Source organism: Phodopus roborovskii, unplaced genomic scaffold, assembly GCF_943737965.1.
Source record: "Phodopus roborovskii unplaced genomic scaffold, PHOROB, whole genome shotgun sequence".
Classification (NCBI taxonomy): Eukaryota; Metazoa; Chordata; class Mammalia; order Rodentia; family Cricetidae; genus Phodopus; species Phodopus roborovskii.
The window spans coordinates 33374699-33446787 of record NW_026125281.1 but is presented as its reverse complement, the minus strand read 5'-3'; the positions used below and the strand labels follow the sequence as shown (position 1 = coordinate 33446787).

At 37.0% G+C, this 72089-nt stretch overlaps 3 protein-coding genes across 3 annotated transcripts in view; 2 read left to right on the top strand and 1 right to left on the bottom strand.

The window, feature by feature from the left end:
• Chordc1 (cysteine and histidine rich domain containing 1) overlaps window positions 1–4467 on the top strand; it is an 18359-nt gene extending 13892 nt beyond the window's left edge. Inside the window, exons 7-11 of the mRNA XM_051198707.1 lie at window positions 1–4; window positions 961–1066; window positions 3129–3248; window positions 3712–3774; window positions 4000–4467. The exon at window positions 1–4 is cut by the window's left edge and continues 67 nt beyond it. Coding sequence (XP_051054664.1) covers window positions 1–4; window positions 961–1066; window positions 3129–3248; window positions 3712–3774; window positions 4000–4146 — 440 coding nt within the window. The 3' untranslated portion in view covers window positions 4147–4467. The remainder of the gene's footprint in view (window positions 5–960; window positions 1067–3128; window positions 3249–3711; window positions 3775–3999) is intronic.
• An 11289-nt stretch (window positions 4468–15756) lies between these two features.
• Naalad2 (N-acetylated alpha-linked acidic dipeptidase 2) lies at window positions 15757–58786 on the bottom strand. The gene is made up of 21 exons (XM_051198691.1): window positions 58742–58786; window positions 58093–58213; window positions 56738–56868; window positions 55847–55958; window positions 52718–52904; window positions 51082–51183; window positions 49743–49868; window positions 47862–48048; window positions 45330–45423; window positions 44385–44483; window positions 37754–37839; window positions 37380–37499; window positions 37199–37281; window positions 34825–34888; window positions 33816–33883; window positions 28075–28166; window positions 26200–26290; window positions 22771–23035; window positions 19665–19746; window positions 18455–18547; window positions 15757–16024 (listed from the first exon to the last, which is right to left on the bottom strand). Exons 2-21 carry the CDS (start codon window positions 58155–58157, stop codon window positions 15835–15837), a joined length of 2337 nt encoding a protein of 778 aa, XP_051054648.1. The 5' UTR covers window positions 58158–58213; window positions 58742–58786; the 3' UTR covers window positions 15757–15834.
• Window positions 58787–64027: 5241 nt separating this feature from the next.
• Ubtfl1 (upstream binding transcription factor like 1) lies at window positions 64028–65149 on the top strand. Its single transcript, XM_051199519.1, has one exon. The coding sequence runs from the start codon at window positions 64028–64030 to the stop codon at window positions 65147–65149; it is 1122 nt and encodes a 373-aa protein (XP_051055476.1).
• Window positions 65150–72089: the final 6940 nt, after the last annotated feature.

Below are 72089 nucleotides of genomic sequence, written 5' to 3'. Positions count from 1 at the left end.
AGGGGTAACTTACACATTCCTAATTAAAATATTTATAGTAGAGATTTAAAATATTAAACCTTTATGCCTTTAAACATTGCCATGCAGTTTTTGAGAAAGTTACCTACATTATCATTTAATCCTTATAATAATCTAAGAAAAGGACAAGGACAGTTGCCTTCATTAAACACAGGAGAAAAATACAGTTTTTAAATTATCGTTGTGATTCTTCAGTGGGCTCTTATTTGGAAATTTTAATTTAATCTGCAGCAAGGTCTTACTGGATGGATATGTGGACTGCCTCTGTCTCAGGGTACTCAGGCCTTAGCCTCCTGTAGAACACTTATAGGCATGTCCTTCCATGTGTCCTGAATTATTTTTCTTAAAGGACTCTGATTCATTTTTAGGATATTAGAATTTTTGGTCATAGGACACTAAAACACCATTACCCAAGAAAGCCCTTGCTTTTCCATAACTCTAATTTTTGAGTTTGTCTCTATATAGTGATACAATTAATATGTAGTGTTCAGCTATTTCCACATGCTCCAGATGCCTGGAGGTCTGTAATTTTTAGTTAGCTGTGCAGGGAATTTCTCCACTTAGTAGTAGCAGTTTTCCCTTCTGTGAGATTGGCTGCCATATGGAAACACTAGTTTCTACTTTGTTTCATAGTCTTTAACGGGTTGTTGAAGTGTTAATATTTGAGTATTTGGTCATGCCACTTTTTGCTAGCTTCATGGAGAATTAGGGTTTACATTATCAGTGAAAAACTGGACTTGGAATTTGTGATTGTTTTATATAATTACTCAAAAGCTAAGTTAATGCAATAAATGCTTTTTAAATTACTAGTTTCCCTAGTATGTATCCATTTTAACTGTTCACTAGCAAATACTTGTAAAATATTTAAAGTTGGAGTTTTTATTTCTTAACTGTATTTGTTACAATAATAATACTGATTTTAATTCATTGGTTAATTTAAAGGATGAAATATTGGAGCTGTTGTAGAAGAAAAACCTCAGATTTTAATACATTCTTAGCCCAAGAGGGCTGTACAAAGGGGAAACATGTGTGGACTAAAAAAGATGCAGTAAGTAACCTTACAAAATCACTTGCTGACCTGCTGCATTCTTCTAAGTCATTTCTAAAAGATCTGAGATTAGAATGTGTTTATGTTACAAAAAATAGCTTTTTTATACGGTACCTGAAGCATTGGCGTATGTACAAAGTAGTTACTCTGATTCTCCCAAGGTTGCCTATGGACAAAATAACCCTTGTGTGTACTGATGTATGTATGTATGTATGTATATGTTTTCAGAAATACTTTAAACCTGCGAATATTGAAAGATCTTTGTCTTAATTAAAATCAGTTTCACAGAGCTGGAGATTTGGCTCCACAGGGAAGAGCACTTGTTCTTGCAAAACACCAAGATTTGATCCCATCACTCACAAGAGTCACCATTTCCTTAGGCACAATACATGCATGTGGTGTGCAGACATACAGAAAAGTAGAAAATATATTTTTAAAATGGAGTTCCACAGCCTTTTCCTAATTTTAAAATTATTTCATAAAATGCACTTCCTGTTAATTTAATGTTACTAAACCAATATGTTGGCCCCAGTTCTGTTTGGCCACAGAGTCAGTGAGCCATGCATATAGTCCCTAGTCCCTCCTCCATCCAGTGTCCAGAGTGTTGACTCTAAAGTGCAATTACTTAAAAAAGAATTGCAGAACATAAGTTCTGATTTCCTGGGTTTATTTCCAAAACATCTTAGGGCTATGAACATAATTCCCTTAAGCTCTTTAAGGTAAAAAGAAGAAAACCAGTTAGTTGCTTCGTAAGGGTTTGAATGCTAGGTCTTATTATTTTAATAGCATAATCTTTTATGCTATGGTGACATGATAACCTTTTAGGAACCATTCTGGTTCATAGAAAACTTCGACCTTTTAACTTACAACTGAGCTTTTCGGGCTAGAGGCGTGTTCACTCTTTGGTGTCTCACTCAGTGTTGTTGGCTTCGGGTCGTAGATTTCTGACCATAAAACTTGCAGAAATGTTTGATAGCAGAAAGTGAAATATCCTGTGCATTTTCTGATATCAAAACCTTAAATAGTTTTAAAAAATAAATTATGCTTTACTTTTTGTTTCAAAGTTTTAAGAGTGTATTCCTGATGAAGTGTAACTATTTTCTTTTTTTTTTTTAAATACAAATGTTTAGTTTCGTGAACTTTCTGACTAAATTATTCTTTTTAGAAAACTCACAATCTGTTCATTTATTTTGGAAAATTGGCTGAAACCGTAGTGTAGCACTAGAAAATAATGGTCATTTCCATAATAGCAATCAAAAGATGGTTTCTGTCAGTTGTGACATTTTCTGTGTGCTAATACGAAAGGACAAAATAATTTAATATAATCATGGGAATAGTTATTGATTGACAGTGTGTGTGCATGGGTGTGATGGTTCCATGTTTGGTGTCTTCCTCTATTAATACCTTTATGAAATATGGGTTCTTTCTGAGCCTAGAGCTGTGGGATCTTGTGTTCATCCTTCTAGCACTAGTATTACAGAATCATGCTACCAGATATGAACTTTTTCTATGTGGATGCTGATGTTCCAAACTCAGTCCCTCATTTTTTGGAAAGCATTCTTAGTACCAGCTGAGCTATGTCCCCAGCCCTATCACCACCCGAAACTCTTAATTTATACAAATAAACTCAAGGTTCTCATGCTTTCAAGTACTTGTGTTGTCTTATTTATCTTACCAACCAAATTTCTTTCTTATTTCTGTCTTCAAAGAATGATCTATGACAGTACTTAGTGGACTATAGGCTATGAGTGGAATAAAGTTTAGAATGGCTTGTGAAATTATCTCCAAAGTAGACAGTAACAGTTTAGCACTAAAGGAGAAAAACCAAATTGGAAAAATGAGGGTGTTTTCACACCATAAACTGTTAATATATTTTGTATCACAGTTTTTTGTTTAAACCTCTTGGTGTTGGTGCAATCTGTAGACATTGTTGCCCTGAGGCATCAAGTACTTAGTTGTGCATTGGTAAAATTTTCTTTATTAGCCATATGAGTTCTTTTGAGAAAGTTGGTGATGAAGATGTGGTGATTTTTAAGATTACAAAGAGTTTGTTATATTATAGGGGAAAAAAGTTGTTCCATGTAGACATGACTGGCATCAGACTGGGGGTGAAGTTACCATCTCAGTGTATGCTAAAAATTCACTGCCGGAGCTCAGCCAAGTAGAAGCAAATAGTACACTGGTGAGTATATTAATGGACTGATGAAAATTATCTTACATGCATTATTTGTTAATACTTTCTTAAGGTTCTTCAACCTGAGCAGAAAGTTACTCACTTTCACAGAAATAGTATTTTAAGTGAAAATCACAGTGTAGTAGAGTTTGTTCTGGAGTTTTCTAAAAAATACAATACCTTAGAAGAATCATAAAATATATGTGTGTATTCCAGTTAATTTTCTATTCTCTTAATGATTTTCTTAAAGGAAGCTGAGGGGATGTCTCTTTTGACATTCTGTCATGGCTTAAGTAATGACAGTCTTGTCTTTATAATTTGTACTTGGTTTCACAAACCTTGAGTATGAATTTGATCAGTTATCACTCTTGACTGAATGTGGTTCAGTGTTTTACTCACTGCATGCTTAGTGTATATTAAGGCCTTGTTTTCAATATCTAACACCAAAATAATAGCAATTTATGTATTTCAGTTAAATGTTCACATTGTATTTGAAGGAGAGAAAGAATTTCATCAAAATGTGAAACTATGGGGTGTAAGTATTACAAATTCACCTAATATTTTTCCTGATGATTGAAAACATTTTAAAAATGAATACTTGTGGAAGTTCATGAATATAACCCTAACATGTTTATCTATCAAGATACTTATCTGGCATAAAAATGGCCTCAGATTTGATTTTAACATTAGAATAAGCAAAATGTGTTTTTCTGTGACCAATAAAAGCACCAGCTTAACTCTTACTCTTGATGTGTTGTAGGTGATTGATGTTAAACGGAGTTATGTAACCATGACTGCAACAAAGATTGAGATCACAATGAGAAAGGCGGAACCCATGCAGTGGGCAAGTCTTGAACTGCCCACAGCCAAAAAGCAGGAGAAAGAAAAAGAAGATATTGCAGATTGATTAGAAGAGAAGCAGAAAGCTCTTGTTTGTTTTAGAATTCTTAATATGTGTGGTGAAGTAGTAGCTTGCTGCTGTAATCTTTTTGTTGTTTTCAATCTTCCACTTTAGGGTTATCATGAGGTTCAAAGCCAAAGTCTGTTTTTTTTTTTTTTTTTTTTTTTTTTTGTGCCTCTATCTTCCTTTTGACTTCTATAATATGATTATTCAAGTGTCCTCACTAGTAGAAACATAGTTGTTACCCCACGTATGGAGGGAGGAAAAGAACTCATGAGCGTATTTGTAGTATTTGTTAGTATAAATTATTGTAAGCAGAGATATAAAAGTGGTTTTTTTTTTTTTTTTTTTTTTTTTTTTTTTGTCTTGATATCACTATTACCCTTAAATGGGAAAGCAGGGTGTAACATAAACAATTTAATTGGCCTTTCCATGAACTTCTGTTACTGTAATTCTTGAAAATCTTTAAGGAAAAAATTTCCCTTTGTTTCCCCTATGAGGTAGTTACTTCTTATAGTAGTAACCCTGAAGCACTGTAGTCACCGTCTGTGTGTACTGCTAACATGATTCATTTGCAATTAATTTCAGAAAGTTACATCAATACCTGTAGTATTTGTAACCAGTATAATTTAAAACTATAGGAAATATATCTAAGAAGTATCGATTTGGTTAAAAGAGTAAGCAATAATGTTTTTTAAAAAGTCTCATTTTTTTTTTTAACTATTTAAAGGGTTTTTTTGTGGTGTTTTGACTAAATTTTATCTGATTTATAGTATAAACCCTCTTAGGGATTATAACTATATCCTAGGTGGAAACTGTCTATAAATTGTGACTGTGTAGCTTTGTTGAAATCTATTAAGATATGTATGGGGCTTGAATGTGGAATGCCGTGGAGGTTTGTTTTGAGCTTTTGTGGCTCTGTTTTGAAAGCAGTGGAACCTTTAGGATATTGGGCCTGCTTGAGCATTAAGGATTCTACACCCCTGCTGGCTGGCCTCCAGTCAGGGCATGTGAACCACCTCTGTCCCAGCTCTCAGTGCTGCCTCTGCAGCCATTGTAAACTGTGAGCCAAAATAAACCTTTCCTCCCTTGAGTTGTTTCTGTCATGTGCTTTGGTCACGGCGACGACAAAGTATACACTGCAGAAAAAGTAGGACAGCTGTGTGTTACATGTTAATGTAGTTGCTTAATTCTTTGGACTTATTTTAAGGGTTTCATGAAGAGATTGACAAGTTTACTAATATGACATTGGTTATATATTATATTTAATTTGCATTAATTGTATATGACATAGAACTTCTTGTTATACCAATTACAGACATTATGCATAGGTTACTTTTTGAGGCACAGCTCAAAGGGAAACTAGTTATATATGAAGGTTAGAACTCTAGCAGGACTTAGTAAATTGGTGCCTTAAACTTGTATAGGTCAAAATGGAAGTTAAAGGTATTTAAAACTCTTTAGTAGTAATGGAATTCTTACAAAGAAAGTTTGAGTATAGTAAAAATATTATTTTAGCTGGAGAGACGGTTCCCTTAAGAGCGCGGCTGTTGGGTTTGATTCTATGCACCCACATGACAACTTATATTAAAGGAACTCCATTTTACTTATAGGTCCCTCTTCTGGGCACCAGGCAAGTATGCAGTGCCGTTAGATACAGCAGGCAACCTTGTATGTGTCAATGGTATTAGCAGATAACTATTAAAGATACTGTCTGACCCAAATCTAGCCTTCAAGCTTTAATGAGGCAAGAACTTTAAACCTTTGGAAATTAATTTTTTAAAAAACTTGGGATCCAAATAGTCTCTCTAAATTTCTAGTTAAACACAAGTTCATTTAGAAAAGAGATCTTGTTTTCTGCCTGAGGAAAGAGGTTGATACAGTTTGGTTCAAAATAATTATAACTGTATAACTTCTTTATTGAGGCTGTTTTCTTTTCCCTTGAATAGTAGTTTTATCTGTTGGAACAGTACTATTGAAGCAAGTGAAGTTTTCTAACCTTGGTTGCACAGCACTATTTTTATTTTTTCATACTGTTGTGCAGTGGTTACATTTGTGATCATTTAATTGCTATTTTCTTTCAGAACCTCTGTATGTCACTCAGATAAAAGTTAAGTGAAATTTACCTTAAACTCTTTGTAAAGCAAAAGAGTTTTCTTAAGGAAGAATGCTTTACTCTGTTAATTTATTAAGAAAAGCTAATGAAATGCTTGTTAGCTCTAAGAAGTTATTTCTGTTAGATAAATGCCTTTCTTTTATTATGGCATCAAAGCAGCCAAACCTAGATATCATTTTATACATGTAATTCACTTTAGCATGGGAAACTTAAGTGCTATTTTTCATGCCTAGCTTTTGCTTGCACAAAGGAGCTAATATCCTAAGTTGGCCTGTCTTTTCTAACCTCTTATTTTGAAATAACTTTAGGTTGGCAGAATTACACAACTAGTACAGCAGAAATCTTTATAGTAGTATATCATCTCCCCATTTTAAAATTTTACATGATAGACAGTTTACAAAACTAAGACATTAACCTTGGTATAATTTAAAATAGGATGTTTTAATTTTAACCTTTTTAGTGGAAACTTTAAAGGGCAGTTCTTGAAACCTGTCATATAACTTAAGCTATTAGTGTAAACAATTAAAACATGAATTGAAATCAGATGTTTATAGGTTGACTGTGTATATTTAGAAGACTGTATAGCCAGTGCATTGATGGAGCTTTGTCATTTGCTTGTGATGCTAGGGATCTTTGCCTTTACTATACATAGAACTTGTTTGATTCTCACCTTATCAGTTCATCAGAATGAAGAGAGCATTAAAACATTCTTGCAGATATTGTGAGTCTGTGAATTACTGCTTCTACCCCTCTTGTTAAAATGATTACTCTGGGGGCTGGAGAAATAATGATGCTACTCCTCTGGGGGGGCTTAGTTCACTCACCCACTTTGGGCAGCTAACAACTTCCTGTAACGTCACCTCCAGAGGATCTAATACCCTCTTGTGATGTCTGTGGTTAGTATCCACAAACACAATGAATGAATGAAAGAATGAATGAATGAAAAAAAGGAAGGAAGGAAGAGATACTACTCTGGAAGTGGGTGTTGCATACATCTGCAGTAAACTTTAAAAACTCGTTAAGGGACCTCCTGTCTACTTAGACACTTGAGTATGTATTTTTTAACCTCGTTTTTTAGCAACTCTACTTTTTCAGTTTAAAAAGTATTGTTTGTTTTATGCTGTTGCTTTGTTGCAGTTGATCGTATTTGCCTTTAACTTATAGAAATATATCCAGTATTGCTGCATGACCTTACTCTGAAGTATGAGCTATTGTGTCAAACTTGATTTCTTTGTTTGTTTGTTTGTTTTTTAATAGAAAACATTTTTATGTTAGGAAAGAAACACTTCATAGTGTCACAGTACTACATGCAGTTACTTACACACTAAAAGTTTTCACTAACTCATGTTTAGGTTATTTAGATTTGAACATAAGTGACTGGCTCTGTGAATGGCAACCTCATACTCTCAGCATGTCTTAACGATTATCAAGCTCATTATTTTTATTTTTTCAAACTTTATTTCTTAAAGGTTTTATTGGGATGTCTGATTGATTTCTTCTGTCTTATCATAAAGGGTAATGTTTTTTCCTGATTGCTTGTCTCCTGTTCTTACTGCAATTTATCTCACTCGTATGGGCCTTTTAATTATAAATGTCTGTGCCCCTGGGCATGTGCATTATCCCTAAAATACCTAACTTACCAGGTTTCTCCATATATAGTTAGTGCTTTATTTTTGTGTTTTCACGGAGTTTTTAGATATAAGGAATTTCTTTAAAAATAGTTATCCAAAGACTTCATTGTCATTAATGATCTTTAGACATTTTTATGTTGTTTAAAGATTTTGAATCAAAATAGCTTGATTTGGTACTCCTTTTCCACTTAGTAGATAGATATGCTATTCAAATGATTAAATTATATAATTATCTTTTATTTAAAGATTTTCCTAATTATAGCCTAATGATTAAAATTTATAAAGGAAAACTTCTCAAAGCTTGAAATACTTCATTTACAACAAATACATTGGATAAGTCTGTTTCTGTTGTATGTGTATTTTTTGTTAGTCTCTTTGCTATTTACATGTTACTTTGGCTGTTTCTGTTTTGATCAACTCATGGAAGCCTATTTTCTACTGTGCTATTTGGCATATTGGAGTAGGTGTTAAGACAAGCATACACCAGTAATGGTCTAGCATTGTTTTAAGAACATCAATGCGTGTGAACTTAACTGCTCATTACTACTCTGTGAGATGTGTTGTTTGGTACTACAGGCAAGGAAAAAGATTCATGTCACTGGTTAAACTCTTCCACAACTGAAAGCGGTAAGCTGTGGATTAAAGATGGCAGACTTAGATGTTAGGAATTAGTTCCCTGTGTCTGTGTCCAGACATTCTGTGCTGCTTACCGGTTGAATGAATAGCTTTTCTAAAATATTGGCACACTGTGAGGGATATTGGTGACTTCTGGCAAATGTTATGTTTTGCTAGAAAATAATTTCATAAAATAAGTCATTTTGCTTAGATGGTTTTGATTGGTAGCCTATTAACTCAACATTTGTGATTTGAAGTATATCGCAAAATCCTCAATGCAACAAATCATAATAATGGTTTCCATTGCCATACAGGCAGTGCTAAATGTGTCATAGATATATAAGCTAGAACCCACAGGCAAACACCAGCAAACTTGCCTTTGTTTTTCCCTGTTAATGTAAGATCTGTTAAAAAAAAAAAAAAAAAAAAAATGACAAATCTGGAGTACATAGAACATATTCCTGGTGTAAGAATAAGGGGTTAGAACCAAATAGCTGAGGATCATTAGATTTTTGTTCTCCTGTAGACCAGTGGTAGTCAGTCTACCATTTCTAGACGAGCTTGATCACTCAATGAAAATGTTTTAGAAATGCAAGTTCTTGGTCCACAACTCTCAACAATTAAGTTAGAACATTGAAATGGGACCTAAGACTGCAAAGTAATTTCCAGACATATCGATTTTTTAATTTTTTAAATTTTGTTTTTATGGTGTACATTATGATGGTTCATATGTATATAATATGTATTAATTATATCAAGGTAATAGCATTCCCATCCCTTTGGCCACTACTCAATCACCTTTATGTAGTAGGACTTTAAGTTCTGTTTCGGCCATTTTGAAGTACACTGTGTGAGATGCCTATGAGCTCTTAAGTTGATTTCCTTTTCTATCCATTTTTTTTTTTCCCACATGAACAACAGCTTACATCTTAGATCAATTTGATACAAGGCATTTGGAGATGGGAGAAAGACAGAAGGAAGGTATAAACATCAGTTAAGAGATTAAGAAACTATGATCCTGAATTAGTGATTAGAGAGTAAGTGTTTTGAATAGCTCCTAGGTTTGAGTAAAGAGGAAGAATCCAAAGAAGACATAATTAAAGTTTCAGAAGTAATTGATTCTTGAAGAAATTGCTGAGTCACAAATTTAATGGAGTTGCTAAGCTTTAAGGAGATTGAGTAAATTACACAACTTGAGGATGCCACATTGATAGTATTCTAACCAACCTTGAGGACACCTGTTTCATTCAGAGAAAAGTGATAAACACAGATGACACAGTAAATGAATCCAATAAAAGATTCTTTTACATTACCATACCAGATGTTTGTAAGGACACCAGCAAGCTGTAATGTGCCTCCCAGTGGAGGAGGAGTCTTACCAGAATAGAAATGAAGATTAAGAGAACAAATCTACACAAGCCAATGAGTTCATTTCAGGCCTTGACTCAGTCAGCAATAAACATGCAATATATCCTTAAGGTGGAGAAAAATGAAAGTTTTGTATCAAGTTCCACAGACTTAAATACTTGGTGCTTTGGACTGATCGTAGTAAGATTAGTATTATTGACAAGATATTCTTGTAAAACTTGAGATGGTTTTCTGGTCATGAAAGCCAGATTCAAATAGGTCCCAAGCTATCTGAATCCTATTAGAAGCCATATTGGCCACTTCAAATACCTTATGATTTCTTCCTGACTTCTGTCCTGTAAGAAGAGAGAATAGTGAGCAGAAGAAGTCAGATTTAAAAGGAAGAAAGGAAGTCTAAAGCAGTGAAATGAAAAATCAAGTTTGAAAGGTAGTTGGTGGGATTCAGATCTCAGTTTTTCAGGTAGATAATTAAATCACTGTAAGACTTTATTTGAGGACATTTTAGAAATGCTGATCATAAATTAGGTTTAGGAATTTTGGAATTAATATGAAACTGCACAAACTAACGGGTTTTTCAGTTAGTGTGTGTCAAACTTTGATAAGTGTTTTATGTTAACTTTTATTTTTGAGAACCTCCACATGATTAGACTATGCCGTCATACATATGTGTGGACAAAATTTGTAAATTTGCCTAAAGTCAGAGCAAATAAAGTGCAATTCAATTTTCACATGAGACCATTTGCCTCTGAAGTTCTTAAACTTAACCATCACTGCAAAGATAATATTCAAAATTGAAATTATTATGTGTTTGTTTCTGTTTTTATATCAAACAGCTGAATTACCATTAAATGTGAGCATGCTTTGAGTTGTTGCAGGAGTTGTGATGGCAGCCTTTTGTCACTTATCATGGTCTGGACTCACCTGGGAAGGACGGTCTTAATGATCGATGTCTAGATTGTGTTGAGCCGGTGAGTTGATGTTTAGGAAAAAAAAAAAATCTTGATTACATTAGTTGAGGTAGGAAGACCCTGCCTGGGATCCTAGGCTGTAGAGTGAGCTGAGTACCAGTATACATTTATTACTTGCGCTTTGTTTTTGATATAATGTGACCAGCTCTCTTGAGCCTGTCACTGTACTTCCCCATAGTGGTAGACTTGGACCTGGAACAGTGAGCCAGAATGAGCCTCTTAGATCTGAGTTGTTTTGTCAAGGTGTTCTACAGTAGTTTCAAGTGAAGACATTAAGTAGTAGTCAGTCGCTATACTTTCTCAGTGAGTGCCTTAGCGCAGTTGACAGGAATCCAGATGGATGTAAAAAGGTCCTTGTTCACTAGTTTGTCCCCAAAGTTTTGAAGTCTTTGTGTGGGAAAAAACCTTGGCCTGTGGTCATCTAGACTAGAATGTTTTTCTACATCTGTTAGGTGTGATGACTGGAAGTCTGTTTTTAGACTCACTGCAGGAGGGCAGGGCACTTAAATGGAATAGTAGTGTTATCAGGCAACATCTCTCATATTTCAGTCATGTAAAACAGGTTTTTATTTGGGCAAAGTTAGAAAAATATCCCATCACAAGGGAGTAACATTTTCTTACAGCAGGACAAAGCCTGTTCTCAGTGGTTTTATACTACTTAATACATTATCTGTCCCAACAGGTTTCCCAAGGTTTTTCCTTTTTACCTACCCAATGGGTGAGAGGCCCATTTGGATTAACTCTTAAAGGACAGTGATACATCTGTTCTTTACCAAAAAGTCAGAGCCAGAAATAAGACTCAGGTCCCTTCTTTGAGAATTCTATGCATATGTATATGTAGAATGTGTTGATCAAGGGCACACACCTGACCACTCCCACCCCCCAATCTCTACCACTATTCCCTCTAAATTACATGTTTTGGGATTGGTTTGGTTTTGTTTTCCTTTTAAACTCACTGTGTTCACTTAGTACTTACATCACTGTGTGCTGAATGTGGGGATAGAGCCTCTATCTACTGGAGCATCGGTGGCCTCTCAGTGGTTGCATTCATATATATATGTATGTGTGTATATACACACACACACACACACACACACACACACATATATATATATCTCCAAGTCTAATGAAAACAAACATTTATAGACAATATTTGGGAATTTGGGCGTTGTTCTTTCCAAACTACTTCCTGCTGGTAAGGGGCGCTGTCATGGAGGATTCAAAGAAGATTCAGAAATCCCGGCTGTAGTCTGTAAGGCTGCTTTGTCCAGCTGTTTTGAATGTAGGATCACCTGGTACTCTGTTTCAGGCGGTCTGGCTTGATCAAACCACATCAGTCTGGAAGGAATCCACAGCTTTTCATTTTCTGTGGAAACAAAAATAGAAATCCTTTTCCCCAGTAATTTGTCCTTCAACTTAAATTTTGGAGTCAAAGCATTTTTTTTATTTAATTTATTATTTTACATGTCGATCCCAATTCCCTCTCCCTCCCTCCCTTCTTCCCTCCCTCTCTCCCTTTTACCCTCTCTGCCCTCTCACATGCACTCTAACCACCCTCCCCTCCCATCCCCCCACCCCAATTCCATATGTAGGGGAATGCCATCCAGTTGGGGTCATGTAGGTCTGACAGGTTATCCCTCCATGGGGAAAGAAACCATCCTGAATGAGGTAACCCAGTCACAAAAAGAGGAACATAGTATGTACTCACTCATATATGGATTTTAGACATAGAGCAAAGGATCACCAGCCTATAATTCACACCACCAGAGGAACTAGGATACAAGGTGTATTCTAAGAGATTCATATAAAGTCCCTCACGGAACCGGGAAGAGACCCCCCCAGAGTACAGGGGAAGTGGGGGGAGCAGCGAATGGAGAGAGAAGTAGGAGAAAATGAGGGGGAGGAAAGGTAAACACATGCAACCAGGAAGATTGAGCCCGATTAGGAATAGAAGACAGGAAAAAGAGATAGAACATAAAAGAGGGAGCCAATATTGGTTTGAAGATAAAGTTGAACACAAAGAAAGGTCTAGAGAACTACAAGACTGCTGCCAACTAACAATTTGAGCTTCTGTGGAAAGGCTACTTTAAATGCCCTTCACAGAGAGTGAGATCAACAACTAACTTCTCCATGGAGCCCTCAACTAATGCCTGTTGGAAACAGGAGCAAACACCCATACATAAACACTGAGTCGAACTAGAACCCAGATGCAGATGGAGAGGACAAGACCATGCTGCAGAAACACATAGAGACAGCTGACCTGAACAAGGAGGAGCTAAAGGCCACCAGACTGATAGCTGGGAAGCCAGCATGGGACTGACTCCGGCTCCCCTGAATATGGGTCTCAGCCAGAAGGACTGAGTAGTCTAAAGGACCACAGACAGTGGAGCCAGGATGTATCCCTGGTGCACAAAAGGACCTTGCAGTGGTTGCATTCTTAAAACTGTTAACCCCCTCTTCCCTTTAGCAGTCAATTGCCAATAGCTTCTCAGCTAGGGTGGGGCTTGTGGTCAGTATTATTTGGGGGGGGAGAGGGGGGATTGTAAACATATACTAAAAACAAAGAATAAAAAACTAAATCTCTACAAGTAGCCAGTAAGTTCCAGGGGATCCAGCGCACACTTCTGACTTCAGTGGGCAGTAGGCACGTGTGTAGTACACACACCTACAAATGGGAAACACCCATACACATAAATAAAATTTAAATTTAGGAAAATAACCATGGATTCCCAGGAGCAATTATCCCAATCCTCTTAAGCTTCACAACAAACTCCTGGTGCCACTTTCCTCCTTCTCGTTCTGTATTGTAAACCTCAAGAAACCATTGTAATGCCTTTACCCATTACTGTTTCTAATTTGCCCAAAACTAATTATGATGGAGGGGTCCTGCTTGGGTTGACCTTCAAGCCAAGAGCTTAATTTAAACTAGCTTACTAACAGTTTCACATATTCTCCAGAGTCATGTGCTGATAACTGTGCATGCAACATAATCCCTTATTCTGGCTGATACAACAAAACCATAGGTTACCAGGATTTTAGAAATCACAATAGAGTTAAATATGTTCTCACTGTAAACTGGTCATGACAGTCTTGTGAGCTCCTTGGAATATTGTAGGTTTATAAGTGGGAAAGAAATCTAAACTCATTAGCTAAAATTTAAATATGACTCATTATCATTTTAACAAGCTTAATTATCTCTCTATAAAAAAAAAAAAAAACATGTAAATCTCGAGGCAGTGGTGTATGCCTTTAATCCCAGCACTTGGAAGACAGAGGCAGGCAGATCTCTGCGAGTTCTACAACAGCTAGTTCCAGTACAACCTCCAAGCCACAGAGAAATGCTGTCTTGAAAAACAAAACAAAAAAATTCATGTAGGCAAACTTCATGGCAAATTTTAACTGTTGTTGAAAATAATTCTTCAAGATGTCAACCAGACATCTCCACAAGGTTTGTGTTTTCTAACATCCCACTCATTAGACTGTCTTATTGGCCAACATGGAAGAGTAATGGGTTAATTTTTCTTTCTGATCAAACTGAGCTGTTGCTATTTTAGCTAGTGTGCTTATATAAGGTTAATATTTGAAAATATTTTATTCCTTGATAATTTCATACACATACACAAAATGTTTTGGACATATTCCCCACCAATTCCCTTATTCTCCGATTCCCTCCAGAACCCATCTTCCCAACACCTACTTTTGTGTCTTTTGTTTGTTTTCAAATACACTGAGTTTAGTTAGATTTGCTTGCATAGGAGTGGTTGTGGGTCTGTTTACTGGATCATGAACAACTTACCAGTAGCTACAGCCTGAAAAGCTGGCTTCCCCTCTCCTGGTCATTAACTGCCAATAGTTTTTCCCACAAGATGGGAACTCTTGTGCTTGATCTTGTGTAGATAACCCACAACTGTGCATTCATTTGTGCAACAGTAATGTCCAGAAGATCATTTCATAGCACTCCTTCCCATCTTGAGCCTTGTATACTCTATCCACACACTCTCCCTTGATTCTCCCTAAGGCTAAGGGAGGGAACTGTTCTAATTTTTTTATTTTCAATTATTTGGTGAAGTAGTTAAACAACTAAGCTTAGTTGGTGTGTTAATGCATGTATATATGTACATGTTCATGCATGTGTGTGTGGTACTCAGGGAAACGGTTCTTGAACAAATGAGGCAAGAGTCCTACCATACAGCCAAGTTTTCGTCCTTTTTTTATTGAAGGAAGCTGTAATACCCAGGCTCTGCCTAAAACCTTGTAATGCTGCTGAACTTTTCTTAAAGGGATTGGGGTAGAGAGTTGGGGAGACTATGTCCTCATTTGTTAGACTTACATGTTTATTCAGTAGAACTGGAGTTATTAAAGTGTCATTGGTATTTTATGTATTCCTTGATCACTTACAAGTCATGATGCACTTTGTTTCTTTACCTGACTTCTAATTTTTGTAGGATTTCCCCCTCATAATCAAATTTATTTTCAGCATAGTTTTTATCAAAATATAGACATTTAAACAACAGCTTGATGAGATTTGGTAAATGCATACAGCTTTTTTAACTAACACTTAGCTGGAGGTATGGAAAATACCATTTATCCCAGAAGACTTCCCCTTAGATTAGTTTGACTTTATGGAATCATTGATACCCAACATTTTGCTCAGCAAGATCTGCCAATAATGTTGGGTGTTTAGCAGTTCTTTTATTTTCAGCAGTATCCCACTGTATGTACCACAATGAATTCAATTATCTGTCCACGAACACTTGGGTTGCTTCCAGTTTCACTTTCACTGAATATGCATACAAGAGTTTGAAAAAAAAACTGCAGGTAAATAAGGTGGATGTGAAATTATGGTTTTAGAATATCCTGGCTTTTTGGAATCATCAGAGAAAAAGACATGTCTTCAGACTCTCAGCAGTCTGTCTTTGAGCAAGACCTCCCTCCAACAGTTTCATGCTCAAACATTCTGCAGTACTGTTAGTGATAAAATTACTTGACAGAAACTTCATAACACATCTCTCAGTGTCCCTGCTGCTGCTTGAATCATGAAAGCTGCAATAGAAATATGTTTCTTCACTTCTGCCCAGGCCAAGTGAGGGTCTGCTCTATTCTCAATATCAAACATGGCATCATAAATCCCAGGGAAAGATTCTCCAGCATATTTGTTGTGGCTACTTGGAGCAAAGATGATGTGCCTAAACAAACAAACAAAAATTGCCTATTTTTAAAACAATTGAAAAATTGCAGATGTCATTGCTACATTTATCTTAGAAGTTGTTGGGCACCTTACAAGTCTGCAATATGTCATACAGTCATTCTTCAAAATCTCTACAATAATACAGTAGCATTCTAGAACACTGCAACAGACTGAAACAGCAATATGAACTACTTTAGTGTTCGAATGTCTAAATATTAATAGGGCAAAGGCAGTTTTAAGATAGTGGGTTTGGAGGACATTCTCATCAAGTTTTGGCTCTAAATCCCAGGACCTGATTCTAGAGATATTACTATTTATAAATGTTCAAATACAACACAAGGACACTTTGTTTGGGGAGGGGGGCTCAAAACAGAGTTTCTCTGTGGCTTTAGAGCCTGTCCTGGAACTAGCTTTTGTAGACCAGTCTGGTCTCAATTCACAGAGATCCATCTGCCTCTGCCTCCCAAGTGCTGGGATTAAAGGCATTTGCCACCAGCTGGCATCACAAGGACATCTTAAGGAAGTGTGTTTCATAATTGATGAGAGAAGCTCATCTAACAAATGTCAGTAATGTCATTAAAACTATAAATGAAAGCCAAACAATGGCATACTATATAGGGAATTAAAGTGCTAAAACCTATGCTGATGTCAACAGACGGATTCTTGAAAAAAAAAAAACTTGTAAAATAAGGTATGGCTTCATTTATATAAATATAAATGTTTCTGTCTAAAGACCTATGTGTATGTATAATATATAAATGTACACATTTACATGTAAATTTATCCCCATAAATATGTGTATACAATTACATGTAAACGTGCATACAAAGTAGACATTTATATATATACACATTACATAACTGAATTTCTCTGAGATAGGCAGAACTAGAGGTGTGACTGAGGAGGGAACTGATGAAGTTGAGCTGTGTCTAGACTCATGCTTCCGAGTCTGAAAGTTTCACAAAGTACAGATGTTTGCAGTCTAAAAAGTAATTCTCAAGGATCAATGCACTAATAACTTTCGAGAAAAGACTAAAATTCTGGATATGTCTTGCTTGTTATGCACATCAAGAAAAGGCTAAAATTCTGGATATTTCTTGCTTGTTACGCACATGCGCGTGTACACACACACATTCATAACTGATATCTAAGTTATTTCTATGAATAGACAACATTTATAAATATAGCTCACATTCCAGAGTGCCTTCCTCAGTGATAAACAGCTAAAATCTCCATTTGTAGCTGAGAAAGCCAAGGTTTAGAAAAATAATTTCCCAGGGAAAGATCTGTGTTCTTAAAATTCTGTTCCTGTCACTTGAATGTTAGTCCTAACCACTAACATTTAGAAAGGTGATAGCCAGCTTTGTAACGTAGCATTTAGTATGATAATTCAGACAGGTAAATCCTACATCACAGAGCGCTGAAATGCACTCAGTCCTACATCTACATGAACACAAAGATTTTTTTCTGACTTTTAAGGACCATCTTAATTTCCATCAAGAAACCATTTAAAATAGTTTTTAGATTTATTTACATTGTTATGTGAATAAATGCTTTGCCTAGGTGTATATATGTGTGCCACGTTCATGCCTGCTGTCTACAGAGTTCAGAAGAGACCGGCATATCTGAGTTACAAATGGTTGTAAGCCACCTTGTAGGTGCTGAGAATCAACCCTGAAACCTCTTAAAAAGCAATAATTGCCCTCACTCACTAAGCCATCCACAAGGAACCCTTTTTTAAAGGACCTTGAGAAAATGGACTTTGAGAGCTAATAACTCTAAGATACTAAAAGAAAATATGACATAGATTAAAAAAAAAAAAAACAGTAACCTTGAAGCAAAGCAATAGTTCTTTTAAGGGACATGCAGCCATCTTAACAACTTATATCTTTAGATGGAATGAAACTAAATTTAAGTATAGTAAGCGAAACTTACTTTACTTGAAAAGAAAGATCAGGTCAGATGAGAATATTACAGGATAAAAGACTTGAGATCATTATGAAGGAGACTTTCTAGTAATTACACCTTTACATATAATAGAAGGGCTTCTTCATGGAGCAGTAAGCTCTCCATCACTGAGTCTGAAACAGACTGAATCCTTACCTGAGAGCATGCAGGAAGGATTCGTTAGACTTTGAGTGCATGTGCTTTAAGATCCCTTTATGTATTTGGAATATTGTGTTTCTCAGTTTGGCATACCATAAAGAACTAATTGATATGAAACGTATTCTCTGATACTACACATTACACCATTACTGGATACATAATCTTACCTATGTTACATTTAGCATTTATATTAAACTTAGTATATTTAGTATGTTGTCATCTTCCACTCCTGTGATGGCATTAGTTTAAATCATTTTTGATATTCTTCTTTGACTCCAGTGATGTGGTTGGTGCCCTCTGTGGAGCACCCATCTTGCCTTACCTGTAGAACTGCCTCCCAGGTAAACCAAGGGGATCTATGAATGCTCTTTCCAGAAGCATCAGTTGGTCGTTCATAATTCTCACTGCAATAGGACTTGGAGAATAAAAACTCATCATCAAAATCTCTACTAGAAGGCCACAATTAAACTAGTATTAAATACAGATAATGCATGGGAAGATAAATAAAATAATCAATAAACCCTTAACAGAAATAATGTTAACAGTAATATGTTACACAGCAAGCAACATATAACAGTAGGATCATCTTACTAGCATTTATAATAGACATAGGATGCTACTCAGAAATGGTTAGCTTTGTTTTTCAAGGCCACAGAGTACTCAAAAAGAAGTAAAAGATAGTGTTTACTTCTCTGTAGAATAACCAGGCCTCCCTGCAAGTTATTCCTTATGACTCACACAGCCCCACTGTGGAAGAAACAGAATAAAGATAAGCCACAACAAAGAGTAAAGTCTGAAGTCTGTGAAAAGAGCAGGGGCAACTTCACACAATAATCAGGGGAGGTTTTTTCCCTTTCACAATCCATATACTGCTTTTTATGTAGCTGAACTGCACACATCTTTGGGCTCTCCCACAGTCCAAGGGACAAGAGAACCTCCTCAAAATGACTGACACAGCCTGCTGATTAAATCTAAAAAAAAAAAAAAAGTATACTTTGGTGCAATTTACATTTATTGTATAATATTGTAATATAATTTTAAAATTATTTTCTACCTAAAAGTCACAATAACATAAAAAAATTCCAGAAAAAAAATCTATACAAAAGAAGTGGTAGATGGATAAATAGGAGTGTTGAGAAGGACTCTACAGAAATATATTCAAAAGCGCCTAAGCTTATAGAGTTATGAATTTTCAACTGTAACTCTCATCATACAAGCTATACTTTAATGTTAGTGTAAATCATCTACAGTGTCACTAGAAACAGAACTCTGAAAGACCTGGTTATTGTAGAAGAAGCCGTGAACTTGAAAATGAAGAGAAGGAAGAGGACAACAGAGGAGTTAAGGGAGTAGTTAGAAATGATGTGTTTGAGAAAAGACATCTCTAAACATGTCTTTCTGCTTTCTAAGCTGGCAATTGTTGCTGATGCTGCTGTTGTACAGACAAAGGCTTAAGAAGCAATGACTTAGCATTCTACACACGGGTGGGGGAAGACAATCTGCCCTTCTGAGAGTAGGCACCTGAAACTTACTTAGTAAGATCAACTTGTGTGAGTCTTCTATGAAAATCTGAAGCAGCCTCTGAAAAGTTTGTCACAGCAGAAAATAAGGCATCTTTTTAAAAAATAGAAAAATAAAATAATTTAGTGGTTCACATTTCAGATATTCATATTACTGTCCTCTCCCTAAAAGAATCAAACAAGTAGGGTAACCATTATTCTAAGGACCCTTCTTGTGGATACATGAAAGAGTATTGGGGGGAAAAAGATGGGAATTTGAAATGTAGTCAAATTGTGTTTTTAAGTGTCCGTGTGTGTGTCCATGTCCGTATGTGTGTCCATGTCTCGTGTGTGTGTGTGTGTGTGTGTGTGTGTGTGGTCCTGGTACCTATGGAGGTCAGAAGAGGGGGTAAGATCTCTTGGAGCTGGAATTACAGGTATTTATGATCCACAAATTACAGGGATTTATGACCCACATGACACGAGTCTTGAGATCCTAACTCCTGTCCTCATGACAGACCAGAAAGTGCTTTTAACCACTGAATCATCTCTTTATTACTCCCCTAAATTGGTTCTTAAGAGAATTATCTTTCACAAGTACAGGGAATAAATATTTCTTCAATTATGTACCCAAACCCCAGCATTCATTGAATATATTGATTGAACAATTAGGATATATTAGATTCTGGAGAATATATATGTATGATACTATTTCTGTAATTATTATAGGATTAAGACAATACTAATTTTTATTTTCAAATAATGGTATATTAACATCTTTTTCAAAGGGTGACTTGTGACAAATTAATATATCTAGACTGAGACACAGTATGAGGTTGGGTCTGGTCATACTTTTTTTTTATTTCATGTTTTTAAAAAATATAACTAAATTCTCAGCACACATTTTTTGTTACAACAACCTATTTCCCATGTTTATGTGTCCTAAGCAGGACTTGACATATATGATTGACTTACTGCTTGCATTTGGATCTGTTTTGCAGATCAAGTACTTGTAGCTCAGATCACATAACTTTACTGTATTAGCTGTCAAAGAGGTGGATCCTTCAATATAAATACATTTAGTATTTTCAAAAAAGTCCTTTTAGACCTCAACTTTTCCAAGCTTTGTTTAAAACATGTTCAAAGCAAATAATCTAATAATGGGTAAGAGTGTTTTGAAGAAGGAAGTTTAAATTTCAATATAATACAGAAATCAAGATAAAAACAACTATGTCACTAGGGTTCAGTGACACTGGTCATGATAACATCACAAAGAACCACAAAGAACATTTCTGGTCAGTAGTAGTGATCTATGAGCACAGTGAATTGTATAGTGGAAGATAAAGAGCTGGGAGTATAGATTATGTATCACTAGTAGATTGATTCATCCATTCACTCATCATGCTCACATTCTTCATTGACACATCTTCTGATTAACTATTGCTTCATGGCACATGGAATTTCAATTGTTAAATACTACTGTTAAGATGGAAGAGATATAAGAATATGCCATCTGATGGACATTCATCAATAGACACAGATATTAAGAACAGCAGAAAATGGCATTAACAGAGAAGACTGGTCCATGAACAGTAAGGAGAAATTAACTTGTCTAAAGAAGGCTCTGCTACTAAGCCTATGTAGCTTCTCTCCTGACTGGATCTCAACCCATACAAATGTAGAAGAGGCATTTCATCAAAAGGTCCTCAAGAACGCCCCACGTGCTGCATAGCTGCACACCTTCTAGCATCTGTCTTGAGAAGGGCCTTGTCTTTTTCTCCAGTTTTATTTCTTCATTCCCCTCATCAAGCAGAGATACTTTCTTTTTTCCTTCTTTCATTTGTTGTTTTATTTTTTCAGGCCATTTTTCTATGTAGCCTAGGCTGACCTAATGCTTGTGATCCTCCTGCCTCAACCTTCTAAATGCTGGGGCTATGCACACCTACATGGCTCGTCTTCATTTTATGTCTAGATTGAAACATCCACATGTGGCAAGATGAGTCAGTGGGCAAAGGCACTTGCTACCATGCTGGATTCAATGCCTGAGAGCCACATAGCAGAAGGAGAGAACCAACTCCCACAAATTGTACTCTGACCTCCATATTTTCATGGAAGCACACCCACAAACAATTACTCTATAGATGTAATTTTTAATTTTAAATGAATAATATACCTTCTATTCTTTATAACTTCACAAAGATTGCTAATCTTTATATAATAATCAAAATAACATTCAAATGCCACTAATGACCAACTCCACCCCTATTCTTTTTGCACCTCTAATAACTTGTCAAATGTATTCGTCGTCTTCTTTCTCACATTAAATTTCAAGCTCCTTGAAAACTTTAATGAATATCACCCTAATATTAGTAATGTACTTGGTACACAGCAGACATTCTATACAAATTTGATTACTTTGGTCTATAGTAAATATATATATATATATGTATGTATGTATGTATGTGTATATATGTATATATATATACATACATACACACACACACATATATATTAGAAAAGAACATATTTACAATTAGTGACAGCAGACAACATTCACTGAGCCAATCACTACTGATCTACATATTCCTAATTATCTCCCCAATAGGGAATGTGTTTTATTGATCCGTGGTTTAAGAAATTGGCAATACGAAAGTTAAGAGTGTTCTAAAAGTCACGGACACTAAGTGGAAGAGAGACTATATGAGTCAGACCAACTGCTTCCAGCTCCAGTGTTTGTGACAGCATTGTGCTGTGTTTCCCCTCTACTTTATAGAAGACACATGGTATGGAGATGCAGTCATAAAAGTAAAGACTGACTATATCTATGCAAAATATCCTTCATGTACACAAAAACTGAAGGATATATTCAGCAATAATAATATGTAATAGAATTTGTGACTATAATTTTTAATATTTGGGAAATATTAGTAATAGTTTTAACATGGAAAAATCTTTACCCAATTCAATGTTTGTAGTACTATTTCATGAGTCATAGACATTTCAGATTAAATAAGACCCCTAAGTCAGTATTTACTTAACTTCTTTATCAGAAAGAATTAGTAAATGGGTGAGGATTTCTTCTAGAATACACTGATCAGGAGATAAGAAAGTATACATTAAAGTCTATAAAATGTCTTACCAAATGACACTCCATGGTTTCTCAGTTGCTGTTCATGTTTCCTGGATAAATTGAAGATACTTCCTGCATAGGTTTTCAATGCTTTTGCATAGTCTTGAATGTTGAAAGGAATGATAACAGAGTCTGCAAGCTCATACACCAATGCTCCTCGTAACTGAGCCACAGAAAGTTGTTTTTTAAATGTGGGATCATAAAAGTTCTCTACTAATTCAAATGTCTCATAGATGGTGTGGTATACAGGATAGCTACTGTATTTATCTGTTTTCTAAAATGGAGAAGGAGTTGAAAAATAAGTGTTACGTGTTCAATTTATGATATTTTAATCATAGAGATGATTAAAGAAAAATATATAACAGCCCTGGTTTCATGAGTTAAGCAAATAAAATTAAAATGTAATTAAAACACTATAGCCAAAATGCTTACTGATGTAAATTTTTATATTCCTGTCGTCATTTTATAATTCATGTAACCTCCATTCAACCTTTTGGTTCTGATAACTAAAGAAAGATGTATTCAAATCAGCACAATTCAAAATTATGAACTGAACAAGTGTATGAAAAGTTCTGGGTAGCTTAGTGCCTAGAGAACAGAAAACAGTAATGCATTCTTTCTCTAACTAAGGAATGCTCAACCAAAGGCTATTAACCCTTGATAATAATTGTGGCAGTATCTGTAATTAACATGTTGCCATGTTACTACCATGTAGAAATAGTTTGAGATCTTTGGTCTGTATATCATAAATTTATTTTTACCATCTGCTATCTACTTATAGGACTATCATGCTTACTACTCTAGATCACTAAAAGCAATCCAGTATCAGTCCCCCTCCTTCTAATTGTGTGTTTCTAATGTACTGTGTTGCTGAATGTTAGACAACTTTCTTTAAACTGGTGACAGAGTGGAAAAGTAAATAGAGTGATAAAGAGCTAAGTCACACTTTCCATGTGCAGTTGACCCATGAACCACACAGGAGTTAGGAAGAACCAATTTAATTTCTTTACCATTGAAAGTACATGTATCAACAAACTACTACTAATATAAAAACACATGTATTTGTATGCTTTATAGTCTATGAGAGGAAAAAAAAATGTGAAACCCATGACAGATTACTTTTTACTACAGTAGGAAACTTACTGGAGTGGTAAAGAACTCAAGCACAGACGATTAGTGTCACGTGGCATTTTAAATATATACTCAAAACAATCATACCACAACTCCACGGGGCAGAATTATAGGATTGTTTTAGTAGTCTTTGTGTCAATTTTATGTAACTATAACTTAATGTAATATCTTTACATTTACTTATATTTCATTGTAATTTAAATGGTACTATATATAATTCTATATATAACTTTGATAAATTTAAATTTCTTGCATTATTTTTACATATTTCATAGCAGTAAACAGTGAATAGATTCATCAGCACATATTTTAGGTAAGAGCTATCTAGTCCTTAAAGTTTTTTTTTATATTTCTAGAGTATTACTGTGTAATCTTTTTAAATTGTAAAACTATCTCAAAAATATTTACATCTAAATGGACTCATACCATTTAAACCCATGTTGTTTGATGGTCAGCTGTAGTAAAAAACAAAATGAGTATTGACATACAGTATACAATGCTCATTCATCTAATTTGCAATATTCTGGAGCTACCTTTGCTTCTTTATCATTGGCTGTTTTGGGGAGAGTCAAATTGACAGCCGGTATGCATTATGTACAAGGAAGATGTTGGTGTATTGTACTTTGGGTTTGAAATTGATTAAAAAGATGTAAAGAAGCCAATATTTGGTTATGAAATAACCCAAGACATGCGCAAAACAACACAGAACATATTCACTGTGTATAAGCACTTGCAAGTCATCAGAATGGTTGAATGACATGATACAAACCTCCCAGTACAGAATAGAAAATGGAAAACTTGTTAATTTGCTACTATGTGAGTGAAACTGAATATGATCAAGACAAATACCATATGAACTTTCTTATTTGGATTACAAAAGTAGAACTGTTGCAGAGTATCTAACTATGTAAAGATGTGTTTCTCCTCGCCTGCCTTAGGAGCCTGATTGATCTAACAAAAAGATGAATGGACAATAAAAAAAAATAGGAAGAAATTAAAATTTGAGAGGAACTTGCTTTGTTTCCTGCCCACTCATGATAGACAGGAATAGGAATATGTGGAAGGGTAACTGATACCACACAACCCGAGCCCAGCATGCCCCTCAACAAAAACATTCCCTCTAAGAAAATAACATACACTGTCTATACAACTAGACCACAAAATAAAATTTTATTTACTTACTGTTTTATTTAATTTGAGTGAGAACCTGGCTAGCCCAAGCTGATCTCAAACTCTCTATGTGACCAGGGTAGACCTTGAATTTCTGTTCCACTTAGTTTCAGTCCAAGTACAGGGATTATAGGGATATCCTACCACATGCCATTTTAGGGAAAGGAACCCAGGACTTCATGCATCCTAGGTAAGCACTCTATCAACTGAGCTATATCCCTAGAACAAAATTAGATTTTTCCAAAAAGTTCTGTTTTGAGAAAAGGATACAATTGGTTAATATGTACAACCAACTATGCATCCAGCATTTCTACACAAACTACCATTTCAATAAAAAACCTTGGTAGTAATGCATTCACAGAACAGCCCCTATCCCTTCATGGTGTATCTACAAAGGAACAGGAACAAGCAGACAGAATGTCTGTATCCCTGAACTCTTCTTAGGTCTCAGGCCAACCTACTAACTGATGCATACAATTCAATTACAGTTCATATTAAAGAAAGTTGCTATGTCTTGAACCTGAAACCCCCGTCCAGAGACATATACAAAGACTGGTAAGATCAAGCTTGTATTCTCAGTGGGGCACTCTTAAAGGTAGTAGAACAATTTGAGGAAGTGTTACAGGAAAATGGATGGAGCTTGAGCTCATCATATTAATAAGTCATACGGAGAATAATAAATATAGTACGTTTTCTCTATTTACAGAATCTACATATCTAAATTTAAAACAAAAGATGTGAGAGTAAATGGAGGACTATTTGAAAGAGGACAAAAACTGCAGGAAGAAGTATGAGAGGGTGCAGAAAGTACAAGGGGAAGATAAGTGTCATTAAAGTTCATTGTATACACACATGAAAATGTCATAATGAAACACACTATTTCATAACTAAAAACAAAGACCCAAAGAAAGAGGTACTGGGAAATTCCTTTGAAGGGGAAGTGGCAACCCAGGCCCTTCTAATCTCTCTTTGCTTTCTGGTTACCCTAGAGTGAGCAGCTTTCCTCACCACAACCCCACAAGAACTGGGACAAATATAATAGGCTGAGACCTTTGAATCCATGAATCCAAATAATCTGGGTACAGTAATGAAGAGTGAACCAATATACTGCATATGAAAATTTACTAAATGGCTTACCCTGTTCTTAGTGTAGCGTGCTCTGCCTGAAGCAATTCCAAGCCTTTGAAAATAAGCCTCAAAATCACTTCCAGATCCCAGCTTATTGATTCTAGACATAAAATATTAATAAATAAGTATGTTCATAAAATAATAAATAATACGAAGTCAACAAGATGGGAAAATGAATCCTGCTCCAAGAATAGCTAAGAATTTGCATGCCAAATTGTTATAAGAATAAAAATAGATAAACAATCTTCAATCTATTCTCCTATTGTTTACTAGAATACTAAAATATTAATGTTATAGGCTACATTGAATATGATTCCAGTTTGTCAGTATTACAGAACACGGCAACCTAATGTTTTTAAAATAACATAGGCCACCTCCAGGTACTTATAGGAAGAGCCTACTTTTCTGCTGAATAAGCATATGAAAATTTATAATGGAAAAACACATTTAAAGTTTTGCAAGACTAATTTGAGGGCTAGCAAAATGGCTTAGCGAATAATGACTCTTGCCAACAAACCTGACAAACTGAGTTTGATATTGGGACCCACATGCAAAAAGGAGGGTATATGAATGACAACACACACACACACACACACACACACATACACACACACATACACACACACACACATACACACACACATGTCAACATAAATAACATCCTTCTCCAGGGTATAGCCCAACACAAATTAATAAAAGAAGTCCACATTCCCAGATCTCATTACAAAAATATAAATAAAATTACATAATATCAATACATTAAACTCCACACACAGAATAATCCACCAGCTCTAGATAAATGTCTGCCAATGACAATGAAACTTAAAAATTATAAACATCATCAAAATTTCAAAAGGTTTAAAGAAGCCAAAAAGAAACAGCTCAGTGACTTTTAAGAGGATAAATGTCTGAGTGATGCCCCAGAAAACACAAATGTAAGGCTAATAGAAATGATGGAGACAATCCATAATTTGAAAATAGAATTCAATAAAGAGAAACACTCAAGAGGATGCAAGCTGAAATGAAGATGACATTGAAAAAACCAACAGCCCCAACTAGAAAACTCAAAGGAAAGCCTTACAAGATTTAATCAAATAGAAAATAGAAGATCAGAACTCAAAGATAAAATAGAGAATTTACATGAAATTACTTTTAAAAGGGAACACACAAGAAATGGGAAATACTATAAAAAAAAAATATAAACCTTCAACCTACAGGAATAGACGAGGCAGAAAAATCCCAGGTCAAGTACATATACCAGATCTTCATCCAAACTATAGAAGAAAACTTTTCAAAACAAGAAAAGACATACTCATATTGACACCAGAAGCACACAGAATGCCAAATATACAAGATCAGAAAAGAAAATTCCCATGTTTAGTTAAAACACTAAACATACTTAACAAATAAAGACTACTGAAAGCTATAGGAGAAAAACCACAAGTCACATATAAAGGAAAATTCATCAGAGTAACAGCTGATTTCTCAGTGGAAATTTTTAAAGCTGGAAGAGCCTGGGGCAATGTATTTTGAGTCGCAAAAGACCACAATGGCCAATCTAGACTGATATGTCCAGTAAAACTAGCCATGATAGTTGTCAGAGAATAAAATAAAATTCTCCCATGATATAAACAGACGAAGCAGATAGACACACACACACACACACACACACACACACACACACACACACACACACACACAGATATTTGGATACACACAGAATCCAGAAGAGAGATAATTGGCTGTGAGCTGCATAACATGAGTGCTGGGAACTGAACTTTGATCCTCTGGTAAAGCAGCTATTGGAGAACTGCATGGAGAAGTAAGGAAAAGGGTGAAAACTATATTTATATCTGGGTAGAAAATACATATACATTAATTTACCTAGGACAATCTTTATTTTCAGGTGAAGGGTCTTTTGCCAGCCAACTTTCATAAAGTGATTTACTTTCAAAACCATCATCAGGGCTGGAGATCTGGAAAGACAAACAGTGGACATCAGGAACTGGAGCAAATGTATAACCAGTGTAACCCCATGTGCACATTAGTATCAGCTTCCGTTGCTATCTGTATGTGCATGCATATGTCATGCTCAACTTACCTAAAAATAATATATTTTGAAACTTATAAGAAAACCAAACAACTAGCCCAAGTTGTTCTTCATGTGATAACTGTTGTTAGTAATGTTGCCTATTTTATAAAAGGAATTTCCTTTTTTATTGATAACATCTTAAATGAGTTTTAAATTGTTTCTGGTAAAGATTCTGGAGAAAATGTAGATATATTTTCTTCAATAAATTGTCTTTATCCAAGCAGATGGATCCTACTTTTGCTTGAAAAGAAGTCAATGGTAGTGAGTAAAGTTATTTATATTTTTAAGGTAACATTTAAGCAAAGCTGGATTTTCTTTATGTGAGGAAATGGGAGCCATATGCACTATTACAGTCTTTATGGAAATCAGTGTGGCGTTTTCTCAAAATTAAAAATAGATCTACATGTGATTCGGCTATACCACTCCTAAACATAAACCCCAAAACTATCAATGGAGACCCTTGCAGATTCAGGTTCATTGCTGTTCTCCTCAAAATACCTAGGAAATGGAATCAAACTAGATGGCCATCAAATGAAAAGTAGGTAATGAAACTGTGGTATGTTTATACAATGAAATATTTAGCACCAAAGAAAAATGAAATGGGTAAAATTGGGAGTAAAATTTACTAAAGGTTACTCAGGCCTAGAGAGCCAAATACCACATTCTTTTATTATTATTATTATGTATCATACCTTTTAACTTAACTTTGTATTTAACTTGGAGTATCTGTAATGATCAAAAAATTATAAAGGGGATATATCAATCAGGAAGAGTCCTAAAGATGGGTGGATGGTAGAACTCGTGTGATATGAAAATGAAAGGAAATAGACTACAATTGCAAATTTTAAATGAGAAATGTGGGGAGGATTAGTAATGATGTAATAAGTCATGTGGAAACCTGCTGGCTAATTAAAAACTTTTAATGAAAGGAGTTTATGAGTGGTGAGATATCTGAACAGCCAAAGGCACTTGACCTATAACACCTGTAAGCTGAATGCAGTCCCCAGAACCCACATAGTAGGAGAGAAATGACTCCTATAAATTACACATTCTCTCTCTCTCTCTCTCTCTCTCTCTCACACACACACACACACACACACACACACACACACACACACACGTTTTTTTGTTTGTTTGTTTGTTTTGTTTTGTTTTGTTTTTTTGAGAATATGGGGTGAAGAATGGCTCCGGAGTTAAGAAGCACTTGCTTCTCTTGCAGAGGACCCAGGTTGAGTTTCAAAAAAACCCTATTTGGTGGCCACAACTCCAATTCCAGGGTGTCTGATGCCCTCATCTGACCTGTGTGGGCACTGCATGCACATGGTGTGCATACAGACATGCAGACAGAACACTCATACACATAAACTAAAAATAAATCTTGAGAGAGTTTGAATAGAGACACCTTATTTAAATAAGTGAATAATGCCAAACACAGAAACCACAGGTGATCAAACAGTTGCAGAGCTGAGATGGGGGAGTTGACACAAGCTTCCTTCCCTAACCAAGAAGCTTTTCTCCAGTTCATACCCACTTACAAAGGAAAAATGCATTTAAGGGCAGACCACATGCCCAGTGCTAATGGCCAACAAAAATTAATTCAGTAGTAGTATTTTTGTAGGGCTTTTCCCCCCTCATAACGGTTTAATGGTTTGTTTGGACATTTTTTTTTTTTTTTTTTGTCTCATTGGTCTTTTGCTTATACATATTGTTTGTGATTTTGTTTTTATGGGTTTTGTTTTGCTTTGCATGTGCATGTTTCTTGTGTTTTTTCTCTGTTGATTGTGTTTTTATTGTGTTTTATTTTGCTTATTGTTTGCTTGCTTATTTGTTTTCTAGAAAGAAGGAGAGATAACAAAGTCTTAGAGTTGGGGGTGGGGAGGATCTGGGAGTAGTTTGGAAAGGGAAAACTGATCAGAATATATTCCATGAAAGATAAATTTCAATTAAAAAAGAAAGAAAGAAAACCCCAGGGTCAAGAGTGGGTTACCTCCATAAGGGTTTTTGGCCAGGAAAGCCCAAGCCCCCCAAAACCACACAAACTGTATGTTGCAATCTCGGTTGCTGTGTTAGCGGCTTTTCTATTGCTGTGATAAAGCTCCATGATCAAGCCAACTGATAGAAGAGAGATTGTTACAGTTCCAGGGGGTTAAACGATCATTATGGTGAAAGCATGGCAGCTGGGGCTCACAGCTTGAACAGCAAGCATGAAAATGAAACAGAGACTGGAGTAGGGCAAGGCCTTAATTTCTCAAAGACCTCTCTGCCAGTAACTGTTGTTGTCTAGGGGGCATCAGGAAGGAAATTCACACTATACAACAGAACTCACGTGGGAGATGTATTAGGAGGAGGGGGAGGTACGGGAGCGGCCTCTGAGGGGGAGAGCAGGAGGCGGGGGCTAGCCTCTTATACGGGTATACAGCACATGTGCACAGGGAGGCCAGAGTAAATGCCTGAGTACTAACAAGCGCATGCACACAGGGAGTGCTCCTAGAGGCTGCAGTGGAGGAACCTGAGAGCAAGCCAGCACAAATGCCTGGTTGTTAACAGTAACATACTTCCTTCAGAAAAACCGTACCCTCTAAGCCCCCAGACAGGGCCACCCACTGGGGACCAAGTATTCAAACGTCAAACTATGAGGAACATTTCTCATTCAAACCAACATAGCTGCCCACCAGAAAATGGAAAGGCCCTGTTGCTGACAACACCACACATCTTGATAGCAGGACACAAAGAAAGAAAGCTAGACCTGAACTGGAAGCATCTTCCCTGGTGCTTAGAGTACATACTGCCAGAAAGTGCTGTGTAAGGTGCTAAGGGTCGTCCATAGTCTTCTGTAGCAGTGAACCCTGAAAGGTTCAACATTAACCCACTGGACAAGATTTACACACGAGTGCAATGGCAGCATGACTGTTATGGGGTTAACCAACAGATCTGATTGAATTTGAGGTCTACTCCACAGGCGGGTAGATATATAATTAGTGTGAAAAGTATTGTTCAAAACCCACGATTCCTTTTGCTAATTTGACATGGTGTCAAACAACTTTCTCGATATTTGTTTATACCCATAGACAAATGCTTCTCTAAACCTTGATCACAGAAGTTTCTCTCTGAAGGAAATGAAGGTGAAAACAGAAATTCATTGCTGCTCAAAATTCTGAGGATGCATGACTGTTGAGTGCTGATATCTAAACAGGATATTTACACCCACACCTCAGGACTCAGGAAACACTGTGGAACATATCAAAGAAGGAATATAAGAGCTGATTATGGAGAAGGGACCTGTTCTGGCTTGTGTCAAGATGACACAAGCTAGAGTCATCTGAGAGGAAAGAACCTCTATAGAGAAAAATGTCTCTATAAGACTGGGTGCAGCCCGGTGGTGGTGGTACACGCCTTTAATCCCAGCACTCGGGAGACAAAGGCAGGTGGATCTCTGTGAGTTCAAGACCAGCCTGGTCTACAAAAACTAGTTCCAGGACAGCATCTAAAGCCACAGAGAAATCTTGTTTGAAAAGCCAAAAAAAAAAAAAAAAAAAAAAAAAAAAAGGACTGGTTGTAGGTAGGCAAGTCTGTAGACCATTTCATTAATTAATCAATGGTGTGGTGGTGTGGGAGGCCCAGCACATCATGGGTGGAGCCATCCCTGGGCTGGTAATCCTGGGTCTATAACAAAGCGGCATCTCCCCAGAGCCCCCACATCAGCTTCTGCCTCCAGGTTTCTACCCTGTTTAGTTCCTATCCTGACTTACTTCAATGATGAACAGTGATATGGAAATATAAGCCAAATAAACTCTTTCCATCACAATGTGTTTCTTGGTCACGGTGTTTCCTCACAGCAATAGAACCCTAAGACAGGAAATGCTATTTCCTAGGGATGACAATCCACTGCAATTGCGAACTTACAGCAGTTGTGTTTGTAATTGCCTGCAATGGGCCTGCATACCAACAGTTAGTTGTTGAAGGGAGAGGAATTTGTGGGTATTGATGTATGCAGAGAGAGGAGAGTTCCTTACCTTTACTTCTGTAGCTACTGGTGGACCCAACACGTTCCAGTGACTAGTTCCACAACCATGGTCATAAATGACAACCCTGTTTAAACTCAGTGGAGGAAATGGAGGAAGGCTGACAGGGGAGGATGGATAGGAAAGCCATGATGTTCAATCTAACACTAACTCTTGTCTTGTTTTTTGTGTCCCTGAACCACGACCAGTCCTAACTGCTTCCACGAGATGTACTGTCAGCAGAACAGTTCTGTATCCCTTTTCTCGTAAAGTTAGGCAACTGGTTTTGTTGTTGTTGTTGTTTTTATACCCTCCTGTCACCTGTCATCACCTTGATTATTTGACTTATTATGTGTGGTGCTTTGAACAAGAATGCCTGCCATAGGCTCATATGTTGGAGTGCTTGGTCCCCAGTTGGTGGAACTGTTTAAGGAGTGGGAGGTGTGACCTTGTTGGAGGAGGTGTGTCACTAGGGGTGGGCTTTAAGGTTTCAAAAGGCTGCAGGTAAGGATTAAGCGTTCAGCTACTGCTACATGCCATGCCTGACTTCCTGCTGCCATGCTACCCACCATGAAGATGGAAGAAATTATAGCAATCTGTTTACAGGAAGAGGAACGAGCCAGAGTCCTTGTATGACCACAGATAATAGGTTTCTGTCTTTGCACAAGATATACAAATAAAAATTTCTGCTTACTGACTCCAAAGGTTTTATCACCCCTGACATCAAAGACACGGGCATTTTCAAAAGAGCATAGATCATAAAAACATATTCTGAGTGTTTCCCCATAAGCATTCTCTTTACACTTGCTTCTAGGGAAGAAACTATTGTGAGGGGTTCCAATTAACAAACAAGGAAATAAGTTTACTCCACAGGGTAAGGACACCAACAAGATGGAAAATATAGCAAGCACTTTCTCTTGAAAACAAAACAAAACAAACAAAAAAAAAAAAAACCTGTTTTTAAAGACACTAGCAGTAAACAGAAAGCAGGACAAGATTACAGATATTGGGAAATAGAACCTGTGTTAGAGTGATACTCACCTCTTACTTTTCACCAAGGCTGACCTTAAAGCAGCAAACATTTCTACAAGTAAATTTTTTTTTTTCAAGATTCATTTGTTTTAATGTGATTTTTTTTGGGTTGTGTGTGTGTGTGTGTATGTGTGTGTGTGTGTGTGTGTGTGTGTATTCCCATGCACCATGTATGTTCAGGTGCCCAAGGAAGCATAAAAGGTTGTCAAATCCCTTGAGCTGGAATTACAGGCACTTGTAAGGCACCTGCCTGGTGATAAAGACCAATGGTTTCTGCATTGCCTGATGTCTGAATTCCTTGGCTTATTTTTTAATACTTTATTTCTTAGCATCCTCACAATCATGCCAAATAGTAAACTGTGTATTATAAATTTTGTTTTAATTGCTGCTTATTTGAATATCCACTGTTCTGATAGCGATGTATAAATGAATGTAGCTCATTACACCAGAAAAGTGTTATCCATTCATCATAAAATAGTAAACGAGGTGTACTTGTTTACCTTTCTCGCCACTTTATACACCAACTGGTAAAGAAGAGGAGTACAGTCAACTCGTAGAGTATAATTGCCTGAAAAATAAACCAAACACAAAAGTCTTACTTCATTACATACTACCAAATGAAATCCATTTATGTTTAATTGCAACTTCCTATTTCAAAGTAGCAGTCTTTACTTCACAACGCTCCTGGGAAGTGAGCAAGGCTGTGGTTATTGTTTAAACTGGCAAAGCAATGGTGGGCTCTGGCAGCTGATGTGGCAGGTCCCACAGCCATCAGCCAATTCTCATTGTACACTATCTTTTCAAAGAAAGCATTAAGACTACAGGACATGTTGTAACAGCTGGAGGGACAAAAAACAAAAATGCATCAAAACCACCAAGAAGTAAATTAAAAAAGCAGTTCCAATAAAGTGGGGAAATATATTGTTTTACAAGAAACTGTTTCAAGAAAATATTTCTGCATGAGATATTCTGCAAAATATTTCTTCTGAAATACTCCAGCCAAATTTCTCTAGTTTCTCCACACACAAAAAAAATTATGGTGAATATTAGAGCTTTAAGTCACAATCCAAGGCAAGGAAATATAAACCAAACATACAGAAAAAAAAAAAAAAACAACTCAGGATCTGTAGCTCAGTTGTAAGTCACTATGACTAGTATGAATTCTTTCTCCTGTGGTAAAATTAGAAACAGTTATTACTGAATAATCTTATCGAAACATAAGATCTGAGATACTAGTAAGTTAGAATTTATAGACTTATGAAAATAATAAGCCAAAAAACAATAACAACAATAATTGCCAGGCACTATGGTGCCTGTAATCCTAATGCTTAGCAAGTAGAAGTTCAAGGTTATGGCCACCAATATGTTTGAGGCCATTCATGAGACTCTTATCTTAAGACAAGGGAAAGAAAAGAAGACCAAACAAAAAGATAGCATATTCACTAGAAATGAGATGACTAAAAATAGAATTTATTCAACCATTGTATTTCAAATTAAAATAAGATGCACCTTCTATAGATGAATCTGAGTTGATGTAAGCAATGCTTCTCTCCTGTAGGATCTTTGCATTCTCCTGCAGTTGAAGCAAAGTTGTTAACTCACAGCATTTACCACTCCGAAAATATTAACAAAGTAACCACAATAATCTCCTGGAAAATGGTCTGCTGTGTTTATAAGACAAATATCGTATCTGCCTGTGACCACACTTAACCAACATTCCTATAACTGCTTAATTGATGATTGCAATAAAAATTAAAATAAGAAAATGAGAATATTATAAAGCTGTGCACTAAAAGCAAACGCCCACAGAAAATATTTTCAGGTGTGAGTCCTTCATCCTCTGTATCAGAAGAGAGGTTGAGGAGAGGCTCCAACATTTGGTAGTCCTGCCTAAAATCTTTTGAATCTAAATTGTTCAAAGTGAGCTTCCTGACTGTGGATGTGCTGGGATGAGTAGCATCACTACTCCTTTGCCACGATGACTTGTAACTTCGAACTATGAATAGAATAAACACTTCCTACCTTGAGTGCTTCTCTTAGGCATTTTGTTCCAACAACAAGGAAAGTAACTAATATGGTTGCCTTGATTGTTGTCAAAGTCTCTATTACAGCATTTGCAGGGTCTCAGTGTGTACCCCTGGCTGGCCTAGGACTCCTTATATAGACTTGGCTAGTCTCAAACTAAAGTTCATCCTGCCTCTGCCACCTGAGTGTGGGAAGTAAGGTGTGCATCACCATACATAACGCTCAATGTGTTCTCAAAGAAGTTAAATGTGCTATTGAATATGACAGAATGTCTTATAGAAAACCATTATGGAATATTATTTTAACTAGGCAGAAGATGTGTTACATTTGCTTATGTAAAGGTGTGTTACATTTGTTTATGCTACAATTGCTTAATGATGTAAGAAGGTGTGTTTAATTATGTAACGATGTGTTGCATTTGTTTCACCTGTGGAAGGTACTTGATTGGGCTAATAAAGAGCTGGACAGCCAACAGCTAGGCAGAGAAAAGGACAGGTGAGGCTGGTGGACATAGAGAATAAAGAGGAGGAGGAATCTAGGCTTAAGAGAGGAAAAGGAGAAGAGAGGAGAGAACAGGAGATACTTGCATGGGGCCAGCAAGGCAGCTGTCAGCCAGTAGACACACAAGTAGGGGAAGTAAGATATACAGAAGAAAGGGCAAAACCCTGAGACAAAAGGTGGATAAAGAGAAACAGGTTAATTTAAGTTAAAAGAGAGAGAAATGAGCCTAAGCTAGGCTGAGCATTCAAAACTAATAAGTCTTCATGTCATGATTTGGGAGCTGGTTACGGCCCCTCCCCAAGAAAAAACCTGGTACAGAAAACTAGGAAGAATGTTGAAATTATTCTTAACCTCACATGGGTATCAATGCAAATTTACTATTCTAAATCTTAGATTGATTTTTATTTTGAATTTTTGAAATTGGAGGAACAAATACATTGATGTATGCATGTATTATAAGAAGTCACTGGAATACAAAAATTAATAAAATAAAAAAGAAGTCACACATTCTAAATATAAATTAGCTTGGTCAATCATATTTAATCAATCTAAATTAATGTTCTACTTTCAAATTTCATATTTAAAGTACCAGTATCAAAGTGAAACTACAATATAAATATAACCAACAAAGATAAGTGATATCAGATAAGCAACTATATGTGATTTTGCTTCATATGATTATTTATAGTAATATAAGAGGAAAAAAGTCAGGAGGAAAGCATTTTTTAGACAATACACAGACTTTGGAACACATTGTGCTTATATGTATCAAACAAATAGTAGAGAGAAAGCAAGTACCACAAAAATGTATCTAACTTTATGGCAATGTGTGCTCACTATCCAGGCAGTACTGGTGCTTGACTTTAATTCTAGCACTCGGGAGGCAGAGGCAGGTGGATCTCTGTGAGTACAAGGCCAGCCTGGACTACAGAGTGAGTTCCAGGACAGGGTCCAAATCTACACAGAGAAGGTGCATAGGAGAGGCTCTTCAAGAGTTAAGAGCCTTTAAGAAAGAAAAACAACAACACTGAAATCATAAGTTCAGTTACTTTTTTAAATTGATTAAATTTACAGAATTATCATTTTATATTTAACACTCAAAGCATATAACTTATAAAAGGTAAAGAAATTAATAACTTGCAGATTCTGATTACTTTGTGAGTTTACTGGTTTTGTTTTTATAACATACAAAAAAAAATTGAAATGTTTTGATAATAGTTTTAGGCTAAGAAGAGGCTCTGCTTTGCCAAATAGATGTGAGAGTAGAAGCGAGTTCTATGTCTTAAATTTTCTTGAGTGATTCTCTGTTTGGTAAAAGAATCTATACAAACTTATGAGTACCTTCTCTGTTACTTACTTCAGCCCATTCAGTTGAACCCAGCAGTCCAAACTCTTCTGCATCCCAGCTGGCAAAAATGATTGTTCTCCTGGGTCTCCAGCCTGCAATCACGTTAGTGTGAATGGTTAAATACACCCACCTACAGGTACAGGAATTTTAAGCAAATCACTTGCAGTCAACAGCTACCAGGGCTAGTTACCTTGGTTCATGAGTTTTCCAAAACTTTGGGCAATCTCTTGCAAAACTGCAGTCCCAGTGGTAGGGTCAATACCTCCAAACACCCAGCAGTCACGATGACCTCCCAGAATGACATACCTATCTGGACAAGAATGTGTTCAAAAGAGCTTCAACTTGCATATACATACATGCATTTGCCATTCATGTATTTAAGTTAGACATTTTCCTGCCTGAGTTTCTTCCACAGAAGACAATCAAATGTAATGTGAAATCTTTCAGAGTGGAGATATCCTTCCCCTAAATTTCAGTTTCAAATCATCCAGAAAAATACATATTGACAGAGTTCCATCTTATTCTTTGTTAAAAGGAAATGTCTTTAAAATTTTAGTGACTCACCAGGTTCCATAGATCCTTTGATAGTTCCAATTACATTGTAAATTCTTGTGATTTTGTTAATGTTATTTACATGCATTCTAACTTTCCTAGAATTTTGAAAAGAATAAATTAGTTCAATGAAGCATTGTATTTACTTTTATTTAACTTTTTTGAAAAAAAATCTCAAAACTATAGAAGAGTGAATTCTCATATCTTTACAACCTCAATAATCAGATTATTTGAAACACAAAGTGTCATTATAATTTATTCCTGTGTATTTAGACATATACTTTAAAGTCAACTTTAAATAACAATATTTTATATTTTTTTCATAGCTGTATTACTTATTCTTATTTTTAGTTCAAAATATTTTATTAAATACCTTAAAGTATTAATTTTAATACTTTACTACACAGGAACAACTGTTTGTTATGTAGTAACTAAAAAGATAAATTTATTGTTTGAACATGAATCCCTGTACAGCACAGTAACAGAGCACACATGTAACCCTAAAATTACACAGGAATTAAACCAATCTATTAACACTGCAAGGCTATGATGTTATAGTATAATGTATTACTTATGTATTTGTGGTAACACTGAGATAAACAGACATTATATTGCCAACCATAAATGTAAAGCAATGCAAAGTGTGCCCTCCTTGCTCCTTTAAAGTGTTCTACTTACTAAAGGAGTTTCCTCTAAGATAGACTGCTAAGAGTAGCCTCATTCTTCCTGTTTACAGAATCTCTGAATGGCATCAAGAAGCCACATTCAGTGACTGATCAAACCATTTAGGTAATGTATAAGTACACTCTGATGTTCCAACAATAACACATTTCTCAAAACACACTACCTGTTAAGTGACACTAGATTGCAGTAATGCTTGCTTACAATAACTGTGTAATGTTATGTCATGACTGTGAAAGTGATCTATAAATATGCTTCTTAAAATTGACCTGAGCACTGACTAAAAAAAATGTTAAAGAATTTTGGAAGTTGTGCTAAGTGCACAACTATATACTGAAACTTCCCTGGGCCATCCATTTTGATTCTGATTTGGGCTGGACTTTAATATTCATTCATGATTTTAACCAATTTAAAAGCAAAGGTAAATTCTGTCAAATTCAGCCAGACTTCCTCCATCCCAAAGGCACTGTATGAAAGCCAGAATGACACACTGAAAGACCTAAAAAGTAATGTTAATGATGGACTAACCTAGAAACCAATATCTGTTCCTTGGAATTTGCTAGCTTCCTCTCACAAGGCCCTGAGATAAGAAGAATTCACACTGCCCCTCCTTTCCTGTGAGTCAACAGGTGGTAAATAGGATCAAGAGATAGCTGTAAGTTTGGTTTGCCCAGACAAGATTAATTAGCACACCTGAGGCCCTAAGGTCTGCTGACCCTAATAGCAGACCATCTGACCTCCAAGGGTCACATACTCAATGGACAGAGGGTCCCACCCCCTCCCTAAGCTTGTGGGGTTGCCTTTAAAAACACCTGGGCCCAGGGGAGGGGGCTTCTCTCTAGCCTGAGTGCTGGAGGAGCCCGTTTGCACAAACATATCCTGTTCATTAAAGCCTCTTGCGTTTTGCAGCAACTGGACTGGACATTGAGTTCTTGGGGTATCGACCGAACCTGGAAGGAAGACTCCTCATTCTGAGGGTCTTACAACACATAAATATTGAGCTGCTTTTTCACAGGGACAGGAACAGAAGCCTTTGTTTATTAAAAGCACACACCTTTAATCCAGGCATGAGAGAGGCAGAGGCTAGTGGATCTCGGTGAGTTGGAGGTCAGCCTGGTCTGTGGGAGACCATAATTGAGTTAATTTTCATCTAGAGTCTATTCTGACTTATAAGTCATTTGAGTTCAAGCTTGTTTGTTTCAGTCCCCTGAGAGCTGTAAGAATGTTCTGATTAAGCCTGTGGGAAAGAACATATTATCTTCCTAAGATGCAGACTGCTAGATGCCAGCCAAAGGAACATCAAGATAATGAAGGTGCTTGCTGCTAGCAGGACTTGCATGGTAGAGAGAGCCCATCTATTCCATGATTCAAGGACAGAGCCAGGCACTGGTTAACTAACTGTGTTGCCCTTTGTTTCGCTCTTTGCCTTCAGTCTTTATGTAAACAGGTTCTGAAATAAACTGAGGCCCTTTAGCACTGACTGGGCAGTCCTCCTGACTCTGGCCTGGCCTGTCTTCTTTGTTTTTCTTAAGCCTCACAACCCTACCCAGGTGTCCTAGCTTACTCATTAGAGCAGACTCCAACACAAATCAAGTTCCAGGACAGGCTCCAAAGCTACACAAAGAAACCCTGTCTCAAAAAACAAACAAACAAACAAACCACTCTATAATGAGTTATCCATGATTAGTTGATGGGAGGAAGGAATTGGCTACCAAGGCTTGTACAATGTGAAGTACATGCAGATTCTCCCATCCACCTAAAATTTTTCTAAATACATAAATAGTCCTAATAACAATTAATATACAGTTCAGCTAAAAGTTATTTCAAAAACAAAACCAATCAACAAGTGAGGATTTTTTTTAATGCATTAAGTAAAAAAAATTATTTTTGCTATTGTGAAGTAAAATCAAGAAGGAGCTGGGGAAATGGCTTAATGGTGGAACAAGCAGTTGGCAAAAGCCAGGTTCAGTTTTAGCAACAAAACACCCACTGCTACAATGCAGAAATATTTTCAGCATCTTCCCGAGAAGAGCTTGAAGTCTATGATTAAAAAGAAACCTAAAGTCATTGGTATTATATCACTGTATCATTAAATCAAGGAAGCTAAGTCAGGATTAGTGTGGTAGCTTTTGCCTCTAACAGTAGCACTCTGGAGCCTGACGCAGGAGAATTTCTATGAGTATGAGGCCAGTCCAGCTACACAGAGAGAGATTTTTTTTTTTTTTTTTTTTGCTTGTTTGTTTATTTGGTAAATATTGATGCAATAAATGATTTAAAAGGAGAGAAAAGTCTGTAAGTCTAAACATTAAACACAGGGTAGATGTCCAGAATCTCAAATGTTTGTTTTACATTTAAGGCTTCACCCTTTCTACTTTTCAACTTTTCCTTTGACTTCCTGAATTATTTGTAGCAGTTACCACCTATTCCTCTTATCACTTCAAACAGACTGAATTCCAAATAAAGCAGAGTTTAGGATATAGGCATAACAGAGTGCTGATTGTTGTTTATTTGATCCAGGATGAATCTCCGGGACTCACAGTGGTACTTTGTGTACAGTTAATGTTTATCAAGTATTTGTCAGATAAACTAATGAATGGATGAAAATACAGCCTAACTCTGTTAATGACTACTAAAAGTTAGAAATTTGAAAAAGTCCATCAGCACGTATTTAAAAATCACCTTAGCTACATGCAAAGCTCAGGAAAAAGAAAAATACATGAAATAGCTTGGCCACGATGATTGGTTTCTGGAAATTATTATCATTATTCATAACCACCTAGTTTCTAAAGAATGTTGTTATCCACAACAATAGTCTGGGAACTGTTATGGGTCATCCTGTCCACAAAGAAAATTAATAACTAAAAGAAGCCGCTCAAGGACAAGGCCACTGAGCCCACTGGTCCTTGAAAAGAAAAAAAAACCCTAATCTTGCAGGTGCACTAAATCTCTGTAACCTAGGAAACCTTATTAACCATCCAAGTTTGGAACTGTCCCATGACCTTGCTTTTAGGCCTAGTGAAAATAGCAGGCTAGCTCTGAAACTGGCCTTGTTAGCTTTGATGAAAATCCTATAAAAGTTGTCTCAGTTCTGCCCTCGAGGTCCTCAGTCCTCTACCCCAGCGTGGCGTATGACTGTGGACCCCAGTGCACTTGGAATAAAAATTCTTCATGCTATTTGCATCGAGACCGCTTCTCATGAGTGATTTGGGGTGTCGCCTTTCCTAAGTGGGAGCGTGAAGGTCCATGCTCTGCAGATCTATCACTAACACACTCCTATAGAGAAAAGCTGGAAAGCACTCTAGTTCATTTATGACCGTTCTCTTTATCTTTTTTTCCCATTACATTATATCACTAGACTTCTTTAAACATCTCTGTAGAGATAGACTCAGTGAACACACTCAATGACAGAAACAGAAATAGTTCACATTCATTTAAGATCCTTCCCCACTGTAAAAGCAAGCTTTCCTGCAATTATGTTCATCTCAGCATTCCTAATAAGCTGACTTGAGATGTATGTGAGTGTGTCTATGTATCCTTGAACATACCTTTAGACCAATTTTAACACCAGTTCTGGCTCCTTTATTTACAAGTCCTAGAATAAATTCTCGTTTCATATGTGTCCAACAGTTATCTCTTTTGTCAGGACCCATGAAAAAGGAGTCCATTCCATCTTGCCACAAGTTCAGAGAGATCAAATCTGTCTTATTGATCCATAAAACAACATTAATTTGCTGACTACAGGATGTTTTGGCCTTGGTGGTGGATGTCTCTTATCTAAATAACAATAGCCCAGGTGCATTTACTCTAGACCCTGAAGGCCAGACGGCAGGTGTGGCTATCAAATACCTAGAGAATTAAGGGAAGTAAGTCTCTTTGCCCCTTATACATAATAACAGAAGTCTTTTGTCATTTTTGTCCCCCACTGTTGGTTGAATACATAAGATCATAACAGAATAAACAGGGGCATTCAGTATGGATTGAATTTGCCCTCCCGACGCTATCCTGTGTCTCTGTTCTTAACCTTTTAGCTAGCCTTTCCCTCATGCACACTTCCCCTCTCAGGTATGAACTTGGGGCTGCTAGGCTGGCTCCGACTGCAGCCCCACAGACAGCTCTCGACCCTCTTTAAATTATTCCTTACCACATTTGGAGGTCTCACTAAGTGCACCATGGCTTTATCTTGCAGGAACAGTATGGGTAGTTAAAAATCCCTGTTTTAATTATCTGTTTGTCTAGGTTTAATTTTGCTCAACTGATTTTGTGTTTATTTGTGTTTCCATTTTTGTTAGGGCCAAATTATTTTTCACTGATGCCAGCAGCATGAGGAAGAGCTTTATGTCTTGTCATTTGATGGTATCTCTAAGTGGACAAATTACCAAGATCTCTGTGAGGTGAAAGAAAGAAAGCAAGGGCTTAGCTATTAGCAAGAATAAATCCATTTTGAACTCAAATCAAAACAATGAAGGGCAGGGCTAGACAACCAGATCCTAGGCTCTATTTCTTATGATTTCTGAGTTTTATTCTTTTTAAAAATACATATTTTATTTGTGTATCTGTGCATGTGTATGGAGAGGACAATGAGGTCAGAAGAGGAAGGAGGGCATCAGATCCCTTAGAGCTGGAGTTACTGGCATTCTGTGATCCAACATGGGTACTGGAACTGATTCCAGTCCTCTTAACTGCCAAGTACCATACTAGACCCCTGAGTAAACTCAGAGAAATTATGCATGTATTTCCTCCATGTCTGTCTGTGGTGATATCTTGCTTGTATAAATAAAGCCTGTCTGAATGCAGGACCAGGCTGACAGAAATTTCTATCCACATTTATCTGCTCCTGCTTATAAATTTAAAAAAAGAAAAGGAAAGAAAGAAAGCCTTTATCTTGTGCAGCTATGTTATCTTTCCCTCTCTCTGGAGAACATAAGTGAAATTTCTACTTGAAGGAACACTGTTCTAATTGAATTATGATGATAATTAAGCCCTTACATAACTCAGACTCTAAAATCCCCATAAAAAGAAAACTGAACTTCTTTCACTTTATTTTTTCTGAAACAAGCCAATTTTAACAATAAAAAATATTCTGAGTATCAAAGTTTACATATATAAGTAAATTATTCACAAACAGGACTGACTGAGCCAAGTGAGTATAATAAACAGCTAACTTTATCCTTTCTGATTTACAAGCACTAACATTCCCCGTTCCCAGTTTTTCCAGTATATCAAACTTCTTACCATGGCCTGCATTTTGACATCTGCACTGTCTGCCCACTTTTTCTCATCCCAACAGGCACATATGATCATTATGCAACAGTTTTATGTTAAAAACAATACTAGTTATAGCAGAGCAGTGGCAGCGCACACCTTTAATCCCAGCACTTGGGAGGCAGAGGCAGATGGATCTCTGAGTTTGAGGTCAGACTGGACTACAGAGACAGTTTCAAGACAGCTGGGACTACATCCAGAAACCCTGTCGCAGAGAGAGAGAGAGAGAGAGAGAGAGAGAGAGAGGGAGAGAGCTAAAAATAATGACACACCCATTGAGAATTGTTGTACAACTTAATTTCCTCATTTTGACTCATTTATGCCATCTAGTAAAGGTTAAATAACTGGCAGCTCCTCTCTCTTTGTCCCTTTACCTTCTTTCAACTGACCTACCATAAGTCACTAGGAAAACTGACTTAAAATTTGAGCTGAAAATGGAAGTTAAAAAAAGACAACACTACTTGAAATGTTATGAGCCTAAATGTAAACATAGTGATATTTCATCTAATATAATAATGTCACCACTGAATAATTCTATAGCTAATTCTGTAAGTCCTTGTGAGCTTGTATAAAATGATCAATTTCTCGCTGGTGACAAGGAAAAAAGGAGAAAAGCACACTTTACCTGGCTTAGCATTATCTTGACATTTTCCTGTTAAAAACAAAACTTTTCTAGGCTATTAAAGAGTCACAAAATTACCTGGAATGTTCACTTCCTGTAAAGCCAGGCCCGATATTGTAACTAACGTTTAGAGTTCCCTTCCAGCTTTTGTCTGGTGGAGCAGTTCCTCCCAAGTTTCTGTCAAGAGTACATGAAACAACACAAAGATTGATCTTAAGGATGCCATCAAACTGAGTGTGACACTGCATATGGACGAGCTACTTACACTAAGGCCCAACCTCGGGGAGCTTTCTTTGTGAGAAGAGTCGTGGCCTAGACAAATAAGTAACACGCAATGTGGCAACATGTTAGTTATGAAGACGAAGGCAAGAAAGTAAAATCTAGAGGAATGACGTGTGATAACATCACACTTGATGTAGCTGAAGAAGCAGGGAATTGAGGAAATCCAGAATAGGGAACATCCATGACTGTGTTAAGAAGCACCTAACTTTTAAAGAAACTACTGACTCCAAGGGAGACACCCATAGAAAGTAATTAAGTTATTCTGGTACAGATATTTAAGGAATGGAAGTTGGAAAATAGGCAATGAAATACAGAAAACATTACGAACAAATATTAACTCAGTGTTCACTGTACTGGAGACATTGCCCTTGGCTCTGATTCAAGAAGAATCAGCACTGTGAGGGAACTAAATCAGATAACAAGGGAGTAACTGGTGCAAGATCAAACATCTAGTGGCTAGATAAACAGCTAATCAATACCTAAGGAAACCCAAGTATTAATTCTCTCAAATCAGTGCTTGATTTTAACCTTTGGACAGAATTTCATATTTGAGAATTTCATTTGAGCAGAGAAGTGTTTTATTATTATTTCGTAGAAGTTAATCTGATTGTTCTACTAAAAATAGTGTTCATACTTCGGAACTTATTTTGATATGAGTGTATTTTTGGCATAACTGATTTATAGAGAAGAAAATGGACATCACAGGGCAAGATACATTCACATCCAACTAAATGACTATACCGTAACAGTATCTCTGCATCATTATATCCAATTGGGTGTACAGGTATGTTCGGAATCCCTATTCCTTCTTCAACAGGCAGTCTGAAGGTGTACTCTGCAAGAATCAACTATGTCAGTGAAAACCATTAAAGAATGAAAGCAAAGACAACAGTATGCAGGAATTTCTTGTAATATTATTGCATATTTGTTATATTTTACAGTTAAAATAAAATTAAAGGTTACCAAAAAGCCAAGCTGTTTTCGTTAAACTGGCCTATTTGAGTCAGCAGTAAAAAATATGTCATTTATATTTTAAAGTGAAATCAAGTCATAGAAATTATAGATTTTCAAACTAAACACCCAAAATATTTTTTTAAAACTTTTTATTATTTCATTTGCTCAAAAGACATTATGAGATACTAATAAAAGAAACTCCAGTAAACTGTATGCTTGGGAAATGTGACTATATATTCTAAAGTCACAAATAATGGGGAATAAATAGAAAACTTATGAGATTTTGAGAAATAATTACATTTATAAATAATAAGACAAGTTTTTCTTCAAAGGAAGATAGGGAAATGCTGTCAGACTGATAATCTCCTTAGGCCTGACTATCAGGCAAGATACGTTAACCTGGAAACCTTCATACTCATTTCTGAACCAACTTAAAAAATGACAAGACATATGAAACAGTTCTAAGATTTTTTCATATTACTTATTTTTATAATTACTTATTGAAGCAAAAAGCTTGACAATATAAGTATACAAAAAATCAGCAACTATACAAAATTGAATGGACAGATATTCATAACAGTTGGGCACATTTCAAAACAGCAGAATTTACTTTGTTCTCAGGAGGTTGGAGAACATATGTTCTGTAGACCATATTGTGGTCTTGTGGACCATAAAACATGTTCCACTAAATGCAAAAGTCATACAAAGCATGTTGTTTGGAAAATCGTGGAATTATAGTGGAATTAGAAATCAGTATTGAAGAAAATGTCTCCAAAATTCTTGAGCAGCTAAAAACCAAACAATATGATTCTCTGCTAACCCACAAAAAAGCAAACAAAACAAACAGGTAGGCTGCCAGGAGACCTTCTCTTCTCTCTCTCAGTTTCCCCAGTGCGAATCCTCGAGTCTTATTTCCCAGCTCAATAGTACAACACCCTTGCCAGCCTTTCATCCCATCTCCCATTGATGCCCCAGATCTTCTCCCTTCTAAACTTCCTCCTCATGATGACAATGAACTCTCTGAAACTATAAGCAAACCTCCCCAGTTATATGTTTTTTGTTTGTTTGTTTGTTTTTTAATAAGAGTTGTCATGATCAAAGTGTCTCTTCACAGCAATAAATATCTTAACTAAGACACAGGTTTAGTCTATTATCATCATGACAGAAAATGTGTGGGTATCCAGGCAGACATGGCATTGGAAAAAGAGCTGGGGGTTCTACATCTTGATCAGCAGGCAGCAGCAGGAATCTGTGTACCACACTGGGTGTAGCTTGAGTATGAGACCTCAAAGCTTGCTCCCACAGGGACAGGACATACTTCCTCCAATAAGACCACACCTACTCCAAGAAGGCCACACCTCCTAATAGTGCCACTCTCTATGGGCCAAGCATTCAAACACATGATCTGTGGGGTCATTCCTATTCAAACCACCACATTCCACTCCCTGACCCCCAAAGAAATTCAACTAAATTTTTTTCCTAAAGGACAAGACTGTACATTCTTTCCATTGTATCTACTCATTGTAGTACTCTTTTGGCTAGAACAATAAGACAACTGAAAAAGATCAAGGGGATACAAATAGGAAAGGAGGACCTCAAAGAATCATTATTGCAAGATGTTATGATATATATATATATATATATATATATATATATATATGTATGTATATATATATATATATATATGTTACCCTAAAAATTCCACCCGGGAACTCCTACAGATGGAAAACAAACAAACAAACAACAACAACAAACCCAAACCAAAACAAACAAACAAAAAAAAACCTTCAACAAAGTAACTACATACAAGATTCATAAAAAAGACAAAAACAAAAACAAAAATAGCTGGTGTATACACAAATGAAAAACTGAGAAAGAAATCAGGAAACAATACATTCCACAATAGCATCAAATAATAAAATATCTTGTAGTAAATCTAACTTGTATGATAAGCTTGAAGTCTTCAAAGAAATAAAAGCAGAAAGATCATGCTTGTGGGTCAGTAGGATTGACATAGTAAAGATGGTCATCCCATCAAAAGTAATCTACAGATTCAATGCAATCCTAATCAAAATTTCAAGACAATTCTTTATAGATCTTGAAAGGACGATATTCAACTTCACATGGAAAAATAAAGAACCCCGGACTGAGAAATTACTTATTTCCAAGCAGTCAGAATCCAAAATGACATAAAGACATACATAATTTTAGTTTTATTGTGATTCTTAAAGTCTTATTTTAATGAGTGCTTGGTTTTATACACCTAGAACAGCAAAGCATATCATACAAAAATGATCAACAAACAGATTTGCCCATTACCTTTAGCTGGATAACCTGGAGTGAGTGGGTCACCTGCCCCATTCAGGTTTAAGACATTTCCTCTCTGTGCTGCAGCTCCAGGAAGGTTCCATCCTTTGGGATAGGGCTGTACCTCAGGGGCAAAGTAGTCAGCGGGATCAGAATACAGGATGATTCCTATGGCTCCAGCCTGTATGGCATTTTTAACCTGTAGGAGCAATGTGCAATATGATACAGGAATGCAAATGGAATGGCTTACAGTAGTAAAAAATGTATTTAATAACTGTTTTTGATGGTGTTGTTATAAACTTGTTACCTTTGCTTTCAAACTAGTTTCCTTCATGGTAAACTTGACAAATGGTCATTTATCTTACAAAATCGTAACTAAATTATCTCTTTTAACAGGTGTTCCTATCTTGCCCAAACGTGCAAAATTAAAGTCCCCCTTTTATATATTTATTTTATTTTATATATTTCTATCATAGGACAGTTTATAACATATTAAAATTTATTTCTAGTGTTTGTCTACACCATGAATATGAGTGTTATTGAGAATGTGAATGATGCCATACTCTTTTTCTTGTTTTTCTTTTGGTTTTTCAAGACAGGGTTTCTCTATGGAACAGTCCTGGCTGTCCTGGAGTTCATTTTGTAGACTAAGCTGGCCTTGAACTCACTGAGTGCTGGGATTAAAGGCATGTGCCACCACCACCCAGTGATGCTATAGTCTTAACCAACTACCCACCAAAATCCTGCCCATCACTGAGTAAGCACTCCTGGGTTTTCACATCTGTCACAGCGTGTTTTTCAAAAGCATCTAATTATCTGGATTGGCTAAGAATAGAAAACTTTATTCTGTGAGATAACTGAATTCAAAGTGTTCATTCGAATGATTCGAATCATTCGAAGTGTTGTAGCAAAAGGTAAATAACTCTCATTCCTGGCTCTCATATGCATCACAATATTAAGAAAGACTCAGCTTTGTCAGTGTCTCAACTTTCTGGAAAGGAAATTTGATTTTATTTCATCAAAATATTGAGCAAACATATACCATTATCTATACACTTAATTTTTATGAATTTTTATCATAAAAAATAGATGCGAATTTTTGAAGTATATGTGGAACGTTAACAACGGAATTCTTTATAGTAGGAACATATTGAAGCCCAACTAAGGAAAGCATCTATCAACAGGAGAATGATTAAATTATCAATTCTGAAAAAAAATATCATGTTCCTATTTAAATTAATGAGGCATTTAAGAAGTAGTCATATAGAAATTACTGATATAAGGAGGAGCCTATGAACTCTGTGAGGTTGCTGTTATTAGCATTCCTGTTCTACTTGTGAGGACACTGACACAGAGAGAGTAGGTGATAGGGAAAGATCTAAAGATGTGTTGTCCACACTCAGCCTGACCCAGGTCTGTGCAGTCAGGGTCCTAGCCCTTCTGCTACTATACTTACAGCTTTTAGTGTGTTAACCATGGCTTTGCATACAAATATGTGAGTGGGAACAATGTTACAGAACACACAGCGTATTCTGGACTCTTTAAAATCTAATCATAATAATTGCATAAATTATATATATATGCTCAATTTAATCAGGAAGTGGTGACTAAAATTTACTATGTTTAGAAAAGTTAAGTTGGGAATACAGAGGAAATGTTCCTTTTGATTGATACAGATTTCCTCCTATTGACTTTTAGAAAGCAAATACTACTTTTCTAACTAATTCTACTTTTCTTTCTAAAAATATAGTTATATAAAATAAAGTTTTGTGTGTACCCATGGAGAACAACCAAAAAATAAATAAGAGCAAATTCCTAAAGTGAATATAACTGACCAATTATACTTGTGGGGTCCAACCTCTCCCCTCCTGTCTAGAGAAAAGAATAGCCTACTTTATTTCCTCGAAAGATCTTCCCATATCTTGCAATAACAATCTTTCCAGTGCAGTTGATGTTCATCTCTCTTTCCAGTTTGAAGAAGTCTTCAGTGCGAGCATAGTTGACATATACAAGTTCTCCCTACAGGGAAACGGGAAAGATACATATGCTACTGCCTTCAAGACAAAATTAAAATTATTTGTTCTTCAAAACTGTCTTGGCATTTTCCCCCCTTATTTGGGATTGATTAACATTTGGAACTCATTACAACATCATTTTAACACTTCAACACCCTCTTTAAGGAGCTATGATGTATTTTAAATAGTTGTTCTCCAGAAGAAAATGTTAGCAGGCAACAATCAAGCCATTTCAGTAATCTCAACTATGTTTTCATTTTTAGCTTCCCTCTTTCTGATATATTCTGATAATGGTTTCCTCTCCCCTACTCCTTCCAGTTCTTCCCCATTTCCCCTCCCTTCATGATCCACACTTTTCCTGCTTCTCCTTAGAAAACAAGCAAGCATCTAAGGGATAATAATACAATAAAAACAAAAACAAACAAAATCAGAATAGAATAAAAAAAAAAAAAAGAACAAGAGCCAAACGAAAAGTACAAGAAATGACAAGAAGAAATGCATATAAATACAGACAAACACACACACACACACATACGCACGCGCAAATGTAATGAACACACAAAACTGGAAGCCATGATATATATATGCGAAGGACCTGAAATGTTAAAAAAAAAAAAAAAAACCTAGCAACATTATGAGAACCTGTAAAGAAGTCATTGGGTTCATTTTGTATTGGCCATCTACTGCTGGACATGGGGGCCAACCCTTTAAGAGTGGTTTGCCCAGTGAAACTTCCACGGAGAAAACTAACCTCTAATTTGCAAGTAGCTATCATCAGTTGGAGATAGCTTCTGAAATCCCATAAGTGTTTAATTTCAAACCACAGCATTATTTTAGGAACATCTGTATTATGAACACCAAAAACAGATGAGTAAAATAATTGACAATTCACATTGTAAACAGTGGGGAGAGCTGATGAAAGCCCCCTATTCAAAGCACACTCAAGAGTGTGCTGCTTGGTAAAGTGAGTGCTGTCTGCTTCAGTAGAACTCCTTAAGTGCATTTATTTCCTTTCATTTTTCCTTTCCTTATGAGTGTGTCTCTTATTAAAAAATCATTTTAGGTTTTGAAATTGTTTGAAAATCAAACAATGAATACACAAATATTTAGTCTTCATGTAAATTCACATTGGTTGAAATTCTCTACACAGGCTTTCACATAACAAAGAAAGAAATAAATGTGTGCATGTTTATAAATGTACTTTTTTTTTTTTTTACCTCTGGCATGCCATTGGCTGAAAACGCATTATATGGTGGTACGATGTTTGTAACATTTTCATATCCATCTGGTGGTGGTTCAAGGTATGATGTTTTAAAAATCTAGCAAGAATTCAAACATGGCAAGTTACAGAGAATAATCCCAGGTCACTATTAAGGCATAGTCCATCTTGCCCCCTACGTTACACTTAGGTAAGGTTTTATAATTAAATAAATAGCTCCTGCTGACAACAATGAGCATATTTTGCCTCATCTTCAAAATAATAGTCCTGTGTGATTAAATGTTCTCTTATTAAGTGTAGAAGCAGAGCTGCAAAGGTGGCATTCATGCACTGGTGTGCAGCTCCGTGATAGAACACTTGTGTAGCATGCTGAATTCCATCCCCAGCACTGCTCAAAAGAAAACAAAAGAAATGATCCCAGTAGTGGTCCTTTGTGATTTCCTCTTTTGTCTTTTCTGCTTCTCTTACAAAGTCCTTTTCTTTCACCATCCTTTTTTATCTTCTACCATCCCTAAACATGATTATGATTCTGCATCTCTCACCTGTGAACTGCCATACTAAGCAAGCCACCTGCACCAGGCAGTTGGGAGTGGACAGTCACCTTGATTATTTACATGCTTCTTCCTTGCTCAAGTCACCCAAGAAACCGTGTTCTTGTTGCTAATACACTCCCAAACTGCTTCACAAATTCAGCCTTCATCTTTATTTTTGCTAGTAGTCTAATTCAGGGCTTCAGCCTTGGCTTGAACTACTATATTACATTGTAACTTTGACTCCCTGCCTAATCTACATGGGATGTGCAAGTGCCCTACCTAACATGCTTTTAAGTTCCATCTTTTCCTTACCTAACATTTTCAGAAGGTCTCAGCATTGAAGCTTGACATCTAATTCCATAAGATATAATATAATCCTATGATCTGTCTGTCTCCAGAGCATATGTACTAGTTTATCCCTTTCTGTAGTTCACTTTGTTTTCACACTATTGGAATACATAAACTCTTTAGACTCTGCCAAAATATGGAGCCATGACATACATTCATGCATATCTAGTGTTTTCCTCTGACTAGAACTATCTTACTTTGCATTAAGTTTTCATGTGGTTAAACTCTTATTCTATTTTCTGACTCATATAACAATTCCTCCATGAAGACTTTCTATTTCCCTGTTTAGGCTAAATGACTGGTTCCTTTGTAGATCAAGAACGTTCCACAACATTTACGCTACTGCTTTTACATGATCCTTTATCTGCCTCACCTTACTAAGCAAAGGAACTAATCTTCATTCTGGCCTGAGAAATTAGTTCCATGTTAACACAAATAGACACTGAAGAGTTTGCAATATATCAACTTTTTGAATTATGTAAATGGTACTGCATTACTAACACCTTTCTATTGTTACTCGACTCTACATTCTAATCCATCAAGGAGCAAGAAGAAAGAGATGAACTAGGGAGTGTGCACCTGTAATCCCAGAACTCAGGAAGCAGAGGCAAGAGGTTTGCCACAGATTTGAGGATATTCTGGTTCATACAGCAGATTCTAGCCAGCACGAGCTAAAAAGTGAGATCCTGTTTCAAAGGCAAAATATGAACCAGAGATTTCAAAATATGAAAACTCCCAAGAATTCTACATCACCTCAAGTCCATGTTCATCCACAATTGATACATAGTTTGCATTCGTCTCATTTGGGTAAGATAAGAGAACATCATAATGAACTAAGTTGGCTGAATCTAATCCAAATTTCTTCCACTGTGTTTGGATTTCCTTGGCAAGCATTAAATTTTGTTCTGTTCCTGCCAAATGTGGAAGTTTTGTAAAGGAACTGAAATGAAAGGAATAAAATTTGTAATTAAGAGAGTATATCCAAATGATGCTCTATGGTTCACCTTTCATGCGGTCAAGTATCAATTATGTATTAGACATAGAAAAAAAATCTCAGTTGGAAAAACCAAGTTTTTAGACTTAACTTGCTAAAGTAATTAAGCACAACTGCAATTTCCATGTTATTCTCCCTCTAGAAATAACATAATCCATGTTAAACACAATATCAGAGGAACAAATGTGAGAAGACACCTTTAAGAATGTGAGAGCTCTATAACAATGATACAACACCTTAATGTTTATGAGGAAATGGAGAGGGAAATGTTCTAATATTTGCTTCAGGACAGCCAGGTACTCTGTATTTGGCTTAGTTGCTTATGTCAACTGTAACATGTCAGTACCAGTGTGTTGATCTCATTAAAACTAATGAACTTTTGTATTCTCTAGTGCCAAGGTCTTGTCCACGACAGATCTGTGCCTTGGATGGTATTATCTTAGTTTTGGGTTTAAGTGAGCTACAACATTTTAATAACTTCCCAAAGAGTTATTAGGGAAATTTATTTTGCTTTAGGCAATAGTAAAGGTTTCTTCTCTGCTTAAATCAGTAGAGAAATAATAAATACTTTTATAAATTAAAGTTAACTAAAGGGTGATAGAAAATGGACATGAAGATGAATTTTCATTGGAAAAAAAATTTTTTACATTCCATCCCATCCTCACAACTACTCTTCCTTTCCCCTATTTTTCAAGTAAGGTAACTGATGAAGTAGTCCACGTTTTTATAGCTAATAAACTCTTGGGCTAGAACCTGTAATTATAACTTTCTGATTTTAAGAAACATATTTTTTCAGGAGTTGATCTGATCTTATTTCACAATTACTCACGATACTCAGACAGTCCCATATAATGTAGACTATAATGTGTATACTCCACATGCATCTGACCTACCCTTCCATCTTTCAGCCTCATTCAGTTACTGTGCTCACAAGCTTCTGCTTAAGAGCACTCTTTCCATTTAATTTTTTGTCATTTGTAGACTTTGCACAAGGCCTTCTTCCCAAACATAACTAATTCTCCATCTACTTGAGTCTTCTCTCCCATCTGCAAACTACCACTGAACTATGAAGAGTCAAGTACCAAGCTCTGAGAATTTTTTTTTCTCTCTCTCTGTCATTAAGTGAAAAACCAAAGGTTACAGATGTTTAATATGTCAAATATTAACAAACAAATGAGTTTAGATAAGTTATTTTACAACTAGGGAAAAATACATCAAGCCTAGGTTTATTTAATTTCTACTATATATACTTGTGTTAGTTATGTTATGTTTTGTTTCGTTTTCAACTTGACAACCTAGAGTCATCTATAAGAGGAAATCTCAATTAAGAAATTGCCTCCTTCAGACTGGCCTTGTAGACAAGTCTGTGAGGCATTTTCTTCATTGATGATGATTGATTGGAGAGGGCCCAGCCACTGTGGGCAGTACCATTCCTAGGCAGGTAGTCCTGGAATCAATAAAAAAAGCGAACTGAGCAAGTCGGAAGAAACAAATCAGTCAACAGCATTCTTGGTTTATGCTTTGGTTCTTGCCTGCAGGTTCCTCCCTTGAGTTTCTGTCGGGACCTTCCTCAGTAAGGGAGCATGTCCTGAGAGATCTAAGATGAAGTAAACCCTTCCTCCCCAAGTTAATTTTGGTCATGGTGTTTATCACAGCAATAGAAACCTAACTATGACAATAGTTCATTGTTGTTTTACTTTCTACAGTAGGCAGATACCATTTTTGCAATTAGAAAAAAAAAATTGGTGTATTTCTTTAAATGGAGGTGGAGGGTTAGTCATGAGCTTGTGCTTCTCACCTTTTAGAGGGCTTAATGAAATGAAACACAGGAGTGGAAAAAAGAAAAGCAGACTATAGCATTGAGTTTCTCTTCATGATCCAAGTTGAATAGTAATCTGGTAATATTCAAAGTAAAAACAAGAACACTATTCCTTCTTGCATTTTTTCATTCCATGGGGAAACAGCTTTAGTTAGGGCTCAGTCACCTTTCCAGAAGCTCAAGTTCATCGCACATTCCTTTTTAGCTTAACTGCTAGACAATTAGAATTATCAGGATCCTAGGAGAAGAACGTGTGTGGTTTGTTTACTGTAATACATCTGCAAAACCTCTGAAATAGAAGGCTTGGAAGACGTGTAGCTTACGTAAACTATAATTCAACAAGGCTAATTTGTTAATGGTACTCTTTTTGTGGGAGCCTGAGAAGGATAACTGTTACAGTGACTGCCTTCAAAAAGAAGTTGAAAGGCTTACACTGTTCTTATTGTTTTCACATTATTCAGTGTTTGAGCAAAACCAAATGAGAAAAAAAAAAAAATTAAGGCAACCACAATCAGAAACACTGATCTCCTCTCTAAGTCACTGAGGGGAAAAAGATTTTTCTGATTAAATCCAGTATACTGATTAAGTCACATTCAGGCTGGGCCATTGTGGTGTACGCCTTTAATCCCAGGGGAGGAAGAAGCATTTGGATCTTTGTGAGTTCGAGGCCAATCGACCAATCTGATCTACAGAGTGAGTTCCAGGACAGCCAGGACTGTTTCATAGAGAAACCTGTCTCAGAAAAAACAAACAAACAAAAAATCATAGTTACTTGCAGTTCAAGATTATAGGAAGATGAAATGTCTCTAAAAACACGAAACAGACACTTTTCTGTGGGATGAAGTTATAGGTGAGAAAAGGCTCCTCTGTCACAGGCCATGGATTTCATCCTGAGTGCTTTAGCGATTTTAAAATTCAGTGAACTGATGAGCAATTTATAACTTCACTTATAAATAAAGGCTGTCCAAGTTTTAATGCATTTGTTCCTGCAAGAAACACTACTCTCACAAAAACAAAAACAAAAACAAAAACAAAACAAAAAAAAAAAAAAAAAACAAAACAAGCTTACCGAAGAAATGATCTAATGTTTTCAGCTTTCATTTCAGATAAGATTTTCCACTGCATACTTTGATGGTAACGAGCTGAAGTAGTTGTTTCTTTGAGAGGCTTAATAAACCAGCCTGGGGATGAAATGGAATAACAGGTACACGTAAACAACACACAGAGATACACAAACATATAAAGACACATAGACACAAGCACACTGATTGCTTTTATTAGAAACTAAATAAAGTGTGTGTGTGTGTGTGTGTGTGTGTGTGTGTGTGTGTGTGTGTGTGTGTTTTAAAGATACCAACAGATCCCTGTGGGCTTTTGGGATAAAAGTATGCTAAATAGCCGGGCATAGGTGGCTCATCCCTTTAATCCCAGCACTTGGGAGGCAGAGGCAGGTGGATGTTTGTGAGTTCAAGGCCAGCTCTGACCTCCAAAGCAATACAGAGAAACCCTTGTCTTGAATTCCAAAAGGAAAAATAAAAGCTAAGTGCAGAAATCTTTTAAAATTCTCATACAAATATAACTCAGTTGCTTAGCACGGGTTTACTTTAAGAACTGTTCTTTTACTTCTCTTTATATGAAGCATGACCACTATCTTGAAGTCTAGTTCATAAACAGCCCCGGATGCTCAGGAAGCACTGCAAAATCATCCATGTAAAATATTGTTTCATTTCACAATTACATAGCAATAGTCATCTTTTTTCCATTCACATAGATAACAGCAGTCCACAGCAGTTGTCTGCACTCAGTAGAAACTTTAGTAAAGTTAAATTCCGACAGAGATGCATTCTATTCGCTCTCTGTTTTGCTGTATTCTTTTGAGAACTGCACAGAGCACACCCCGGCCCACTCTGGGCATCTCCTCCCTCCACTGAGATCTCCTCACTCCAGCTTCCTTGCTTACCCATAGAAAAGCCAGCGAGGAAGGAAGCCAGCAACGCAGCAATGCAAATCGCCAGATCTCTGTGATGCCTAGTCCTTGCCATGCTGTCCTGGGCCCGGGAGCGCCGAGGACTGCAACCGCAAGGCTGAGGGCTGCAGATGGAAAGTGATGGTGAGCAGGGGACTTTGTACAAAGATCCGAAGACTTAACGAAACTAAAAGGCGACTGGAAGCCTGCTCAGTCAGCTTGCAGTGAAAGGCAGGACAGCGCAGCTGGGGGTGGGGGTGGGGATGAGGGATGGGAGTGGGGGTGGGGCTGCTTCAAAGAGACTAACCAGAGCCTTTGTCAACTGCATCCCAAAAAGAGCTTTTTCATTGCAAATCTCACTGAAGGCTTCCTTACTCAGCTTTTAGGACCTAGTGTGTCCTGGACTGCAAGTTGGAGCCTCAACCCTGTAACAACAAATCCTAGAGACTGAGACATAATACCCCCCCGCGACCCCACGCGACCCCCCCCCGCGACCCCCCTCCCCCGCCAATGCCTATCTGAACAGATACTCCACATTCCTGTGCTTCTGTAGCAGAAGTTTTCATACACCACACTGGAATATTGTAGTTGCAAATGAACAAAATTCACCGTTGCAAGAGTCTTTACTGCCACTATTACTGGCAGTAAATTCTAAATGCAGTTTCTACCCTTGTCCCGTTAAACTTTTTGTTGTTGCTGTTTTGCTTCTTATTTTTGTTGTTATTTTTTCAAGACGGGGGCTCTCTGTATAGCGGTCTGTAGACCTGAAACTATCTCTGTAGACCAAACTGGCTTTGAACTCATGGAGACCCGCCTACCTCTGCTGGGATAAAAGGCCTGCACCACCACCACCGGGCCCTGTTAAACTTAAAAAGCATTTCCCTTCAAAAGTGTTTAGAAAGTTCGCAAAATAGCTGATCTTGCAAATAGAATTCGTGTCTCCATCTCACTGAAAGAGAACATCTCACAAGTAATAGTTGACTTTTCATCCCTAACTATAAACATATTTGTAGCCAAATCACATCCCCTAGTGGACTCGGAAGGTAATAACATCTCTACGATAAAACACCCAGCCTCTCTCCACATCCTGGACACTATGGGTAACACACCTTACTTCCAGCAAGTTGCTTAAAGTCCCTAATGTGTTTTTCTTGGGTGCCATTATTGGTTACTGTATCAAATGGTTTTTTAGAATATTGGTCAGTCCCCATTTATTAAGGAGTTGTGTCACATGACACACATCCTTCGGAGGATGTGATACTTGCCATTACAAGACCTATGATGAACTGATAAGGTAAACATTGGATAAATGATTCCATATAACAAGTTCAAAGAGAAAGCAGTATTACCTCCAATATGACCGACGCCGGTGCCCTATCAGGCGGCATCTGCAGCCTGAGTCGTGAAAATCCATTGTGAAAAGTGTGGTTGGCTGGCTCCAGAGTCTTTGGCCTTTTATTTCTGTGGAATCTGTAAGCATTCAGAATTTCTGCACCATTACAAGTATCACAGAAGGCTCGTGTTAAGTGAGCTTTCTAATAATTAGATAGTTGCATTTCGCAAAGCACATGTAACAGAGCAATATTATTGATCTTTGCTAACATTTTCCTTTAAATTTTATTTTAAAGCTAAGTATGTGTAGAAAAACATCCTTTGAAAATCAATTTCTCCCCAAAACTATCTGATTTACTTATTATTCAGTGAGCCTTTAAAATAAACTGTTTTCTACTTCAAGTCGAATGCTCTTTTTTTAGGTGTTTTTAAATACTAATTATTATAAACTGTTCTAATATAATAATTCTTTTTTTTTATTTAAGTCGAATGCTCTTATACGAATCCTTTTTTCTTCATCTTCTCACATCTTAGAAGCATTCTTATAGCTCCAAAGTCAAGTCACTTCAACTGGCTTATGGCTAATCTGTTGAAAATTGTGAGATAGAGCTAAACGTTGTAGCACACACTTCTAATCCCCAAACTTAAGAGGTTAAGGAGATTTACCTCAAAAAGTTTGAAGACATCCTGAACTACGCAATGAATTCCAAGCTAGCCTGAAATGCATGGGCTCTATTTTTTAAAACAAAAATAAACAACACCAATGTGAAATGCGTACTAATAAAGCAATGTATATATAAATTTAATAATATTTTAATAATTACCTGTTAAAAAGGGTTCAGTGACTAGATATTTGTCACATCTACATTCTCAACAGTGGCTATATCAAAAATTCCATCCTTTGAAAAATTAGCCTCATTCTAGATGCCCCTTTATAAGTACAGGTATTAAGACATTAATGATGTCACAAGGTAACACTACTACAGATATGATCATAGGCTACGCGATATACTCATTGAGACAGCAATGCTTACTTTCCAAAAATCAAATGGAGAGTATCTTGAGTACTGTGATTCATGAGAAGAGAGGCATTCCAGTTGATCATTTCTTCTAAGATTCTGGGCACAGTTTTCATTACAAATATAAACTGAGTTGTTATGGTGTTAGCATACTGATCAGTATAAAGAAACCTGTTGGACATATGAGAGATGAAATAAAGGTAGTGAGAAAAGACTAGCATAAAGGAGAAGAAATTTAGAGTAAAAGCAGAAACCATGACTGGGTGGTTTTCTTCTGATGTCACAATTACTCTACTCAACAATAAATGTAGAAATTAGGGAACAGCCACCTATTTCAAGTGGACTTGGAGGTCCCCTGCCTCATGGCTCCTCTTAAGCAGACATTCCAGTTAGAAACAGAATACTGGTAAGTTACATACACTGGCTTTTAACCCAGATCTTCCTACTTAGCATTGTTCCTCTCTCGTCATTAACATACACATTCAGCTTGTTACCCGTGACACTTTGCCAGCATTAAGTATTCTGGTGTCTTTTCTTTCTGTATTCTCAACTTTCACTCCATAACATTTGTTCCTCCGTGCCACTACATCCTCTCTTTTCCTGATACCCATTTTCATTTGATGATACCATTTCCTGAGATCTAGCTAAGCAGCCATTTTCTCTTCCTGCCATCCTTCATCAGCGGCCAAAAGGGAACACAGCTGTTGGTCTGCTGCTATGCTCTGCTCTGCAGTCTCTTCTGAAATCACGTTTGTATTCAGCTGCTTCCTGCCAGCTGAGTACCTACTACCCTTTCTGCTGGTGCAAATGGCTGTCCTTTAAATATTGTGTTCACCTCATCATTGACTACTCAGTTTCTTTCACATCCCACATCCAAAACTTCAGACAACCGCAATGATTCTGCAGTGCACACACAGCTGCTTTCCACCTTCATCAGCATTGTTCTAGATACTGTTTTTGAAATATATATATATATATATACATATTTAAAATACATATATGTACACACACATACACACATATATTTGACTTAAGGCAATGTTCTTCTAAAGCAACGGTCAGATCACTCCAAAGCTTCTCTTTAAATTTAAAAACAAAATTCAGACATGTTACAGAGGCCACCAAAGTCGACATTATCTAGTTTTAAACTTCACCTCCCTTCATGGGAAAACTTCATCAAGGAGATAGATGTAAAACCAAGAAATGTGGACTAGGCAACCCCCATGCCAACAGATTACTATCATCACAAAGGAACCAGTGAAGGCCCAATGGAGCCACCCTTTCCTGGTGATGGTATCAGTCTGCATGCCTTCAGGTGAAAAGACCGAGTGATACAGTAAATGACCAAGAGAGTCTCCAGCTCTTCTTTAACAGTATTTTCCCCAGGATTCCCCAACGAAAGGCAAAGTACAAAGAGAGAGAGAGTACCTAACAATTTTATAATGAAGATGATTGTTAGAAAAGTTAAAGGATTCTGTACTTTTATTCCACTGAATTAAAAAGTCTTTATTAAATCGTTATTCCCCATGACCAACTAGATTGGCTGAGAATAGCCTACTTAGCTTAATAAGAGTTTAAACTTTGTTCTCCCAGATACAATAATCACACCCTATTTTCTTGAATTGCGTCTCCAATAATAGGATTAAATGTTAATTCCATCCTTAAGCCATAAACTACCTGAGAAAGACTTTCAGAGACTTGCTAGTCTTTTTCAGTATATACCTACTGTGAAGAATAATTCCTCTTTTCTCAGAACCAGGCAGGCTTGTTCAACAGCAAATGAGAAAAGGAACTTTTTTTGTTTGTTTTTCGAGACAAGGTTTCTCTGTATTGGTTTTGAGCCTGTCCTGGCACTCACTCTGTAGACCAGGCTGGCCTTCAGCTCACAGAGATCTGCCTGCCTCTGCCTCTTGAGTACTGGGGATTAAAGGCATGTGCCACCAACGCCCGTGGAGAAAAGGAACTTTTCTGGGTTTGACCTTGAAAAGTAAGTGGTAAAGGGAGAGAAGGAGTAGGAGGGTCACGGTAGAGTCCAACAAATTGGGCTATAGCTGAGTCCATCAGTGCTTTCTAACCTTTACAAAAATCACATCTGTTCCAAGATATCTATCCTAAGCTCCAAAATAAGTAATCTATCTTCAACAAAACTAAATACATAGGTGTTTAAAATGTGTATATTCTAGCTGGGCATTGGTGGCACATGCCTTTAATCCCCAGTACTCATGAGGCAGAGGCAGGCTTATCTCTGTTAGAAGACAGCCTGGTCTACAGAGCTAGTTCCAGGACAGGTTCCAAAGCAATACAGAAAAACCCTGTCTCCAAAAACTAAAATAAATAAATAAATGAAATAAAATTTGTATATTCTAAATATAGAAAATTGGATTTCAATGTGATATTTGAAATCATGGATTAGTCAGGAATCCCTAAAGGAACAGGACTGATAAAGTGACTGTGCAATTAGCAGGGAACTTATTAGATTGTGTTATAAGACATGGTCTGAGTTGCCTGACAATGGCTGGCTCATAACCAGAAGGCTGAGAACCCATGAGGCTAGATGTCTGTGCAGTGCAGATATGGCCCTGGAGTCCTGGAGGATTCCTGGAAAGCTGCTTGTCTTCAGTCTATGTGGAATCCGGATGAAGTAAGATGTAATATTGGCTATAGCAATAAGACAGACAAAATTCCCAGCATGAGTGAGGCTAAGTAAGCAAAAAGCAAAAGTTTCTTCCATATCCTTTTATGTGGTTCACACTTAGAATCTTCCCCCTTGAAATGATCTGATTGGGAAAATTTCTTACTCAACCAGGAATGGTGACACTTACCTTTAATTCCAGCACATGGGAGGCAGAGACAAGTAGACTTCTGAAAATTGGAGGCCAGCCTGGTTTACATAGTAAGTTCCAGGACAGCCAGAGCCACATAACAGAGAGACCCTATTTCATTGAGGGGGAGAGAGAGAGAGAGACAGACAGACAGGCAGAGAGAAAGTGACAGAGAGAATTCCTTACTGGAGTGCCTAGGAGCTTAGATGTTAGATGAACCAAGATTTGCCATCACAACAAGTTTCTGTGAATTAATTAACACGTCATCAATGGCAATGTTAATGATGAGTCCTGCTTCATCCATACAAAACAGCAAAACAGTCATGAGAACTAAAATAACACTCAAGGAAAATCCAGTGTGCTAAGGGAGGAGATTATGAAAGTTAATTAAATCATGCTAACACTCCTCCTTAGGGTGGGGCTTCTAGATCTCTCATATAAAGGCTGTTCAACTTGGAGATGAGCTCAGTTTTGAGGCTGTGGAAGGTGGTTACACTGTGGTTACCTTCGAGAGTCACAGCCACTGTGTAGAAAGTCAAGAAGACACAGTCCTGAAGCAAAAGGACAGACTTTCCTGCAAGCATTGATGAGGCCATAGGATCTAAAGGTGAACTGACTTATATTCTCTGATTTCAGAGTTTCTCAAATAGATGCATTGGTTATAATTAATAAAGAAGATGTCGTTATTTTCAGTTTCCTGTAGAGCTATGTCTCTACTTAGATTCAGCTAATCTTATAATCAATTTTATTTGTAGAGAAATTTTTAACTATCATTTTTATGTTATACTTAAAAATAATTCTCAGTGTTATTCTCAAGTATCTAGAAGTTACTCCCAAGATTTATCTCAAGGATAAGTCCTCTTGTTGGTTGCCCAACCCAGAAACTATATATGCACAAAAAACAAATGACTCAGCATATTGCATACAATTTGGCTTATATAAGGTTCACTGCACATTTTTGAAAAAATAATGAGAATATTCAGACTGATCTGTTGAGCTACATTCCAGAGAAAGGACAGTATTGGTGCAAGAATAGCAACCTTCGTAAATGTTGCTACGTGTTCAAGTTTAGGTTCCAGATACTTTAAAGAAAGTTTATGAGACAGGCAATACCTTTACTGAGGCTCGTGTATGTAGCAAGAGTAGCCAAATAAAAGTGCAAATGTGGTAATGGCATGCTTGTTTGAAATCAATGCAAGACAATTCAGCTCTTACTTCCTAGTGCAGGATCCTAGAGAATATGTAAAGTCATCCTTTATTACAGATACATGTCCAAACCATGAGAATGCCACAGCTGGATGTCTAGGGAGGTCAGTGTCTTGTCTCCTGTTTTCCTCTCATTTGCTTGTAAATGATGACCATCTTGGCTTTATCCAGACACACTGGGGGTACTCTAGCAGGGAAGTCCTTTTCTTTTTAGATATTCTCTTTTTATTTTGTCTTTTTATCCCATTCCCCACAAGGCTTTGCCTGCCTGCCTACCTACCTTTTCCTTCCTTCCTTCCTTCCTTCCTTCCTTCCTTCCTTCCTTCCTTCTTCCTCTCTCTCTCTGCATCTAAACTTCTCCTTCTCAGTGCTTATTTTACACACACACACACACACACACACACACGTATGTATGTATGTATGTATGTATGTATGTATGTATCACTATATAGCCCTGGTTGTCCTAGAATTTGAGATGTACACCAGGCTGCTTCTGAATTTACAGAATCTGCCTCCCTGGTTCTGGGAATAAAAGTGTATACACCATGACCCACTTCATTTCCTCATTTTTCAAGTAAGCTCTGGTAATATTTGGAAAAGGAGGCTGAAGCATATATTACACATAAGGTCAAAAAACTTATATTTCAAAGGGAGAAATTACCCATTTATATCTGTAATAATAAATTAATTGTGTAAGAAACATGTTACAAGTGATACCTGATTTGTTTTTGTAAATTCCATGACTAAAGCCTAGCATTCTTTTTATTTCTCCTCAGAAGTACAGATTCACACAAACTGTGGAATTCAGAGACTGTACTAGTGTGTGTGTTCGTCTAAGCAGTTGGAGCTACTGTTGAGGTGTTCGCAAACTGAAACTATTAGTGGGCATTGAACCTAAGCTAGTAATGCCATCATTTGATAAACAACACCATTGGTCCGAAAGAGACATTATGAAGTTACTGGAATGCATCAAAAATAATGTACCCTCGGACGACTCCCAACCATTCAGAAAAACCCAGGAAGATCTAGACTGGGACAAAGTGGCTTTTAAACATTTTTCGGGAGAAATGTGCAAGCAAAAGTGGATGCAGATTTCTCATAATTTGAGGAAGTTCCGCACACTGTCAGAATTAGTGCTGGAAGCCTCCAAACTTATTAAAGAACCTCCCAAAAGTAAGACAGTCAAGAAACATCCCGACTTCCCCAAAAGACCCCTGACTGCCTATTTGCGCTTTTACAAGGAACAGCGGGCCAAGTACTGTGAGATGTACCCTAAGTACAACAACCTGCAGCTGACCAAAATCCTGGCTGAGAAATACAATCAGCTGCCAGAAGAGATCAAGCAGAAATATATTCAGGAATTCCAGAAGGATAAACAAGTCTTTCGGGAAAAAGTGAATAAATTCAGGGAAAACCACCCTGATATAGAGCGTTCTAAGAAGTCTGTGGTGCCCAGGAACAACCAAGCCAAAGTCCGGAAGAAATCACAAGGAGGTACAGAAAACATGAAGTCCACTCTTAAAACAGAATTTCCCAAAACATTTCCTCCAGTGATGAAATTTCAGGGTGAACCCAAGAAACCGCCTATGAATGGATATCACAAATTTCATCAAGATTCATGGTCAAGTCTGTGCTATCTATCCCTTAGGGAGCGTCAGATTGAGATTAGCAGACGATGGCAGCAAGTCCCAGAGAGCCTGAGAAAGCGTTATAACAGCCAGGCTGAAGAGCTACAGAAACAATACTGGGTGGACATGGACCTCTGGCTCAAGGGATTGTCAGCAGAGGAATATGCTGCATACAAAGAGGCACAGGCCACCTATGGTAAGGGCAAGAACTTTGGCATGTCTAGAGGCACAGGCCCCAAGTGTCCTACAAAAGATTCCCCAACGACTATTCCGGGCCACGTTGGTGACTCCCAGGCATTCACGCAGGATATGATGGAAGATGGCAAAGAGGAAGACTCCAGCAGCTCCTCAGACTCTAGCAGTACAGATGAAGATGAAGATGATGGACATCTTTCTTAGCCGAATGCTCAGATTTAGACTCCATTTTAGTCACTTGCATACTCTAAATTATCGTTTGAAACCTAGAGCATCCCTGTCAGAGAGGGAGCTGTTGTACTCCCTACTCCCCTGTTTTTTCCTGGGAATCCTTCCTTTGCTTACTAAATACAAAGGAATACAGTTTGGGGAGAAGGGAGTTAGCCATAGTATTGCCTTTATCAGGTCCATAGGCGTAGGAAAGCCCACTTGAGACAGTAGCTAGAAGCTATTTACATTTTATTTGGACAAACTATAGAACAAGTTTTACAAAGTTAGATACTGTGCATACAAGTGGTATCAGTTAATTCTGGGAAGGACTCTTAGGCCTTGCTGTTTCAAACAATGAATCTCACCTGCGATATTCAAGATAAGTAGAAACATAGACAGATACAGATACTCTATTCTCTGGCCTTATGTAATGTCATTAATACAATCATCAGTACCACAGTACTGTAATTATTTTGCTTAGTGGCATTTTAAATATATTTAATGTTACTTATTTTGCTTCTGAACAGTCTATGTTCTTTTCATAAATATTAGCTTTATAGAAATTGTTTAAAACCATTGAAAATTTTAAATTTGTACATTATTTATTTTGGTTCACATATAAATTGTAAAACTTGTACATATTAATAGAGTACTGGGATGTTTTTTATAAATACTTATAATGTATAATATTTAAATCTGGTTAAATATATGCATCTTTTCAAAATTTGAATTTAAGGCAAAATTTGCTGAATAATTTCCTTTTGAAATTTACAGTGGATTATCATCCTTATCTTAGTGAATAACTGTTTATGTATTATTCCAAAAAATTATTTTGGTGCATATTTTGTAATATTTACAATTGTGTACCTCTCTCTTATTTGTTTATGTATGCTTTTAAAGATGTATCAAATGAAACAATGTGAAAAGATAGTAGTGATAAATTTGTATCCTTAAAAACTTTTTATCTAAAACTTACAGGATTTGCTACTGTGAAACTGTGTTGATATATGAATTTGAATTAAATTGTAGCATGTTGCCAGAAGTGGATATTTACTTACACAATTAAACAACTTTAATGAAGGATATTTATTAATTTTATCTTATCTTTAATCATGTACTGGTGGAATTTTTCTATAGTGTAACCCTCAAGCTCTCTAGAGATACATGGAAAGTACTGCTATTTCTTCTACTTTTTGGGTCACACACAAAAAAATGGTCTATTTAGTCACCATTTTCCATTTTTATTGGTCTTGGATCTTCAATCTGGGAAAGAAAAAAATTCTGAAATACTAAAATGGAGAGATGAAAAGCATGCAGGATCCATACAACATTTTTTTAAAAATTTTATTAATTATTTTACATATCAATCCAAGTTCCCTCTCCCTCAACCCCTCCCATCATTCCATCCCCGACTCCACTCCACAGGGAGGGTGATGCCTTCCATAACGGGTCAACAAAATCTGTCAAGTCATTTGGAGTAGGGACTAGGCCCTCCTTCCTGCCTCCCTCCATGGGGAATGCGCTCCCAAAGTCTTTCATGCACCAGGGATACATCCTGTTTCCACTGTCAGAGGTCCCTTAGTCTGCCCAGGCCTTCTGAGACCCATATCCAGGGGGTCTGAATCAGTCCAATGCTGGTTTCCCAGCTATCAGGCTGGGGGATCCATTAGCTCCTCCTTTTTCAGGTCAGCTGTCTCTGTGAGTTTGTGTAACCTGGTCTTGCCCCCATTTTCTTATCACTCCTCCCTCCCTGCACCTGGATTCTGGAAGTTTGGCTCAGTGTTTAGCTATGGATGTCTGTTTCTTTTTCCATCAGCTACTAGATAAGGGTTCCCTGAGGGTGGACAAGTTAGTCATTGATCTCATCAGGGAAGGGCATTTAAGGTAGCCTCTCCACTGTTGCTCAGATTGTTAGTTGGGGTCATACTTGAAGGTCTCAACATTTCTCTAGAGTCAGTTTTCTCTTCAAACCTATAATGGCTCCCTCTTTTATGGTATCTCTCTCTCTTTTTCAATGCCCTTCCTCACACTCCCAACATGCTCAGGAGATCTTGTTCCTTTCTCCTTCTGTGAGGGACCTTGTATGAATCTCTTAGGTTCCTCCTTGTATCCTAGTTTCTCTGTTCGTGTGTATTACAGGCTGTGTCTAAAATCCATATATGAGTGAGTACATACCATGTTCCTCTTTTTATGACTAGGTTACTTCACTCAGGATGGTTTCTTCATGTTCCATCCATTTGTCTGCAAATTTCAAGATTCCATTGGTTTTTTTTTTTTTTCTACTGAGCAGTATTCCATTGTATAAATGTGCCACATCTTCTTTATCCACTCTCCTGTTGAGGGGCATATAGGTTGCTTCCAGGTTCTTGCTATTACAAATAATGCTGCTATGAACATAGTTGAGCACATGTCTTTGTTGTATGGATGTGGATCATTTCTGTATATGCCTAAGAGGGGTATTGCCGGGTCCTGTGGTAAACTAATTCCCATTTTCCTGAGGAACCGCCATTTTGATCTCCAAAATGGCTGTACAAATTTTCACTCCCACCAGCAGTGGAGGAGTGTTCCCCTTTATCCACATCCTGTCCAGGATAAATTGTTATTGGTGTTTCTAATTTTAGCCACTTTGGCAAGAGTAAGATGGTATCTTAGAGTTGATCTGATTTGCATTTCCCTGATAGCTAAGGATGTTGAGCACTTTAAGTGTCTTTCAGCCATTTTGGATTCCTCTTTTGAGAATTCAGTTCTGTACTCCATTTTTTATTAGGGTTATTTGGTATTTTGGTGACTAGTTTCTTGAGTTCTTTGTATAGTTGGAGATAAGCCCTCTGTCAGTTGTGGAGTTGGTGAAGATCTTTTCCCAGTCTGTGAGCTGCAATTTGATCTTGTGGACTGTGTCCTTTGCTTGACACTTCTCAGTGTCAAGGGGTCCCATTTATTAATTGTATATCTTACTGTCTGTGCTACTGGTGTTATGTTTAGGAAACAGTCTCCTGTACCAATTTGTCCAAGGGTACCTCCCACTTTTTCTTTAAGAGGTTCATGTGGCTGAATTTATGTTGAGGTCTTTGATCCATTTGGACTTGAGTTTTGTGCATGGCAATAGACACAGGTCTATCTGCAGTCTTCTACACACCCTCATCCAATTGTGCCAGCACCATTTGTTGAAGATGCTGTCTTTGCCCCATTGTATAATTTTAGCTGTTTTGTCGAAAATCAGGTGTTCATAGGTGCGTGGATTAATATCAGTCTTCTACACACCATCATCCAGTTGTGCCAACCCATTTGTTGAAGATGTTTTCCTACTTCATACAACATTTTTGTAACAGACATTCCTGTAAAATATGGGAACAAAATTTTGTTGTCAAATGGAAGTTACTATCTCTTATAATAGAATTAAGGCACTTATGGTCCTAAGATTAGAAAAAAGTGGAGATGGTCTAGAGTTTTGTAGATTTGGTTTAGGCTATTTGAATTTATAGGAAAGGTCATTAATAATGCACAAAACCCAGATTCATGTTATTCTGATATCGTGGACTGATTTCATTATTTGAATTGATCAGTAGCCAATAAATCAGGGAACATTAGGACATTTTAAAGTATGCCCTCAATAGTTGTGTGAGCCTAGTGGACCCTGGTTTAACCTTACTGTACTCCCATGCACAGAACTTCTGGAACCACTCTACAATCTCAGTTATCAAAAAGACAGGTAGAAGAGATCTGGGTTTGGTGGCATAGATCGTTAATCTCACAATTTAGAAAGCAGAAAGAGGTGAGTTTCTTTGAGTTCAAGATCAGCTTGGTTTTCAGAGCAAGAATCAGTCTAGCTTCCACAGAGTAAGGATTCTCTAAAGGAACAGAAATGAGAGGATGAATCTAAATATATTTAAAAGGACTTTATTTATTTATTTGGGTTTTTGAGACAAGGTTTCTCTGTGTAGTACTGGCTGTCATGGAATTCATTTTTGTAAACAAGGCTGGTTTCAAACTCAGATCACCCTGACTCTGCTTCCCAAGTGCTGGAATTAAAGGTGTGTATCACCATGTCCAGTTTAAGAGGGAATTTATCAGCATGACTTACTGTCTGTGGTCTGGCTAAGCCAATAGCTGTCTCCCAATAGAAAGGTAAAAAAATACAGTAGTTGTCCAGTCCCTGAGGGTGAATGCCTTTGCTGATCCTCAGTATTCATTGCAGTTCTGAAGAAGTAGGCTCTAACACTAGCTAAGCAATAGATGAGCTTGCCAATGATGGTGAGGGAAATCAGGAAAAAAGTAAAAGCTTTCCTCAATGTCTTTTTATGTATAGTTCCAACAGAAGGTGTGTTTCACATGTAGGGTTGGTCTTACAACCTCAAACAATTCCTTAAAGAATAATCCGTCACCGGGTGGTGGTGGCACTCACCTTTAGTTTGAGAGGCAGAGGCAGGCAGATCTCTGAATTAGAGGCCAGCCTGGTATTCAGAGCAGGTTACAGGCCAACCAGGGCTACACACAGAAACCTTTTCTTGATAAAGCCAAAAAATAAATATAGTCCATCATAGTTGTGTCCTACACTTGGGTTTTGGTTGATTCTAGATGAGGTCAAGGTTAGCCATCAGACCCTCTTTCTTAAAAAACAAAAGACAGAATTGGAAAGACAGTTTCTTAGCATTGCTTTTAGGTATAATTTGAGAGTCACTGAAATAGAATATATGGCTAATAATACTAAGGCATAACTGGCTTTTCCCTGAAAAGGCCACAACCATACTTAGATGTATAATTTTTTTCCTGAGCATCTTTCGTACTCTTAAATTCTATTCTTAAAAACAAAACAAAACAAAAAACAGTTAAACAAGACATTTAAAGACTGTTTGGGGCCGGGCATTGGTGGCACACGCCTTTTAATCTCAGCACTCAGGAGGCAGAGGCAGGCGGATCTCTGAGTTCGAGGCCAGCCTGGTATACAGGCTCCAAAGCAATACTGAGAAATCCTGTCTCCAAAAACCAAAAAAAAAAAAAAAAAAAACTGTTTGGGGACGTGCTCTGATCCACTCCTTGGTGGGCCTCAGAGGCCCGGCATATGCCCCAGGCGAGTAAAGATGGTGGGCTGAAACAGTGCTGTCTCCCCGGGCGTATGCGCTGCCCTCTTCTTCCGGTATTGTATCTACTTTGACCGAAAAGGCAGAGTGACCCAACTTTACGAAAAGGCTTCGAGAACAAAGAAAGAAACAGAAGTTTACTAAGAGCTGGGCTTTCCAAGTTACCTGACTTAAAAGATGCTGAAGCTGCACAAAAATTCTTCCTTGATGAATCTTGATGAAGAGTTGTTAGCACGAGGTGAATATGAGAAGCGTGTAGAGCATCTGACAGATGTAATTGCTGTGTGTGGACATCCTCAACAGCTGCTGCGAGTGTTGCAGCAGACTCTTGCACCACCAGTGTTCCATATGATTCTGAATCACCCACATTCCCATCAGGAACTCCTTATCAAACTCGATAAACATATTGGTACCTTAGGATGAACTTTGGTGAAATTGAACTTTGGTTTACTATTGGTACCTTATGAAGAAGGGACAGGCATTGTTTAGTGTCCCCTCCCTGAGGGAGAACATTCTCATAACTGCTAGTAAATTCGTTTGTTAATGCTGTCTGAAGGTCCTCTTTTATTCTTATGTCACTACATTAATGAGTATTAACTAAGGCCTTAAACATAATACTGCATGGTAGAATAGGGCCCCATGCAACTTCTAGTTCATGAAAGTGACATGCTTAAAATAGCATCTTCCTCCATTCTGACCATGCTCTGTGCCGTGTATAAAAATGATCTTTACCAGGCGTGGCGGCCCCACTAAACAAGTAGGGAAACAAAAGGTGATGTTTCTGTGACCTCTTGTGGCAAAGGTCTTCATGTGCTTGTCCTGAGAAAAAGAGAATGTACATACTGGATGTGGAGTGCCACCTTGTGGAAGTGAAAATTTAGTGCTTCCTGGAAGCTTCTGCAGTGTTGACTTGGTCTATTCCAAAACTGAGAATGGAGAAAGAGCTGAGTCACCTTCTCCACCAGCATGATTCCTTTCTCAAACAGAAACCCAAGCACAGTCAAAAAGAAAAGACACACTCATTCTCCAGTGAGATCCATGTTCACCCCTCAACCTGGCAAAATACAAAGGTCTCTCAGATATTATGATATGGTAGGGAACCCCAGGGGGCAGAATGTCATTGGATAACTCAGGCTTGTATCTTCTGTTTAAGTATTGGCCTCCAAATACCTAGCTAAAAGCTATTATGCTATGCTACAAGCCCTGTCAGTTATTATGGTAGAATTTGTCACTTTCCTGAATCCCATAAATGAATAGCATATTTTGTAATGAGCTAGTAGGAACTTAATCATTTGTGCTTGTGGGACACTAATAAGCAATTGATTGGTGTGGTGGAGTGTGCCTTTAATTCTAGTACTCAAGGAGAGATTGGAGGTGGGGGAGAATGGATAAAAGATCTTTGGGAGTTCAAGATGAATAGTCTACATAAATAGTTCCAGATTAGCCATAGTAAGACCCTGTCTCAAAAAACAGAAATACAAACAGAAGGAAGAAAGTCACTCCAGTGAATTTGTCATGATAGATTTTACAAAGAGTATAAGATCAAACTTTATAGTACCAGGAGAACATATACGACAATTCAGAAACTCAGCAACCAGTGTATTGCAGATAAAACAGTTGAATATAATATGAATAAAAAAATGCTACATCCACAAAACTAATAATTTTATGTACAATAGTTTTCAAGCCACATTAAGTGAATTCACAATAACATTAGGCAGTATTCACATACATTCTAGTATTATTTCATATAATGTTACAAACTGTTCATATTAACTAAAGACTCTAAAGAGTTCTTTTCTGTACAAGTTTGTTTTGTACTTGGCTTTGTTTTTCATTCTTGAGGCAAATGTTGT

What these genes read in the sequence shown, in the direction of transcription:
- Naalad2 (XM_051198691.1), bottom strand. Translation starts at nt 58,157, where the DNA reads ATGGATTTTCACGACTCAGGCTGCAGATGCCGCCTGATAGGGCACCGG. An exon ending in AACATTAGATCATTTCTTCG is followed by an intron (nt 52,905 to 55,846) that starts GTAAGCTTGTTT and finishes CTTTCATTTCAG; the next exon opens with TTCCTTTACAAAACTTCCAC. An exon ending in AGATCTTTCGAGGAAATAAA is followed by an intron (nt 48,049 to 49,742) that starts GTAGGCTATTCT and finishes TTGCTCCTACAG; the next exon opens with GTTAAAAATGCCATACAGGC.
- Ubtfl1 (XM_051199519.1), top strand. Translation starts at nt 64,028, where the DNA reads ATGCCATCATTTGATAAACAACACCATTGGTCCGAAAGAGACATTATG.